At 43.7% G+C, this 72,089-nt stretch overlaps 3 protein-coding genes and 1 long non-coding RNA gene across 4 annotated transcripts; 3 read left to right on the top strand and 1 right to left on the bottom strand.

Annotated features, from left to right (window-relative positions):
• The first annotated feature begins 22,623 nt into the window (after positions 1-22,623).
• On the top strand, positions 22,624-28,653 carry LOC105023875 (keratin, type II cytoskeletal 8). The gene is made up of 9 exons (XM_010893393.4): positions 22,624-23,127; positions 24,780-24,988; positions 25,676-25,736; positions 25,824-25,919; positions 26,545-26,709; positions 26,844-26,969; positions 27,316-27,536; positions 27,654-27,697; positions 27,809-28,653. Exons 1-9 carry the CDS (start codon positions 22,717-22,719, stop codon positions 28,084-28,086), a joined length of 1,611 nt encoding a protein of 536 aa, XP_010891695.1. The 5' UTR covers positions 22,624-22,716; the 3' UTR covers positions 28,087-28,653.
• Positions 28,654-37,840: 9,187 nt separating this feature from the next.
• Positions 37,841-40,158, top strand: LOC105023874. The gene is made up of 3 exons (XR_001198393.4): positions 37,841-38,187; positions 38,616-38,740; positions 38,964-40,158. It is a non-coding gene; the product is annotated as an uncharacterized LOC105023874 (long non-coding RNA).
• An 11,953-nt stretch (positions 40,159-52,111) lies between these two features.
• LOC105023873 (intermediate filament protein ON3-like) lies at positions 52,112-56,867 on the top strand. Its single transcript, XM_010893391.4, has 8 exons — positions 52,112-52,994; positions 54,769-54,977; positions 55,147-55,303; positions 55,425-55,589; positions 55,701-55,826; positions 55,935-56,155; positions 56,298-56,362; positions 56,453-56,867. Exons 1-8 carry the CDS (start codon positions 52,407-52,409, stop codon positions 56,716-56,718), a joined length of 1,797 nt encoding a protein of 598 aa, XP_010891693.3. The 5' UTR covers positions 52,112-52,406; the 3' UTR covers positions 56,719-56,867.
• Positions 56,868-64,604: 7,737 nt separating this feature from the next.
• Positions 64,605-70,573, bottom strand: zgc:171775 (STKc_p38 domain-containing protein). Its single transcript, XM_010893390.3, has 12 exons — positions 70,356-70,573; positions 69,687-69,816; positions 69,213-69,271; positions 68,601-68,712; positions 68,452-68,481; positions 68,299-68,346; positions 67,964-68,078; positions 67,757-67,828; positions 67,163-67,242; positions 66,800-66,878; positions 66,227-66,400; positions 64,605-65,957 (listed from the first exon to the last, which is right to left on the bottom strand). The coding sequence occupies exons 1-12, from the start codon at positions 70,472-70,474 to the stop codon at positions 65,896-65,898; spliced, it is 1,080 nt and encodes a 359-aa protein (XP_010891692.1). The 5' UTR covers positions 70,475-70,573; the 3' UTR covers positions 64,605-65,895.
• Positions 70,574-72,089: the final 1,516 nt, after the last annotated feature.

The raw sequence follows: 72,089 nt of genomic DNA, 5'->3' as shown, positions 1-72,089 counted from the left end.
AATTAACACACTAACACGGATAATACTCGACATCCAGATTGAACACTGTTCAACACTTCCCTGTTCAATGAGAATTGGCAGTATGGGAGGCCAGCGTTACCACTATTTTCAGCTGCAAAGCTGTTCCTCACAAGTGTATGAACTAATTTTACATTACCGGTATCAATACAGCACGACAGTGTATGGCCATTCATAAACAGGTCATAAAAGGGTTGTGTGGGACCTACAGTGGAACTATAAGTGGCCACAGTCACTCTGGATAACAGTATCTAACCAAAAAACCATGAGAATGTAACACCACAACTGTAAATACACCATCTTATTGAGATGTTTCACCTCACAAATTAATCACAGTTGTTGTCACAGATTTGGCAAGTGGGTGCTGTGATGCAACGATGGCACACACTTGAGAGGTTTTGGCCCCACCATCAAAGCCTGCTGTCTGACACATCCATTAACCGCAACAGGATGAACACTAATCGCCAAACACTAAGCGTTGGAGCATGAGTTAGCCTATAGCCTAGTCCAGGAAGGCTGGCACGAAGAAGCCACTCACCATACGCAATGTTTACTTTTACTTATTAGAGATAACGCCAATTATATCGACCGATCGGGTCGTAAGCTGTGCTGTTGGTGCCACATGGCAGGTTGAGTCACGGCAGTTGTGTTAAGGAAGTGTGAGTTTAACGGATTAAAGTTTAACTTTGTCTGCAAAGAGTTATTTGGACTGTCCTTCGGAGGGGCTTGTGGGTCTGGCTCGGGCCTCATGGAGCTCTGGCCTCGGCCCAACTTCAGAACAGGCCTTTTTGTTTTTTTAAAGAATGACTCTCCCTTTTAGGCAGAAATATGACTGAAAAGAACTGGTCTGTAAGGCTTTGTTTATGGCCTCGCCTTTGGTGTCAGAGAACACCCACAGAGGGCCTTGTATCTACAGCCAGACACTGGGGAGACCGGCTGACCCTGGGTCAATCTCTCAATGAGACTTGGCTGTACATCTCTCTTATCTCTGATAATGTCAGCTCACAATAGACCTCTTCTTAAAAACTCCCATCGAACACACAAAGCTCCTCACATTTCACAGCGACGTTTTATGTCGAAATGCCTCAAACGCAAGTGCCTGTGACTCTGAGGGACCAGCTGTTTTCCGTGTCATGGGAAAAGCTGAAACAATTACCAGGTGCCTGTGGTACCAGGTGTGTTCAACATTCTTCCCAGGATGAGTGGTGCAACGCAGACATCACATCACCGGTCGGTCCCACCTGAGTGAGTGTTTGTGTTTGAGCGGGATAAAGATTTTCTAAAGGATGGCTGAACGCATTAGCTTGCAGGCAGACCGTAAAGATGATTTAGAGCATATGACTACGCCTCGTGTCTACGCCCAGAGGGATGGGATGGAGGTTACCTAAGGTGTGTCCTGCAGACTGAAGGTTGGAGGAAAGCTGTAGCCGAGTGCAACATCGCAATCAAATTAGGAAACCCCAAAATTGTCTGATTGGACGTCCTGACAGTATGAATGTGTGCTAGTTTGAAAAGCTTGTAAGCATGAATCCAACATTTTGGAGAAAGTAAGTCCTTATGTTGGAACCTTAACAAATCTAAGGTGATGTTGATCATTATAATCAGGGTGGGTGGAATTGTGAATGCAGATAGGCTGATGTCGGCGGTGAATGAAAAGGAGACTGAGGACTAGGAATCCTTCGGCTGTCCCTTTTTGGCTTTGTTCTCATAGATTCGTTTGATTGACATTGGGCCGTTTTCGCGGACACATTAAGCTCACTCTTGGACTAAAAGATCAAGCTTAATTGAGTTTTCTGATGCTTGATATTGTTAGATCTGTGTCTGCGAAACCCGCCCCTATTGTCCGGCTTAGGCCATGTCACCCTATCGCAACGCATCCCCCGGTCCATAAAACAAATATCTGTGAACACCAGGCCATGAAGAAAATGTGAAAGAATTTATGACAGGGTGGGAGACGTGACAGGGTGGGGTGTGAGACAGTAGGCCTTAAAGGACGAAGCGAAAGGTCAAGACCACGTGCGCATCACGCACACGCGTACACACAATCCTCTCTCTGTATGTCTCATTTTTTCTTCTTTTGACACTCACTTTATTAACACATGTAGTGTCTATTTCGCTCTCGTCCTTATCTTCCTCTCCGCTCGTTCCAAATCCGCGTCTGTCTCCCCTCTGCACCGCACACATTCTTGCACTCAGTAATTACCGCCCGGAATCCTCCCCCATCTGACGTTGGAACCAGAGGAAAGTTCCAGAACGGTCCCACAGTTTCCAGGGCAACAGAAAACAAGACTCAGGTTTATGTGGAAGCAAGCAGACAAAACAGTCCCGGGCGGGCGGTTCGTTGGCAGGTTTTGGTGAAGTTGACACACCATATTTCACAAGCTTGTGCTAGGCACAGCTGGAGTCCTTCGCTCTATTTTTCTGTCCGCTAGTCCGGGGTCCCTGCACACGGGGCTGGGATTTGGGCGACACAATGGGTTCATTTGAGTGGACGGGCACAGTGAAAAAACACTATGTTCTCCGCCGAATGATTGGGAGTCTATTTCCAGAGAATGCATACAGCTTGTTGCACTAAAACACCATGTTAAGATGTCTTTGAGAGAATCAGGGTAGGGATGAGACAAAAAAACATGTGTTCTTACAAACTCACTGCACTTCCGTGTTGTTAATGTCGGCGGTGAGCATGTCTGCTGAATTCTGGGATACCCGAATGTCCTAAGTTAAAATACAGCGGCGTGACGTCCCAGCCATATGGCTAGAAGTAGTTAAATCAGCTACAAAGTCTATTTCCAAAATGTCACATCTTAAAATCTGATTACCCTTAGCCATCTCAAAAACCTCATCCCTTAAATCAAACCTTAAATTAAGTTACATTATTATGTTTCTTGCAATATTGCGAGTTCTCTGGCTAATTTAACTATCGACAAAGCAACCACAGTGGCTCTATCCAACAAACATAATGGCACTCAGCTCTTTCACTGGGCAAGATCCAAAACTGACACTTATCTACCAATCTTAGTCAAATCAACAAATTTGTTTATGAATGCTTTTGGGACAAAACGTGGAAGTCGTTTTGGGGAAGTCAGGCTATTCGTGGATCTGAGCCACTAATTACACCTTAGCTACGAGATACAGTTTTCGTACTTGACTGATCCTATAGTGGGGACGTTTGGCATGGAAAACCCCCGTCCAAAATTGGGTCCCCCCCACCCCCCTCCCTTACATCTCTCACAGCCCTGAGCAAAGCTGGAAACCATTACATGTTCCACTACTTTTTCTTTTCTCCTTCCACGTCAGGCCACGCCACAGTGGCAGCTCATGCATACTGTCGGGAATTAGGAAAGCCTTGCCCCTCCCTCCTCAAGCCCTTCCCCTCTCTGCTCCAGGCCACCTCACACACACGCACGCACACACGCGAGCGCACACACACACGCGCGCGCACACACACACACACACACTGAGAGAACTATCTCATGTGTTTGCCGAGAGTAGCACATGGGTATGAAAATTATCTGGGAAGACTTTTTTTCCTCGTGGTTCGCTATTAAGAACAGTGGAACCAAGCAGTGTAATCAATCTCTGTCAATCGAAAAGGGGATATCTTAAGTCTACGCTGGAGATGCATCTGTCTGAGAATGAGTTTTAGCATGTTTGTGCCACCAGCACTACCGAAAATGACTTTGAGTCACGTCTACTTGTTTTTAGGTACAACGCAATGAGGCATGCAAGAAATGGCACATTTTCATGTTTTAAATGATAAATATAATACGTTAGACTTTCCCTACAAAGACGGCAAAGATAAATGATAATTTTCCGTACTTTTGTCCAAATAACTCAACCCTAATAACTCTCGGGTTCATAGTTTAGAGGGGGTTTTGAAAGCAGAAGTCACATTTTGGTTGGACTGGTCAACTGCAAATTTAGTGAGGAACAATTTCATCCGTTTTCCCAGTGGCATGTGTCAAATTTGAGGGGAATTGTGGCTTTTGCATAAGAGACACCACATTTCTATATTGAACTGACAAAAAGGTTCTACCTGGAACCAAGAAAGGTAATAAGCCCAAAACAAAAAAAAACAGGGACTTCTGATCAAGCACTGAGGGTCATCTTCAAGCGGCATGTACAAACATTTGTTTGTTGTTATGTGACTCCTGTCCAGCATTGCCTTGAGCTGCTTGGTGGCCATTTCAGAAATGTAGTGCAGGCACCCACATTTTTCAGGAACAGTCTCCGTTTTGACGTTTTCCATTCCCGTACCAAACAAGCTGGCTTCCACTAATATATTATGAGGAGTAATGCCGTGTTAGCATTCATTACCATACACATGACCAGACAATGCAGCGTGAGACAAACTTTGGTGAATCTGAAATGCGGATTGGAAATATGTTTCTGTGACAATAAAAAGGTACTGAATGTAGTCCCCTCAGAAATAATCCGTATCGAGCCTGCTGTTTTACTTGAAAAAAACATCTGGTTAGCTTAAAAACTGGACAAAATCTGCAATGGCCAAAACTAGCTCTTCATAGGCCATACACAGTAACTATGTGCAGTTAAGTGCCTCTATCACAAAAAGGCCAAAAATATTTTGCTTAGGCTCTGGCCTATTGGGTGTGGCAGCATCATATGACCAATGAACACACCCTGTGGAAAAAGCAGAACCTAAAAAGGTCCCCCTCTCATTCGCCCCTCACTTCCTCTCTTATTTCATACTCCCGTCTTCAATCTTGCTTTCGCCATCTTTAATCTCTCTGTAACTCCCTTTCTCTCTCTCTCTCTCTCTCTTTTTCTCTCTCTCTGTCCATGTCTCTCTCTCTGGCCCTTCTGCTCTTATGCAGGACTTTGCTCCCCATCTAGCCCCATATCCTGGTGTGGAATGTGCCCTGTGTACATAAACATGACAAGAGAAATGATTAGAGCCGATGAGCAAAGGAAGCCATCCAGGAGCAGAATCTGTAACGATATCAGAATAACAGTGTAAGGAAGTACATGATCCACTCATTGCTTCATCACATCCACTGTTTTCTCTGGCTTGGCATTTCTTACACTTCCCTTTCTTTTACTCTTCTCCTACTATGTAATCTGTTCCTTTAAAGGGACAATCAGGAATGGCTACATTCGTGTTTGGACCCACAAATTCATTACATTTTTTATTATATATTTGGATTCAAAAACTTTGTCTGTGAATTTCAAGAGTGGTGCAATTTTTCCAATTCCTTCCCTCAGATTTCAATAAAAACAGGGGCGGGGATTACATTTGTTTTTGTTTAAACTGCTGATTCACCCCTTTTACATTCCCCACTTTACAAGGGAATTGAAAATGTACAATCTTTTCTGGAGGTTTCTGTTTGGTTTGGCGATATTCCCTAGTGGATAAAAACATGACTCTTCCCACATTACTGTATATGGCTGTCATTTATCAAGGCAGGAACAGGAAGCTTCAGGCGTGTGTAGTAGATGGAAGAAGCAGCTGGTCGTTCATGAATGAATCCGCTTAGTCACATGTGCCAGAGTGGACGGAGATTCCTTGAAATGAGGTGTGTATATATGGGTTTCCACAGCAACGGGTCACTTGTGTTTGACTCAGTCGTCAACATTCAATAGGCCTACATGCGGGACGAGACGTTTTATCTTGTCTTATCACTGGCAAAAAAAAACCTTGGTGTCCTTGGGAATTGTATATATACTGTAAATAACAGCGCAAGTGCCAGATGGCCACGTGTCTTAATGCGACAGTGTTTTACACAACCAGGTCCCTGTTGTTTTCTTGAAGATCAGTAGAGGGCAGAATAGAGCAGGTGCCTCACAGGTAGGGCTACAGTCCTAAGTAAAGGACAGGTAACCACAATGTCTTCGTAATGATTCACAAGACCGCTGAGCTCATTTCCTCCGTCCTCAAGATAATCACACATTTCGTCACCCCCGCCTCATGATCATATCTGGCCAATCCGGGCCTCCCGAAGTGCTCTGGAAAAGCAGGTTCTTATCAGCTGCCTTCCACTCACCCAACACATTCTGCAGCTCGTTTCCAACGGCAACTGTCGGAGTGAAAATAACATTCCCTTTGCTTTTATGTTGGGCCCAACTATCACCTCAACAATACACGTGGAGTGTACAGGAAATAACAGCCATGTAGGCCCTCCCTAATATTGTCCCGCTACCTTTAATCTTTATCATTCTTTTTTGTTCTCTCTCACCCTTTGTTTCTCTCTTGCTCTCATTCTGTCGGTCTCCGCCTCTCCGCCTCCCTCCGTTTTTCAGTTAATCTGCCCCATTTGTCTTACTTTCCTCTCTGGATATCTTTCTTTTAGTGCTCTCCCTGTTACCCTCCCTGACCTCTGCTTACCACCCATTCCTGTCCTGAGGCTATCCAGGAGGCCCACACTGTCAGACAGACCGCTTGTTCCCAAACTTTTTCCACTCCAGGTACCACTGAATCACATCTAAAAGCACTAATCACCAGTTGTTCATCTTTAATATCATCTTTAATACCAACTGTTACTGAGGAAAATACTTGCAGAAAATAGCCTAACACAATACACTGCAGGCTAAATGAAAGTATTCTGCATGTGTAAAACAAAACTCTCTCATTATTCCTCATTTGAATGTTTTCATTGGGGTCCGCCTGGGTTCGCGGACCACAGGTTGCAGTCCGCTAACAAACACAAGCTGTTGTGCCCCTTCTTTGCTGGGTCGGGGAATCCCAAGACATTTATCGTATACAAAACACACATTAACTAAACCGCGGCTGAATGTACCGACGGGCATTCAAAAACCTGGATACATTGTGTGGTATCACTACACAACCTGCCAAGCTGGAAGTCAAGTGCACGTTAGCCCGGGGATCAGTTACTTCTAATCGGTTGGTCACATCTTTATAAGAGCGCTGTTTGTCTGTACTTAAAAGTTCATCTTTATGCGACTCAGCTCGTTGTGTTGGGGTACGGGTGTGGTGCATCAACACACTGACCCAAGAACAGAGCCCCACATCAATAATTTACATGACAACAAAAGCCGCCCGAGGTGCATTCGCTATGCGAGCCGATGTGCTTTCTGTTAACCCACAATTCACCGCTGTACCTTCAGGTGACATGGTACGTGACGGCAATAACGCAACACTGTCGTCATGACTACTTCACCATTACTTCAGTCAACTATGAGTAGCCATTCATAATCAAATAGGATAGGCTGATGTGTGCCCTGTGACACACACACACACACACATACAGAAGTTTGTATGCATGCACGCACAAACACACACACACACGCACACACGGGCACACACACACATACATAAACTCCAGTTGGTCCATCAATTAATTTTACCCACTTACTTACCCGGAGGGACAGGTTATGTGTGATTACAGGGAGTGGGGGAGAGCATGCTAATGCCATCTTTGGGTTTGACCTGTTTAGGATGAAAGTGTTACGCAATCAGAACAGATGCAGAAGTGGAACAATCTTCAGAGACTCTGGTTTGGGTAACAAAAAAGACTTGGCCCAGGATAGACTCTGGTTTGGGTAACAAAAAAGACTTGGCCCTGGATAGACTCTGGTTTGGGTAACAAAAAAGACTTGGCCCTGGATAGAATCTGGTTTGGGTAACAAAAAAGACTTGGCCCTGGATAGACTCTGGTTTGGGTAACAAAAAAGACTTGGCCCTGGATAGAATCTGGTTTGGGTAACAAAAAAGACTTGGCCCTGGATAGACTCTGGTTTGGACAACATCAACTCCCCTTTTCACACCAATGTGATTTCACAATCTCACATCTGCATCTGACATTTGTCCAGGAGGAGATAAACTTCTATAGGTGAAGTGAAAACTCAAGAAGATAAAAAACATATCATATGCATATATTTCTTTTTACTAGGTGGACTGAGAACACATTCTCCATTACAGCAGCAACCTTGGGAATAATTACAGGGGAGAAAAAGGGTTGGAATGAGCCAATTGGAAGCTGGAGATAATGGTGTGAAAGACCAATCGTTTATCTTTAATACCAACTGTTACTGAGGACACAAACGCCCCTACTCTTACACATTGTGCAGTGAGATCTATATTGATCAGGGAGAGACAAGATCCCTGTTTTAACATCCTGTCCAAAAGACATCCAGGTCAATGTCCCCCTCACCACTGTGCAGCTTTGGGTTTTCATATATAGACCAAAGGTGTCAGTGCGATGCAGTGGGCTACGATAAACAAGGAAAGATGAGAGTTAGGCATTTCGGTTAGTTTATGTGTGAATCCTGGAAGGTCAAGCTAAGGGTTCCTGTTTGGGGAAGGCTTGAAACAGAACAACAATGGAACGTGGTATTACACAAACCCAATAACTGGCAGTCCAGCTTCAAATATTTGCCAAGTTGAAAGGTTACTGCATCATCCCCATTCCCATCCCCGATGTGACTGACTGAGTCTTCCAATGCAACAGTGCTCAGCATTACTCCAGCTGACTAGTTTTCCAGTCATATTAAGCAGTTTGTCTACCTGGACAGACGTCTAAAACAACTGTTCATCTGGTGTGAACTCACTGCTCACACACGCTAAACTCTCCCCGTGACCCTAACCTCAGGGCAGGTCTCTTCATGAATCACCCCAAATGCCTGACCAAATCATAGTGCAGGGCGGTGGTCACCTGAAAAAAGCAAGTGCAACTCATTATCAGAACAGTTAGTATGCTGAGTGAAATCATGACAGATAAGAAATAGGCATGGCCACCACTAAATTAAAAATTAGCATTCAAATGGATGTCGATTTCTAGTGTCTAGAAGGCTTTAACAGCCCCTTCCCCAAAAGCACATTTTACCCAAGGTCAAAGGTTTTGTGACAGGCTGGAGCAAGTAGATTTCTCCTTTTTGTTCTGGAGAAAGAGAGCGAATGATTGTGGGTTGTAGACAGAGGAGGTGCGGAATTGAACACCTCTCTTTTTTCTCCTAAAAGCCTATTAATCTTAAACCCTGCTGTGTCTCGTCCACATAAATGCCCCTAGTTCTTAACTGCCCTCTAACTCCTCCCAAACCCCACACCGCCTCTCCTCCGCTCAACTCCCCAACCCCTCAACGCCTCTCCTCCTCTCAGGCTGCCCGTTTCAATGCATTCCTTTCCCCTGTCATCATACCTGCAGTTTTTCACATGGATCCAAGGCTCTCCAGGCCTCCGCTGTAAAAGAGGGCTGGACAAAGAGATTGGTGTTAGTGGACTCCTGGACCATGCAAGCCTGATCCACAGGGTGGAAACTTTGGTTGGCAACATGAACAACACGGGGGGGGGGGGGGGGGGGGTGGTAAAGTTTTGCCCAAATGCATCGCAGTGTGCTCTGACTGTCCTTTCTTGTTTCTGAGTTTTATAAAAGTCCCTTCTTTTCGGGTTTCTGGACCTTTTATAGGAGTCTGTGCAGCACGTAATTTGTCTGCACCTTTGTGTCAGGGAGTAGTCACAAGCACCCATCCACTCCAGATGAAATAACTCTTTATGAGTCATGAGTGGTGAGCTTAGAACGATGGTTCCAGAATGGGCTGAATTAAGACTTTTGAATGTTTGTTTTTTAACCAGAAGCAGCCTTTGGGGAATGAGTCAGACCATTGCATTTTCCTTTCGTGAGTGCCTCCCGTTTTGCTTTACTATTGTGTTGTATTTTATTACTTTTGGCTCATGGCTATGTCCAGAACCTAGCACAGTATTGGTACTTCACGAGGTAAGGAGGATGACATTTGAGAACACAAGTTACCTGGATGTTCTCACCACAGACACACCTTCAATTCCCTTTAATTGACGGCAAATGTTTCCATGTCTCTTTGTTGGTTGGCATTGATCGGTCACTTTTCTGCACTCTTTTGTAATTATTTGTGAGATGAAAGATATCACCTATTGCAGATTCCCATGCCAGGAACTGAGCGGGAGAAAACTGAGCCATCTCCTGAGAGTCCAGTGATTCACAAACTAAAACGTTCTGATTGACAACCCACAGCTAAGCCAACTCTGTCATTAACTGCACACTTCCAAAACAGTTACTCTACAATGACTTAGTCTCTGAACTGGTTCTTCGCCATTTACCATCTGAAGGTGATCGACATTTAACACAGGTCTCTGGTTTTGTCCACACTCCTTTTGTCGGTTCTGGCCTGCATATAGGAAATGTAAACTCTCCTTCCATACAAACACTGCACGCTACACCGCTGAGCCTCCGCTCAGGCACACCCAAGGAAGCACAAGAAACCGAATTTCAAAGCACTCCAAGTCTAAACAATGCTATTCAGTTTTGTGCATTTCATTTACAGCAGGAGCCAGTAGGTTTGAGTCCTAAATCATTAGTAGTTTGTGTGTGGTAAGTCGCAGCCATTTTGTCCACTTCAGTACCAACAGAACTTAATTAGACCACTATGCTCGGAGGCCTTCAATCTACACCCACACATCAGAGCGCTGTAATGTAAACATTGCACTCAGGCTCTTCTGCATGCTTTTGTACTTGTGTAAACACACAGACACACCCCAAAACACATAAAGGAGCAGGCAGGACACGACCACTCGCTACCATCACACAACAGAGGAGACCAACGTGCTGACTTGACATTAATGCAAATCAAATCCTAATTGTAATCATCCTAACACGCATTGTATATATATATATACACGAACAAGACCACACACAGACACACACACACACACAGTCACGCTTAGGAGAAAAAGAAACCTCCTGCAGGCACAACTTGTGAGCTGGTAATAGGTCTCTAACATGTTTCTAGACATGATCATACAGGACCCAGATAAGAGGTGCGTGATAACTTATTATGGGATCAGACATAACGAGGCTTTGCAGCTTAGGTTCTAAACATCTAGCTAAGAGCTCCAATCTGACAGTAATTAATTACAGTCATCTAATTGGCAAGTCAGGTCATGTCTTTCCTGTTGTAGTACACCTGCTGTAACATACAGTATCAAGACTATTACTGGGTCATGACTCAACATACAGTACCCTAAAGCAAACCACTTTATACTTTGCCAATAAAAAACAAACACTTAACAGCATATTAATACACACTTGGCTTTATATAAATTGCACTTTCAGTGGGGAGAACGAGTATTAGATACACTGCAGATTTGGCAGGTTTCCCCACTTACAAAGCATGTAGAAGTCTATATTTTTATCATAGGTACATTTCAACTGTGAGTGTCGGAATCTAAAACAAAAATCCAGAAAATCACATTGTAAGATTTTTAAGTCATTAATTTGCATTTTATTGCATGACATAAGTATTTGATACATCAGAAAAGCAGAACTTAATATTTGGTACAGAAACCTTTATTTGCAATTACAGAGATCATACGTTTCCAGTAGTTCTTGACTAGGTTTGCACACACTGCAGCTGGGATTTTGGCCCACTCCTCCATACAGACCATCTCCAGATCCTTCAGGTTTTTGGGCTGTCACTGGGCAATATGGACTTTCAGCTCCCTCTAAAGATTTTCTATTGGGTTCAGGTCTGGAGACTGGCTAGGCCACTCCAGGACCTTGAGATGCTTCTTATGGAGACACTCCTTAGTTACCCTGGCTGTGTGTTTCGGGTCGTTGTCATGCTGGAAGAACCCAGCCACGACCCATCTTCAATGCTCCTACTGAGGGAAGGAGGTTGTTGGCCAAGATCTCACGATACATGGCCCCATCCATCCTCGCCTCAATACGGTGCAGTCGTCCAGTCCCCTTTGCAGAAAAGCATCCCCAAAGAATGATGTTTCCACCTCCATGCTTCACGGTTGGGATGGTGTTCTTGGGGTTGTACTCATCCTTCTTCTTCCTCCAAACACGGCAAGTGGAGTTTAGACCAAAAAGCTCTATTTTTGTCTCATCAGACCACATGACCTTCTCCCTCCTCTGGATCATCCAGATGGTCACTGGCAAACTTCAGACGGGCCTGGACATGCGCTGGCTTGAGCAGGGGGACCTGGCGTGCGTTGCAGGATTTTAATCCATGACAGCGTAGTGTGTTACTAATGATTTTCTTTGAGACTGTGGTCCCAGCTCTCTTCAGGTCATTGAACAGGTCCTGCTGTGTAGTTCTGGGATGATCTCTCACCAAGCTGCTTGCCTATTGTCCTGTAGCCCATCCCAGCCTTGTGCAGGACTAACATTTTATTCATGATGTCCTTACACAGCTCTCTGGTCTTGGCCATTGTGGAGAGGTTGGAGGCTGTTTGATTGAGTGTGTGGACAGGTGTCTTTTATATAGGTAACAAGTTCAAACAGGTGCAGTTAATACAGGTAATGAGTGGAAACCTAACAGGTCTGTGAGAGCCGGAATTCTTACTGGTTGGTAGGTGATCAAATACTTATGTCATGCAATAAAATGCAAATTAATTATAAAAAAATCATACAATGTGATTTTCTGGATTTTGATTCCGTCTCTCACAGTTGAAGTGTACCTATGATAAAAATGACAGACCTCTAAATTCAAATACTTGTTCTCCCCACTGCAGAGGTCTTAACAAGGCCTTTGATGTTAGCAGTGACTACAATCAGACTGAAAGGGCATGGCAAAAAGCCCAACCTTTGCTGCCACTCTATGTATTTCGCCTATTGGAACTCCAGCCATTCATTTGAATGCAGCGCTTTCACTGTGCACCAAATACAGCCATGCTGTTAACGTACCTGAAAGTCAGTGTGAGCTCTTAGTGAGTGGATAGAAATCCTGATCTGCATTTCTTCTAGAATATAGTCTACTACAAAAACAAGTCATTAACTGCCTAAATGCTGCGCGACATTGTAAAATATATGTATTATTTCCAAAGCTACGTTGTCAGGTATTTCAATCAATGTGGAAAGGAGAATGGGGACAGAACGTTTTTGCTTAGTGGGCAGCAGTGCATGCGCACAGGAGATAAACGGACAGAACTCTGGACCCCCCCAGAACGCTGGACGCCCCCAGACCATGCAACATATTTCACTTCAAAATGACATGTAATAATATTGAAATAAAAAAATGTAAAAGTCTGTATGCATTACAATGAACAGTAAAGCATGCCGCAGGTCCTACAGCTCTCTGGGAAGTAACTCTGAGTTCGTTATAGCAACATGGTTAATGGACACATTATCAAGTGTCGACAGTGTCATGTCACATTTATTTATTAAGCACATTTAAAAACAACAGCAAGCGTCAACAACAGTTGTTGACTACAAAATGCACATGTTTTCTTGTAGATGTACGACCCATTGGCAACCACCGAGTTGGTCGCGCCTCACCTACAGGAAGTAACAGAGACCTATCCTAGCTGTCACACAGAGATCATACAGGGGATTGTTATAGGACGAGCTCAGTGGGTGGTAGGATCTGTGTGTGTGTTTGTATGTACACACAGGGTTGTGAAACAACCTGTCACCAGGAACCTGCACATTCTTCAACCTGGGTGTGTCTGACTGTCAGGGTGTTAAGGTGAGTGTTTAGTTAGTGAGTGGGGGGGATGGCGGGTATTCAGTCCCTGAGGGCTAACAGGAAGCCCCACCCAGGACAAAATGTCCCCTGAAGAGATTCAAAGAGATAAGTCACCTTCTGTTTTTCCATATTGGGGCGGCAATCAAAACATTTTGTTTTACAACGTTTCATCTACCTTGGTTTCCTTATTTCAATGCCCAATTTATCTCACAGCTGTCTTCCTCTGCCACAACTGTGACCAATACAGACATAAACAATGGGTTGGTCTGAGGAATCCAACAAGAATCCAATCAGACAACCACTATGATGGCAAGCACCCCTTATCGCGATAGGACCCCAGTGTGAGTCATGGTCTGTAGTATGACTCCCATGTAATTCAAGCAATGACTGCTTTAGAGCTAGGCTAATCTTATGAATGAACACGCTGACCGGCGCATATCTGTCGCGATCGCGGCGGTGAGAAAGCGAAAGGCCATCAGCACTGATGCATCATTTGAGTCCTGCCTGGAGAGATCTATGTACCTTTTCTGGCACGGACACATACTGTGTGCACATTTGCTAGCAGCACACCTGTAGCCAGACAGTTCCAGACACCCACACGCCAAACCTCAGCAGTGTCAAAATGACATGATTAAATGAAGCAGGAGGGAAACACTATCAGTCAGAGAAATGGCAGTTGTTGAGGTTCAAAATTCACGACTGGATTTTTACCACTCAACCTAAAAATACTTTTTTACTGAAGCCAAAATCATCCACGTTGCTTTTCTTTTCCACACAGTTTTCAAATGGCCTGCTGCCTTCTGGAAGTAAAAGTCAACATTAGCAACAGTGTAACATTATTGTCCTGGGTGCTCCAGGGAGAATCAAATTTCAGTTTATTTTAAAGATTACTTTTCACGTTTATGCTTTCTTGAGGAAAGTGAAGAAAGACAGAAGAGTGGGTTTTTGCTGAAATAGCTGTGGACAGATTTAAACCAATGGTACAGCAGTATATGTGCACCACTGGAACACATTGTGCCACACATTTCCATAAATTAAACATGGACCTCATCAATCTCCTCTTTACTCCAAATCAGTGTATTTTGAACACAGTAAGTCAGCCCTACAGTCTATGGGTAAAACCTAATCTGACTGGAAAAAAAACCCGATTGAAAACGATTAACACGCTTCATGCTAATTGTTTTGTGAAAATCCCTGTAAAATTGACAATGAGTCAGCTTTGTGTGTGATAATTTAATCTTTAACATTTGTCACCTCTTGAGGGCTTTGCTGTAAGTTTGACATGAACACTTCCTTAACCATAAATAACCCATTAGATTCTACAGCGAGTAATGCAGGTCTGGGCAGCTCGGACAGGATTTGTGGTTTGAACCACTGCTGTGTTTTAGCCTCCGGAGATTAGAGCAAAATGCCTTCATCGAGATGATGCTTTCATTTTCAGATGAAAGTGAATCGAAAAATATAAGAATCAGTAGAGGATTTTTGACAATCTATGTGATTTGAAACACGTACTGAAACATCAAGTCTGATTTCTGATTTTAGGGCCAGAAAAGGGGAATTAACTTCAAACAGAAACTTGACAGCTACGACACAACGAACTGTAGACGTTTTAGAAGCATAACTCAGGCACTTCCTTTCTCTTGAAAGCCTCAACGTCAATTTATTTGTCTCTGCATTGCTAGAGTGCACTTCTGCAGGAAAGGCATTCTGGTACGGAAACTGCCAGGAAGATACACTGTGTTCACATCTGTTCGTGAACTAGTGTTGGAATTAGCAAGTTTAGCAACACTGTGTGTGTTTCAGTGTCTGAGTATACGATTTCAGTGAAAGATCTTAAGTCACAAATGATCCGCTGTGCATCCGTTGCGGTATGTTGTCACAAGCGATTACACACAGTATGGTTATACTTATCCCGGTGTCCATGGCAACAACCCTTAACGTTCCATGACAACGGTATCTGGCAAAGTCATCAGGGATCTGTGGCAACCCTGTTGCCATAACAACACAGGGTGTGGCAGCAAAAGGCCAGAGAAGAAAAGCATGGAAAGTTTCATAAAAGATACAGAAGGATCACGGGTAATATTTTTTCTTGAAGAACATGGAAAAATATTTGTTTGGCTAGCCTGAATGCTAGCCAAACAAATCCTCCACATAAAGAGCCTCTGTTTTCACTGAACAGGAAATGCTCCTGAATAAAATGAGACAGAGAGAGAGAGGGAGCCAAGCTGGAGTCAGAAACCTACTTTCTGGGCGATATTCAGATGGGCTCAGGGCCAGAGTGTTCAGAAGGACCAGGCTGTTCCATCTTCACAGGAGTATATAGTTGATTTCTTTGCCCTTTCTCTCCAAACTAACTGATGCTACATCTTAATTTGACCACCCATTTGTGGGAGGAATCTTCCTGCACAGAAAAGTAAAAAAAATCTTACATGTACTTTACAGTAATTTGTCTGAGGTTGTCTTCAGATGGGAACAGTGTCTCGGGACCGTCCCGTCCCGTCTCAGTCCCTGTGTTTCTCATTGCATCGGTTTATGAGACGGGTGACACCTTAAGACTGGTCAAGACCTGGCCTGATGACTCTTCGCAGGCCTAGTCTGAAGTCTGCCTTTGTTGTCCCTGCCTGAGGTCCACCTGGTTGCCAGTGTCTAAAGTCCCCCTGGTTGCCACTGTCTACAGTCCACCTGGTTGTCACTTTTTAAAGTCCCCCTGGTTGCCACTGTCTACAGTCCACCTGGTTGTCACTTTTTAAAGTCCACCTGGTTGTGTAAAAGGTCATGTATTCTTATAATCTTCACCCAACACAGAAAAGGACTGGCCATGGCTTAGAGTCATGCCCCTCTACAGACATCTTCCTAGGTTTGGAAGCCTCTGTTCAATAATTGCTTGCTGTTGCTTGCTCTTTGGTGTGTTGGGCTGTATCTGTATACAGTTGAGCTCATAAGTCTGCATACCCTGGCAGAAATTGCAAACTTTTGGCACTGATCTTGAAAATATGACTGATCATGCAAAATAACTCTCTTTTATTTAAATAAAGTGATCATATGAAGCCATTTATTATCACATAGTTGTTTGGTACCTGTTTAAATCATAACAATAACAGAAATCACCCAAATGGCCCTGATCAAAGGTTTACATACCCTTAAATGTTTGGCCTTGATACAGACACACAAGGTGACGCACACAGTTGAAAATGGCAATTAAAGTTGAATTTCCCACAACTGTGGCTTTTGAAATTGCAATTAATGTCTGTGTATGAATAGTTTATGAGTTTGATTCCAAGCCAGGTAGACCAAGAAAGATTTCAGCCAAAACTGCCAGAAGAATTGTTCAGGATACAAAGAAAAACCTACAGGTAACCTCTGGAGAAATACAGGCTGCTCTGGAACAAGACAGTGTGGTTGTTTCACGGAGCACAACACAACGATACTTGAACAAAAATGAGCTGCAAGGACCGAGTTGCCAGAAATAAGTCTTTACTGTGCTTTTGCTACAGAAAAGCCCGATTACAATATGCCCAACAACACCTTGACACGCCTCACAGCTTCTGGCGCACTGTAATTTGGAGTGACGAGACCAAAATAGAGCTTTATGGTCACAACCATAAGCGCTATGTTTGGAGAGGGGTCAACAAGGCCTATAGTGAACAGAATACCATCCCCACTGTAAAGCATGGTGGTGACTCATTGACTCTTAGGCTTCTTAGTGTGAGCTCTAAGGCACGGAAAATCTTGTGAAAATGTATGGCAGGATGAATGCAGCATGTTATCAGAAAATACTGGCAGACAATTTGCATTATGCTGCACGAAAGCTGTGCATGGGACGCTCTTGTACGACTTTCCAGCACAATAATGATGGCTACAGCAGAAAAGGGTGAAGGTTCTGGACTGGCTATCACAGTCTCCTAAACTTATTATCATCGAGCCACTCTGGAAAGATTTCAATCGGTGGTTCATGCAAGACGACCAAAGACTTTGCATGACTGGGGGCATTTTTCCAAGACGAATGGGCAGCTATACCACCTGCAAGAATTTGGGGTCTCTTAGACAACTATTACAAAAGACTGCACGCTGTCATTGATGCTAAAGGGGGCAATAAACAGTATTAAGAACTAAGGGTATACAGACTTTTGAACAGGGGTCAATAAAAAAAATCTTTGGTGCCATGTTTTGTTTTATGATTGTGCCATTCTGTTATGACCTACAGTTGAATGTGAAGAAATGAAAAATATGTGTTTGCCTGCTCACTCATGTTTTCTTAACAAATGACACATATATTACCAATTCTCAAAGGGTATGCAAACTTTTGAGCACAACTGTATGTGCTTTGTGACAACTACTGATATGAAAAGGCCTTTAAAAAATGTATTTGACTGTTTGTTTAGCACAGTTGTTTTAAAACCTTTTCGGGGACTCATCAGGAACCCCTGTTATAACCAAAACATGATTTGACTCAGTTTCACTCGGACTTGACAAACCAGGCACTGGTCTGGAACACTGCTTGCCTCTTGACAGTAGAGAGAAAATGTGGCATTTTTCTCCTTATTCTATCACAGGGAAGAGATGCTATACATTTTATAATGGGGTTCCTCGCCCCACTGGCCAAATCACAATTATGTAAAATCATACCAAATATGAATCAGGTGATTTGGAGACTTGAATCCACAGACATGGTTTAGTTGATTTTATAGATTGTTTCCATAGATTTTCACTAGTGCTTCAGCTGAATTTTTTAATAGTTGTTTGTTAGATGTTAGATGTAATGGTTGTTAGATGTAACGGTACAGTTAAAGGCCTGGGCTCAGAGACTGACTGGTGTGGATAATGGCCTGGGGTCAGAGACTGACTGGTATGGATAAAGGCCTGGGGTCAGAGACTGACTGGAATGGATTAAAGCCTGGGGTCAGAGACTGACTGGTATGGATAAAGGCCTGGGGACAAAGACTGACTGGTATGGATAATGGCCTGGGGACAAAGACTGACTGGTATGGATTAAGGCCTGGGGTCAGAGACTGACTGGTATGGATAAAGGCCTGGGGACAAAGACTGACTGGTATGGATAAAGGGCTGGGGTCGGTGACTGACTGGTATTTATATAGACCTGGGGTCAGAGACTGACCAGTGTGGATAAAGGTGTGGGGTCAGAGACTGACTGGTATGGATAAAGGCCTGGGGTCAGAGACTGACTGGTATGGATAAAGGTGTGGGGTCAGAGACTGACTGGTATGGATAAAGGCCTGGGGTCAGAGACTGACTGGTATGGATAAAGGCCTCTGGGATGACCCCATCTGTGACATTTCAAGCTAGCTGTGGAGTGACTTTATTTCATGTTATTAGATAGACTTGGTCCTCTCATTTAAGATATGACGTGATTTTGAGAAATATAAACAATAAATGGTAGTATGGATGTTTCTGATGTTCTGGAGCAGTGCCGGCTCTAGCCTTTTGGGGGCCCTAAGCAAAATTTTATTCGGGGCCAATTTCCCTAGTGGTCAGAGTCTCTCTTGGGGTCGAGGAGCCAACTAGCGGTCGGGGCGCTAAGCTACTGCTTATGTCTCTTGTGCCTAGAACTGGCCCTGTTCTGGTGTACCAGTGTTTTGGTACTAGTGCAGAGCAGTCACTATGTACTGGTTCAAAGACCAGGACCACAGACATTGGACCTCTAATTAACTCTCACTTTGCTTCTAAGTAAAAAAATAAAAAGTTACCAGAGACTTGACAAAATGATACTTATGCTTGTGACTTATGAGTGGCTATATGTTACAATGTGCCCTGGTTGTGATTTTGGGTGTAGATGTGTACTTCGTGAAAATGTGCTCTCGCTTCATGTAGCTGTGATGATGCTGAAAAGAATCCAGTAGGCATGGAAAGGCTTTCCCAAACACCTTTTTATATAAAATTGATCAGCAGTGTAGCTTATGCATACGTAAGGGAATGATTTCATGAGTATTTGCATTAGTCGGTTGGTCATTTGTTTAGCAAACTCTGCCATCACTTTAGCACTGTACCGAAACACTGCTAGCAATAGTGTTCAGCTAGCAACATCCTTATGTCCACTAGGCCCTGAAACAAAACTCTGGACCTTGAGGCCTGTTCCACTGTTTTTTCATTTCAATACTTAGGGACTAATTTAGACCAGGACACCGGGGGGGGTGCAATTAATGACGAGGAGGAACAGAAAATCAGCAGACTCCAGACCCTGTAGGTAATCCCCCTGTTTTAGACCATGCAATCAGGGCTGTCTATCTGTGACATTCAATTCCCTACAAGTCCCATTCAATTCCCTACAAGTCCCACCTATGCCTTTGACATGCATATTAACTCATGTGGGTCTTTGAAAGATGAACTAAGAGAGACTATTGAAAGACAACCTACTAGAAACAAACTTTCTTTTCACTTCTATCTCTGGATTAATCCATGATGTAAATAACCATGATTTTGTAAGACAGTCTAAATCTAACCAGTTACAAAGAGAATTCAGTCCTTTCTATATCCAGCTTAAATTAGCTAGGACAGCCAGTCCACTGTAACTGTCCATGAATAATTATATATGTTTTGACTTGTAACATTTGGTTCTTGTCCTTGGCCTGGTCTGAAGGGGACAAACGACTTCCAGGCAACTTCCAGACGACATCCGCAGGCTTCATTAGAACATATTCTTTACTAAAACAACCTAAACTGCCCATTTTCACTTTTCCTTCCAAACATGGGATTTTACAGCTCTTTACATGCACATGTTTTGGCCATTGATGGCCACTTTAGTACTAAACAGCTAAAACGTTCTACATGAACACCCTATTGACTTGAATGCAAACTCACCATATTGACTTGACAACTCTCATTGTCTTAAATACAAAAATGCTTTTTGTAAAAACATGACAAACTGAAGCGGTCCTAAATATATCAAGACCCAGCCACAAAAGTAAACAAACAGAAGTAAACAACAGAGTTTTGCTAATCAGGGTGGTAATGATGAATGCATCTCCACTCCCTTTTTCACTGGACTGAAAGCACTTCACTGGACCTGAGAGGGGTTTACAGACATTCCACTACACACAATTTTTTGGGTCATTCTGTGTGTGTGTGTGTTTGGGGTTCAAAGGTTGATAGATTCTTATCGAGTGACCATTTAAACAGACTTCACTGCTAACAAACCAGAAATGACTATTAATGCAATCATCTCTGTGTAAACGTGCCTTTAAGTAAATGTCCCATTCCACATTACTCTTCATATTATTGATGAATCAATCATTTTGTGTGAACCCCCCCAGGGCGGGACAGAGGTTCTTCAGACCATACAAAGAGACTGTCTTACAGATAGACTGAAACAGCCAACACACTTGATTGACCTCACTCAGGTAAAGGGAACTTATTTCAGGTGGTTAATGGACTTTCCCTTGATAGCATATGGATCAACTGTTCATCTCATCCCATGCTAAACTGAAATAATAGGAAATCCCCAAGAATTTGTTGTAACGAGGTATTTGTAGTAGTGTATTTACCATTTCAACAACTGAAATTCACAGCGTAATACTGTTAAACCATCTGGGATCATCGCAGTCACACAACTCACCCACTTGGATGGATTTCAAGGGAGTGAGTGACCCTTCATGTATTTCTCAAGGTTTCCATGACAACAAAAGTGGTAGAATTTAGTTTCTTGCTTATGACTCAGACTGGAGAGGAAAGGTGAACAGGGAAACCGATGCCAAGGCTGTGGGTAGTTGGTCTGTACTGAAAATCACACCCAACAGAAACTTATTTAAAAACAGGAGCCAGATAATAGCCCTTCCAACTCACATAACATGTATCCTGATTAATGATGTATATATTGATCATTCTGGACCTTTTTTTTGCTCAAATCACTTCTCTCTGCTCTATGAAGAAGCAAAATTGGGGCTTTCAACTTTATGAACACAGTCAACTGTAATGAACTGATAATCACAATATTTTCTTACATTGTTATATGGTTGCAAACAAATCTGCTTCTTTTCCCAAAAGATCCAATTCTTTCAGAAAACAAGGCTGGAAAGTTCACAGAATATATGTTTAAAAAGTGTATTGAATCTGGAATTCTCCAAATAGGATTTCTGAACAGCCTGGATAATTGGGAAATCTTACCAGGTTTTTGCAACCTTAGACCTGAGGTTCTGTTACACGCTGTGAGGATCAATGGAATACTCCCAAGGCTTGTCTGAAACTACAACAATAAGCCCCTTTGGGTGGATAGCAGGAACATCTAACTGGTCAGTGCAGTTTTCCCTGTTCCCATAAATAATAACAATGGGTGATTAAGAACAGGATGGTGCAGGAATAACTACAAGTTAACTGAAAGTGCAAAGCACATGTGGGTTTAATTAAAGGAGAAATGTATGGGCCATGTCATATCAGGACAGGACAAAACATCTGAGTGCTCTGAGCTCATTGCACTGCTGGCATGCAAGGTATCCTGTTTTACACCTTCAGAACACTATCTGCCTGACCAATATGCAAGCCAGACAAGAGCCGTGCATTCCTTGACATATCGAGATGCTCTTTAAAAACCCTCGTTGTATAACACATTTGAATATACTTTATGTATATCTATGAGGCGTGACAATTTGAATGAGCTGAGATCATGAGGCTGAGATCATGAGGCTGATTACCTTTGCAACGTTCCACACTCATTTTAGCATAACTCTAAGAGATACAAAAATCTAACTCTCAGAGAGACATCGGTTGAAAAACACCTTAAGATGGTGTACATGAACGTAAAATGTTACCCTCATAAACGCAAGCAAAAACATTGACACCTGAGCATACAGCAGAGACAGAATATGTTGTCAAGGAGCAGGATAGCACTGTCACAAGGCCTTGCTAGATCTGTTTCACTACAAAGCACTCGTGCTGAGGACAAGCCTCTTATCATATTTCACTTGAGGCTTTCACATTCCAGTAGGGTGTTTAGTGTCCCAGCCCTTAAAAAAACAACAGAAAACAATAGTCCCAAAACTTCCTGAGCGAGCCAGTTGGTTTTGTTTCTTGCAGGCTCCAAAACACAGGTAACAATTTGGTCGGCTTGAGTTAGAAACGACAAGTGTTCTGTTACACTGCACTAGTCCTGCCCCTTCAGGCAGAGGCCTGACCAATGAGAGACGGCCCTTGGCCCCTCCCACTGGGGAGGCTCTAAAAACCAGTGCAGGGACTTTTTCTCTGTCTGTCCACACTGTGTCTACCCTGCACTCCAGACAAGCCCTCCTGCCGCTCAGTCTCTTTACAGTCACCGACCACTCAACTCCTGCCATGACGACCAGGAAAACCACCAGCTACACTGTAAAGTCGTCCTCAGGCGGGGCGGCGCCTCGCAGCTTCAGCAGCATGTCCTACTCCGGACCCAGCCAGGTGGCCTCTCGTCAGAGCTACAGCGTCCGGAGCTCCTATGGGGGTCCCAGCCGGGGAATGGGAGGTGGGTTCGGAGCCGGCGGTGGAGGCGGCAGCTACATCTCCAGCTCCTCCGCCTACGGTGGCGGAATGGGCTTGGGGATGAGCATGGGTGGAGGTGGAGTCCACACCCCCATCACCGCCGTCCAGGTGAACAAGAGCCTGCTAGCCCCCCTCAACCTGGAGATCGACCCCAACATCCAGATTGTCCGCAACCATGAAAAGGAACAGATCAAAGGCCTCAACAACCGCTTTGCCTCCTTCATTGACAAGGTCAGTCATGGGAACTTTTTTGCGTGTCTGTATTTCTCTCTGTGCCTATCGAGATCTCTGACAATGCACTTTGCCTTGGGCTTGTGAACTGCTGGAAAATGGCTTTGATGAAAAAGGGAAACAGAACAGTGACACAGAACAGTGTGTCATTCATGTATTTTTATCAGCAGTTAGATTGGTGCATAGGTGGGTTGTGTAATGTGGATGTGGAGCTGTGGAGAAAGTCCATGAAATATCTACTGTGACCAGTAATGGTTCATGACATATGATATCCGTAACAGCATTCGAGGCTAAAAAACAAGCGCAAGAAAATTCCTCAGCTAAAAAAAAATCCTACAAGGGATAGTTTTTCCCTCCGTACTCTCAAGAATTCACATCTGTGGCTTTTGCTGTAGTTGAGCTTTCATTGTGATGAATTGCAGAAGGGCATTTGAATGGTGTGGGGGAGGAAAAGTTTCTACTGAAGGGTGTGTCTGTCTTTGATTAGAGCCTAGCTCATAGTGTTCTGGTTTACCTTGGGAAAGGCTACTTTGCCTCAGCAGAGGGGCGTGGCTGGCTCATACCCTGACATTCCAAATAAGGTTGTACACCTGAAACATACACACACAGGACTATTTTGTGAAAACCATCATTGTTGAAATGTATGCACTTTACGCATCCAAAAAAAGTACTGGGACAGTTGGGAATATTTCGATGACACCAACGTCACAGTGGCGTCAAACATCCCAGGCTAACATTTACACATGATAGCAATGGTTGATACTGCTCCGATCAATTCCTGGGGGTGTTTTCTTAATGGCTTTTCAGGTTTCCTCCCTGTACCACTGCATAGCCTGTTCCTGTGAGTTAATATTTAAAAAGCCGGTTTCATGTTCTAGCTTACACCCGTGGATTGGTTACATAACAAAGAGCAAAACTAATCACAAAGGGGGTTTCGGAGACACATTCTTCAAAGAAAAAAATTGACCCCAGTTTGAAAACGGGCACTCCTTCCTTATCGTGTAAACACAATGTTATCACATCTGAAGGAGGAAAAGGCAGGCATTTTGTGGCAATTCCTGATTTCCCCAGATGTGAGACTTAGGAGCAATGTTCACTGACAGCCATCTATCCATTGTATCTCCATGTTAAGCAATCAACAGTGAGCCAACATGCCCCTCCCCCTCCCCTCATGACACTGTCCTATAAACGACAGTTCATAATTTGCCTTAATTGTTCAGGTGGTGCCACGCCTAGCTTTGTCCAATTCCACTCCATTCTTTCCCAGCAGGATGGCCGCCCCACTTTGCCACCTCGCCCTCTTAAAACAGGAAAACAGAGAGGCCTAAATAACTTTACAGGCAGCTCTTTCCATCTCCCCCCTCTGCCTCCAGGCAGGATGCATGTCATAGCTTCCTTTGGAAAAATAACCCGCACAGTCCATCCTGAGAACTGGGCCGGCTGTCCCAGAAAAAAGACATAAACTAATTGACGAAATGGACACCCTATTTTAGAAACACAATAAGAGGACGACACGAGGATGTTCGTTCACGCTAAAACAACCGTCCCGACGGAAACATTATGTTGTGATGATGTAGTGATCAGTGTGGTTAACGTATAAATCCTCTACCCCCCCCCCCCCCTTGCACATTTACACACACACACATACACAGGTGCGCTTCCTGGAACAGCAGAACAAGATGCTGGAGACCAAGTGGAACCTCCTCCAAGGACAGACCACCACCCGCTCCAACATCGACGCCATGTTCGAGGCCTACATCGCCAACCTGCGCAGGCAGCTCGACAGCCTGGGCAACGACAAGATGAGGTTGGAGGCAGACCTGCACAACATGCAGGGCCTGGTTGAGGACTTCAAGAACAAGTGAGTTTGCCGTTCACGCCAGCACAGTTACCGAGATGACGCCACCGGTCAAATGTCTGGAAAACAGAAGCCAGGTCCGGTGTGGTTGGTTGAAAGGCATGTGAACACACATTAGAAAACGACGTTTCACAGTGTTTGTATTAATTCAATCAGTAACGACGGACACACCAGTGTGAGGTAATACAAGTAGCATCAGTGGGCAACGCCCAAACACAGTCCTTTGTCTTCACGTCACTGGAAGATACTCCATTGAGTTGACATGCATGGAAGGCCCATTCTACATGACTTGACCGAGTTGGACGGCGTTCAGCTCCAACTCACGTAGATCACTGCGTCATGGCAACGGAACACAAACCGTAGCCGCCTACCCGGCGGCGTCGACAAATTGTGAGGACATTAGTTGTCTGTGTCCCCAGGGTGAAACAGCACCAAGCGAAAGAGCGTCTCACAATGCTTGGCCAGGAGTCAAGTGAAGTGTTACGATTTAGCACAGACGTGGTACTCCTGCCCCCTAGTGTCCAAAACAACATTAGCTCTAAGAATATATTCTTCAACACAGTGAAAATACCATACAAGGTCATCACAATGTTGGGATCAATCAAATGTAATTGAGGTTGAGATAAATTGCAGCCATGGGTTGACCTCATTCCAGTCCCACATTAACATTGTTTGCCATTCCCTCGACAGGTATGAAGATGAGATCAACAAGCGTACAGAGTGTGAAAATGACTTTGTCCTCATCAAGAAGGTTTGTGATTTAGCTGTTTAGCCCGTGAGTTATTCTGGCTTTATTTCACCAATTTATTAAGTTACTAAAATGTAATGTTTCTCTCAGGATGTGGATGAGGCCTACATGAATAAGGTTGAACTAGAGGCGAAGCTGGAGAGTCTGACCGATGAAATCAACTTCCTGAGGCAGATCTATGATGAGGTATGTTACGGAGCTCATCACTTCCTGTTTATTTTACTCCATAACCGTTGAGTTCCAATACCCCAGGGCAAATTTACCATTCGTAGTGTATCTGACTGCTTCCATCTGTGTCTCTGCTTCGGGAAATATTTCTGTAATTCAATTCTTACTTCTCACACTCCTTTTTTTTCATAGTTTCTTGTGAAAAGATAACTACTTTTTTTAGAAACTGTGATATGTGGTCGTCTTACCGACCTGTCCCATGATGCATACATACATTTTAATTCACTCTGTAAGAGTGTCTCATGAATGACTCAAATGTAAATGTAGTCCATTACAGTCAGATGTGTTGTTGGCTGTTCCAACAACTGCTCTGATTTATTTCTTTAGACTTGGTTCATCTCCTGAGTGATGGCTTATAGTGTTGTTTGTTATATACACTGGAATGGATTGGCGGTCTCACTGACATCTGTTTGGCACCTAAACGGCGCCGTTAAACTGCTAAACTGCTGGGATCAATATGGGTGGGTTTCTGACTCTCTGAGAAAGGCTGAGCTCAGAAAGTGTTCTCTGCAATAGGCCAAGTGTTTAATTGTCTCTTTCTCTCCTTTTCTCCCTCTTTCGCTCTCTCGCTCTGATTCTCCAGGAGCTGCGTGAGCTGCAGAGCCAGATTAAGGACACCTCTGTAGTGGTTGAGATGGACAACAGCCGTAACCTGGACATGGACTCCATCGTGGCTGAAGTACGCGCCCAGTACGAGGACATCGCCAACCGCAGCCGGGCTGAAGCCGAAACGTGGTACAAGAGCAAGGTAACATAATAGGACCCATAATGTTTTCTCCAAGTCGTCTGTAAATTATGTTTTAAGTCACAGGGTTTTTTCCCCCACACACCGATCATGCATCAGTCACATGGCAGCTGCTTTCTTTCCTGCCGGATGTTTAGTACGAGGAGATGCAGACATCTGCCACCAGATATGGGGATGACCTCAGAGCCACCAAGACAGAGATCGCCGACCTGAACCGCATGATCCAGAGACTGCAGTCCGAGATTGACTCAGTCAAGGGACAGGTACACATTAAAGACTCTCAAGGCTCTTAGTATTAAGACTGTTTCTGTATTAGCTCACGCACAGTGTTTTTCTGTACACTGTGATACATCTGAATTACAATGGTCAGTGGGTCAATAGTCCCCTCTGGTGACTGCATCAAGAATGGAGCACGTATCTTACACCAATCGATCTTTAGAGACAGAAATATTTGTACCAACAGCACCCCTAGTGGTTCTGTCTGCATTTTCTTTACATAACTTATATGGAATGTAGACCAAGCCAGTGTTGACAGACTGTCCTGTTTCCCCAGGCCGTTACTACACATTTGAGCACAAACGTTAATATGCTGTGTCTCTGCCTTGTCAGCGTGCTAACCTGGAGAACCAGATTGCTGAGGCGGAGGAGCGCGGTGAGATGGCTGTGAAAGACGCTAAGGCCCGGATCAAGGATCTGGAGGATGCTCTGCAGCGGGCCAAGCAGGACATGGCCCGCCAAATCCGGGAGTACCAAGACCTGATGAACGTCAAACTGGCTCTGGACATCGAGATCGCCACCTACAGGAAACTTCTGGAAGGAGAGGAGGACAGGTGAGCCTTTTTTGACGTCCACATAAACGTGAAACATCAGTAATAAAAAAGAAAACGTTTCTTAAAATGTACTAAAGGATGTGAAAACTGACAAATCAACTTTTTTTTCATAAATAGGCTAGCAAGTGGCATCCAGTCCATCAACATCTCCAAACAGAGCAGTAAGTATTTGCCCGTAAAAACATTGTTTATGCTGCGTTAAAATATTTGTGAGGTTCCGGTTCAGACAACTCTTATTTAGCAGTAGCCGCTGTCTCTCTGTCAACATTCAGCTAGCTACAACGCCTACCCCATGGAGAGTGTTAACAGCAGCTACAGCAGCGGCTACTCCAGCGGCTTCTCCGGCGGATACGGTGGAGGATACGGTGGCAAAAGCTACAGCTCCGGTAGCGGCTATGGCAGTGGCAGCGGCAGCGGCTATGGCAGTGGCAGCGGCTACGGCGGCGGGAGCAGCATCACAACCCAGAACAAGAAGAGTGTTGTCATCAAGATGATCGAGACCAAGGACGGCAAAGTCGTCTCCGAGTCCTCCGAGGTGGTTGAAGATTGAGCTGGTTAATAGTCACCGTGTTTACTTTCTCGCTCCGCATTCTACTGCAGTGTAATAATTGAAGTCAAAGGCAAAGCAACGCTGCGTTAGCACAAATAGAAATGTGGCTGTTAAAGCAATAAAACATTTTTGTTCCTACCAAAGATTTGAAATGGACCAAAGAATATTTTTCTCGTTCACACTGTGTGCCTTATGCCTTTTCTAATTACGTACTAACACATAACACCTGCCGTTTGGTCAACGATAAGTAAATAACCAGAAGGGCAAGTTGCAACTAGTAGAACATTCCCTCCAAACCTTGGTAGCCGTAAAGAGGGCTATTCTCTGAAGTTTTTTTTTTGCATAAAATGGACGACAATGTCCCAAGTGTTATTAAGAGGGAATAATACAATTGATGAATGTAACAATGCAACAGGAGAGTTTCCTGTCAACATGTCTGAAATGTCTGCTCGGCTAAATAGTAGTGCATGTTTTCCCTGTTGTTCCTCTGTTGTTCTCAAAAGAAGATGCCCACTTTGCCTGAGGTGCTATTTTTGCCACCAATTAATAAAATGTGTTTAAAGAGAACTACTTCTGCAATTCCTGTTTCAAGCTCAAATTGTTAATGTTTCATAATTTTACATATTATTAAGTAATACCTGTTTTTTTTTAAGAATTATTAGGTAACAAGGATTTTACAGTTCACTGTCATCTTAGCTATTTTACCTAAATGAGAGTTACCATGCTAATAGCACATCATGCACACAGCAACGTTTTCTGAAAAGGACCAAGATTTGTTGGGTGTTATTAGTTTAGTGGCCAATGACCGACATTCAGGGATAGGTAGCACTTCATTTTGAGGGTCACAAAAGTGTTTCTATAGAGAAACTACAGATTATCTACTGTCTATCAGTAACATTTTAACTTACTAACCCTACCCCTTACCTTAACCTTTATCATAACCTTATACCTCAACTTAAACCTTATTCTAAATCTAACCCTAACGAGCAATTGCTAATCAAAAGAGAGTTTGTTTAAATTTGTTGATAGCATCTATTGAACATACAGATGGGCATTGGGACTCTCAAAAAGGGTAACAATGAAAAAATAAATAATCAAAACCCCAGTACAGGGGCGTGGCAACTGCGAAACATCATCCTGGGATAATGGCTATAAAAAAGTGGGTGTATACCTAAAAATAACCAATACCATATTTAAGAACTTTAAATGGAGCTGTTATGAACCTGCCTGGAATAGTACCAAATATGTATTCTCCCCCATGTAGAGTCAAGAGGATGATTCAAGAGGTTGAAAAGGATCCAACCACCACACAGGGAAAACTGCGGAAGTTGGTTGAAACTATAATTAGACTCCATCACCACACCAATAAGCTACTCGAATATATTGCCAGGAGAAAGATTACTCAGACCGAGATATAAACCTGAAGGTTGCTAAACATCATTGGAACTCAGGAACTGGATTCTATGGTGCTACAAAAATATTGCTTTTCAGCCACAAACATCAGAGTTGGGTTTTGCAAGGAGCTTGTGTCACACACTAACACATTAGCAACAACAATGGTTTGAAGTCATTACAATCCACCGCCCTACAGAAGAAATACTCCCAGCATCTAGTTTGAATGTTTTGAAGGGAATAGCAACACCTGCTGAGTGGGTTGAGCCATGACTAAAAAAATAACGTCTCACCGCACTTTAACTTTGAGTCACTGTAAAAGAATGTTTCACTATGACCGAATGAAAACTCAAAAGTGTTTTCCCCTGTTGACCCAACTCTGCGTCCAAATCACACTCAGAACAGATTCATTGAGCTAGGCTTAAATCCTACTTGTGCTAATCAGAATCAGAAAGAGCTTTATTGCCAAGTAAATTTCTCAACAACCAAGAAATTTTATCTGGCCCATTAGTGCAACAATACTGCATATACATAATATATACTTTTTTTTACAAAATAATAAATAAAGGGGTTGAGGGATCTAGAGGAAACGTTTGTAGCATGAAGGCCAACTGACGACATTGTGACCCAGAGGTAGGGAAAATAATAATCAAAACTATGTCTCTCTCCGATAGCTGTGAGGAGGGCATGCAGTTCGTGCAGCATTGTGCATACTAGCATTGTGCATTGTGCCGTAGTTGTTAAAAATATTCATATTTTTATAGACGGTTGTAAAAGGCTACCTTTACGTGCATATGGTTTACCAGGAGTTTGTCTTTGAGACCAAATGTGCTCAAATTTTTTATCTGCATTTTGAATGGGGATTGTGTTGTTGTTTTTTTCCCGAAAGCTCAGGGAGGGTGATGTGAAAATAAATTTTGCTTGGGGGAGGGTCAACCAATTTTTATATTTTTGAGGGGGCTTTATCCCCTGGATATCCCATACCATAAAAAACGATCAGTCCCTAACTAAAAGCAGCATGTTGGCCTTTATTTCAGCAGTGACAAATTCATAAATGTCTTAATAATTAGTAAAGAAAATAGCAGACTCCTCAAACTCAAACTCAGTTGTCTTGAGATTGCGCAGAACTGCCAGGACCTCGGTTCAATTGTTTCACTTGAGGCGTTCACTGAAATAGTAATGAGCTCTAAAATCACTAGCTTTCAACTGCACCCTATTCCAGCTAAACTAAACAAGGAGCTAATTTCAGTGCTTGGCCTGTCTATTTAAAAAAAAATCTGACCTTAATTTAGATAAATAACTATTGGCCAATATTGAACCTTCTGAACCTGCTTCCTTCTTGAACCTGCTCCCCAGCTTCAATGCTTTACTGAAGACACAACATTTACGAAATGTTCCTGTTTTTGAGCCCATCACAGTACTGAGACTGCTGATGTAAAAAGGGATTTATTAAATACATTTGATTGATTGGTAAAGGTGTTAAATGGTCGAGTTTCCACGTCTGTCCTCATCCTTCATGGATTTTTAGAGTGTTAGGAAACCCATTTTGTTCTACGTAGTGCATGTCACTGGCCTAAAAGTGCCAAAAGTTATGTTTTTCTTTCTTCATAGTATTCCTTTCTATCTGGAGAGATAGGAGAAACCACCAGAAGGACAACCATCTCTACAGCATCACTCCATCAATCAGGTCTTCATTGTAGAGCGTTTAGACAGAATGCTGAAGGAGTCTGAGGGCATGATGAAAAATATTATATGATATGAGGAAATCAAGTCACCTGGCTAATACCATCCTTATGGTGAAGCATGGTGGTGGGAGCGTCATGCTATGGGGATGCTTCTCAGAGGCAGGGACTGAGAGACAGGTCAGGATTGAGGGCATGATGAATGATGGAGCAAAATACAAAGAGATCTTTGAAGAAAACGTGATCCAGATTCATTTTTCAGCATGACAGTGACCCAAACCACACAGACAACACTATAGTGGTGTGGCTTCGGTACAAGTCTGCGAATGTCCTTGAGTGGCCCAACCAAAGCCCGGACTTAAATGCCATTGAACACCAATGAAAGAATGAGAGAAACTTCCCAATCCTGGTGTTAAAACCAGCAGGCATTCCAAAGAAGAAACTGTGATCCTTGCCAAAGTTGCTTCTAAAAACTACAGAGCATAGGAGTCGCTAGGATCAAAATACATTTGGGGCTTGGTCCATTCCCTCCCTGCCCGGGACAGAAAGTACAGGGTTTTGAACGCGAAAAATATATACACGCTAGCGGCCTACACGTCTACATTGTCATAATGCGCTATCGGAATTATACATGAATAGATCAGCTATTTTTTAAATTATTATAATTTTTGTTCCATTTGAGAAAAGATCTATTCAGAAAAGATCTATTCAGAAAAGATCTATTCAGAAAAGATCTATTCAGAAAAGATCTATTCAGAATAGATCCGGGGCTATAGCCTCGGACACCCAGGGCTAACATCGCAACTGCTACAGAGAAAAGGGTCTGAAAACTTTCATATGGATTGGCACAAATTTCAAAAAAATTGTCTTTGCCTTGTCTTTATGGACTGTTGTGGGACGATTCATGATTACGTAACACAATAAAATGTGGAAAAAATAGAAGAGTCTGATAACTGATTACTTTCGGAACTCAAGTATAGATTCTTGGTTTACTGTTCGTATATATTGTCTGCTATCAGCAGCACCTTCACACCAGGAATAATTTGAGGTATGTGTAAATACCTGGCGAACAAAGGCGATTCTGATTCATGTTTTGATGCATTTTCCTGGCTCTCTGACAGGGGCATTCCAGGTGTAGGTTTGTCAGCCTGGGAACGATGCCACAGAGTTCTTCTAGGGCCAGGTTCCCAGCCCTGAATGCTACCTGGGGAAGGTGTAATACCTACAGATCAGCTCTCACTCACAATGCACCATTGATTTGACCTTAATCTCAGGATATCTGAGGTGGCCAATGAGATTTCAGGGGTGGGTATGCTGGGCCACCTTCTGGACATGTGCCCAAGTTATGAATATGAAAATGTGAGAACACTTCCAATGCAAACTGGGTATCATGCTAATGACAGCCAACACCCAAACAAGGCCCAAGCCAGACATACAGGTGCTGGTCACATAATAAGAATATCATCAAAAGGTTTATGTCAGTAATTCCATTAAAAAAGTTAAACTTGTATATTATATTCATTCATTGTGCATAGACTGATATATTTCAAATGTTTATTTCTTTTAATTGTGATGATTATAACTGAGAAGTAATGAAAATCCCAAATTCAGTTTCTCTGAAAATTTGAATATTACTTAAGACCAATACAAAAAAAGGATTTTTAGAAATGTTGGCCAACTGTAAAGTATGAGCGTGTACAGCACTCAATACTTAGTTGGGGCTCCTTTTGCCTGAATTACTGCAGCAATGCGGCGTGGCATGGAGTCGATCAGTCTGTGGCACTGCTCAGGTGTTATGAGAGCCCAGGTTGCTCTGATAGTGGCCTTCAGCTCTTCTGCATTGTTGGGTGTGGCGTATCGCATCTTCCTCTTTACAATACCCCATAGATTTTCTATAGGATTGAGTTTGCTGGCCAATTAAGGACAAGTCATACCATGGTCCTTAAACCAGGTACTGGTAGTTTTGGCACTGTGTGCAGGTGCCAAGTCCTGTTGGAAAATTTAAATATGCATCTCCATAAAGTTGGTCAGCAGCAGGAAGCATGAAGTGCTCTAAAACTTCCTGGTAGACGACTGCGTTGACCTTGGACCTCAGAAAACACAGTGGACCAACACCAGCAGATGACATGGCACCCCAAACCATAATTGACTGTAGAAACTTTACACTGGACTTCAAGCAACGTGGATTCTGTGCCTCTCCTCTCTTCCTCCAGACTCTGGGACCTTGATTTCCAAAGGAAATGCAAAATGTACTTTCATCAGAGAACATAACTCAGCAGCAGTCCTGTCCTTTTTGTCTTTAGACCAGGCAAGACGCTTCTGAAACTGTCTTGTTCAAGAGTGGCTTGACACAAGGAATGCGACAGCTGAAACCCATGTCTTGCATACATCTGTGCGTGGTGGTTCTTGAAGCACTGACTCCAGCTGCAGTCCACTCTTTGTGAATCTCCCCCACATTTTTGAATAGGTTTTGTTTCACAATCCTCTCCAGGGTGTGGTTATCCCTATTGCTTGTCCACTTTTCTTCTACCACATCTTTTCCTTCCCTTCGCCTCTCTATTAATGTGCTTGGACACAGAGCTCTGTAAACAGCCAGCCTCTTTAGCAATGACCTTTTGTGTCTTGCCCTCCTTGTGCAAGGTGTCAATGGTCGTCTTTTGGACAGCTGTCAAGTCAGCAGTCTTCCCCATGATTGTGTAGCCTACAGAACTAGACTGAGAGACCATTTAAAGGCCTTTGCAGGTGTTTTGAGTTAATTAGCTGATTAGAGTGTGGCACCAGGTGTCTTCAATATTGAACCTTTTCACTGTATTCAAATTTTCTGAGATACTGAATTAGTTGTCAGTTATAATCTTCAAAATTAAAAGAAATAAACACTTGAAATATATCAGTCGGTGTGGAATGAATGTATACTTTATACAAGTTTCCCTTTTTGAATGGAATTACTGAAATAAATCAACTTTTTGATGATATTCTAATTATATGACCAGCACCTGTACATATGTATTCTCTTCTTATTGCACTAATAGCAACTTAGAAGCCAGAATGTAATTGGGTTTAACAAGACAATGAGTTAATTTGACTTTCACATACTGTATATACATACTGCTTGCATACTGGTGCACTTGTGTGGCTGCAGCACAGGTTTAATTTCAGGCCCACTGCTCTTTCAGCAAAGACTCTCCCCTTGGGCTGCCAGTGTAATCGCAACCTGGAAACAGAATTAATAATAGATACTTGCCTATTATAAGTTAACGCCAGTAGAGGGAACACTGTGACCTGTGCGGTCCACTGCGGTCAAAGTCATACAAGTCGTGCTCAGCAGGAGGCAGCGTTGAGTCACAGTCGTTTAAACTCCCGCTCACCATCCAGCGCCGCGATGCGGCCGCCTTTTCCTGGCAGGCGTTCAAACACTCATCCTGTCGGAAAATACGTGCGCAGTATATTTGAGGGATTGAACCGGTGTAACACCAAAATGAAAAACGACTGTAATGCCCTTTTATTGTGTACTTTGAAAAGCCACATCACTGAAACAGCCCACACGCGAGGTTAATACTTGATCGTTCTTTCTGTCCAGTAGTTTCACTCATCGGCCACCGGGTGGCGCCGTTATAACACAAAACGGCGTTCCTGGGATGTTCATGCAAACTAGTGGACAAACATCCACTGCCGCCACTCGAATAAACCAACGGGCACTTAGAAATGATCCGCACAGGGTTTAATGAGAATATTGCCCAGCCTGGTGTAGAGCTGCCGAGCCACTGGCCAGCCAAAGCAATCTGAGTGCATGTACCGTCCATTTACGATGCATAAAAGGCAGACGCATGCAGCTCACCGATGCACATCACATTAGAAATGTTAGTCCCACGTATGGTGTACTCTGCTAGAGGCTAAAGAGAAAGGTTTGTTGGACTGCAGTCAGTGCACCACAGCACCTTGGGCCCTACTGAGTTGAATGGTTACGGTGGGTACAGATACGCTTGGCAGCTAATGATTCATAGCCGGGGCAGCTGTTAGTAGGTGCTGTGGATCTCAACTGTTGTCTGGGCATATTGTGCCCCTGGTGGTAATAGTTTATAGCACCACCCCTTATGGGAAATGTCCATTCTGAAGTAGCCATTTGTCTTCTAATCGATTGGCCGGTCTGAGGCAGTTGTCATTTGTTGCCCAGAGGGTTTAATTGTGACAGGGTTGGGGATTTACACATTAAATTATCTGCTTTGATGCAATGTGATACAGACACATTCAGCATTCGTCTCAAAAACTGGGAATTATGTCGGATTCCAAGAACGTTCAGGTAAATTATCAGTATTTCTACAACAACAGAATCAGAATCAATGTCATTGTAGAGATTTTTGATTTTTCATAAAGGAGAGTACACTCCCTTATGTGCTTCTGCCTCAGGAGACAGGCGATGATTGAGAACACCCTGTAGGAATATTCATCATCTTCTTGTCACGACTGTTTATCACCTCCACTCAAGGCCCATCCCAGATGTCACCCCCGAGGCAATTCAGCATTTTAAAGGAATGTTACTACAACAACGTCTCGGTCATGGCAAACTGTTGGAGTGATCACTGACCATTCAACTGCACACTGCTCTGGACTAATGAGAAGCATTCAACTGCACACTGCTCTGGACTAATGAGAAGCATTCAACTGCACACTGCTCTGGACTAATGAGAAGCATTCAACTGCACACTGCTCTGGACTAATGAAAAGCATTCAACTGCACACTGCTCTGGACTAATGAGAAGCATTCAACTGCACAATGCTCTGGACTAATGAGAAGCGTTCAACTGCACACTGCTCTGGACTAATGAAAAGCATTCAACTGCACACTGCTCTGGACTAATGAAAAGCATTCAAACTGCACATTGCTCTGGAGTAATGAAAGGCATTCAACTGCACACTGCTCTGGACTAATGAGAAGCATTCCATGGGTGGTTGTAAGAACACTCAATCAGAAACTCACAGCACTACAAAATCTTTTCAGTTCTCATTTATTAGAATTTATCATTATACTGCTCCAGAATTCCGAGGTCACACCATCCCTTCTCTGCCTTTCACACGTTAACTATTTCTGTGCCTCATCCTCAGCACCCCCCCCCCCCCCCCCCCCCCCACACACACACACACACACATTTACACACACAAACACTATAATGTTCTCCATTGGTCTGTATGGTCAATCAACATGCAATTCACTATTTGCATTTTACCATTTTATTGTCTGATAGCATAAAACACAATAAAATGTGTTTTATGCTACCAATACACTGAGAGCTGAAAAAGCACAACACTAGCACCAAGCTTGAAGAACCACGTTACAACTGGAATGCATGTAAGCATTGCCTTTTAAGAAATGTGTGTTGGAACAGGTTCTCTACAGGACTGTCAGCTCACTGTTAGCTTAACACATACATTCTCTAAAAGCAGGAATACTGGGCCTCATACAAAGAACATAAGGAAAAACTGTATTTTTATATCGGCTGCTAACTGCAGGTCGGAACAAGGCTCACAAACCACACATCTCTCTTCAGGTTTCTGGGATGGGCATTGCCACGTGTCCGGACCTGTCTTCCGGGAACAATACGCAATCAAGCTGGATGTGGTGTGGGCCAATCAATGACTGGGGTTTATCAATGGGACACTATTTACTATAGATAACCAAAGTTGACACTAGGTCATCAATCTGTCACCTCCTACCACTGCCACATCATCAGAAAACGGACTGAGTTGGTAACATCACAACTGTTTACCCTTCAACGGAGGACCATATGGTAAATCAGCATATCGTACAGGTTGAACAATGCTGTTCACATATAGTATGCTATAGGGGAAGTTTGCGCTGGACAATACTGAACACTCTCTTCCATATTTTAAGTAACAGCAACATTTTGTGTTACAGAATGAGGTCCATCTAATTACATAATCATTACATAATTACAAAAGTAAATAGAAATAATACAATACAAATTAAAAATGCAGTTAATTTAATAATCCGAGAGCCTGCATGTGTGGAGGGGAGAGTGGGGCTAGTTAATAATGCATGATAATGCATAAATATCTCAGCACTAGAATATTTTAATATGATGGGAGGTCTTGTCTCCCAAAACAAAGACATCTCTGCAGGGTTGTTCCAAGGAGTCACTTGAGAAAGCAAACAGAGGAAAGCCCAATGCCCAATCTAATTCTGCGCATTTGTTAACTGTGCGTTCCTGTTCAGTCCCCTCTCTGTAGTTTCTACAGATGCTCCTCACCCTGCGGCTGAAACACTTCTGATCTCCTGCATGCAATACCAATGTGGAATTCTAGGGCCCCATCAGCGTTTGGAACTGTCAATCTGCTGTCTGTAAGGCCGAGGTCACCCAGGCCTGCGCTGCCCTAAAGGCCCTTGACCTTTTGAGCCTGACAGATAAATGGATTATCCCAGAAATACTGAGACTCTGACTCCTCTCTATACATTTTATCTCATAGTCCTGAAGTGAATGATAACTCTATGTTCATTAATTACCCACTGGATGTGTCTTCATTGTATAAATATTTCCATTCAGATGTATCACCTATGTACCATATATCAACTATAACATGTTGGTATTGTGAGGTTCTGTTTAGTCCCGTTTTCACTGTTGTCCTTGAATGTAACCTGTTCTGTTTGTTTTTTGTCCTTTGTTTTTGAATGTAGCTTGTCCTTCTGTATTATTGATTACTCCTGTGTCTTGTTAACACCCTATTTATTCAGTTCGTTTTTCCAGTTTCATTGTGAAGTGTTGTTTCTATGTTATGACTCTACTAAGCCAGTTGCTCTGCAAAACTTTTGGATAGCCCTTACATGTACCGAGTTCTTTCACCTGTTTTTTCCTACTAACGATTATTAGTCTTGTCCCTGCCTGTACTTTTGCCTGCTTTTCTGTTATCGACCTTGCCTGTTACTGACCACGGGTTTTGCCTGTTCCTGGTCCTGTGATTAAACCTATGGTCTCTGTGCTTGGAACCACCACCTGCCTGTGTTGTACTCTTACAGGTATGTGCCTTGAATAATGTTACATAATGTCTTTTGAATACTATTTGCTGGTCAAATAAATGCATTATTTTCATATGTCATATGTATATATATTTTTCTTTCAATGTTGCTTCCACATTTTTCTTCACAATATTATTGCCTTAGCTTATTCATCATCTCTTCCATTTTGTTAAAAACATCTTGTCTATTTACCAGATGTGTCAACAAATCATTATTTTGTACTATAAAGTCCAAGTAAGTCCCAAGTCTTGGTTAGGCAAGTGTCAAGTAAGTCCCAAGTCTTGGTTAGGCAAGTGTCAAGTAAGTCCCAAGTCTTGGTTAGGCAAGTCTCAAGTAAGTCCCAAGTCTTTTAGCTACAAGGCAAGTAAAGTCTGAAGTGTGTAGTTTTGATCCTCAAGTCTCATGGATGCCAATACATCTGTTCACAGCACACTCCTTGCAGGAGGCCATTCAGTGATTTCCCTCAGCAGCATAGCTGTCGTGTGTTACAAATATTAGTAGGAAAATATGGCTAATCTATGGCTGAAGGACTCAATGGCCGGCATTCCATAGAGTAAGTAGCTTGTTAACATTAGCAAGCCAGTGTTTATATCTAAGCTAGCTAGGTAAAGACCTAGTTATTTGCCATCCCTGTTCGTATTTAGTTTACAACAGGGAAAGTGTACTCGAATGTCTCTTGTTGTCGGCTGAAGTTTTCAATATTGTCAAATGTCCCTTCAATAAGGCTGAGGCATTTTAAGCCAAGATAACGGTGCACTCTCTCTTTACACATGCAGCCAGCTCCCTGGCATCAACATGGGACAACCAACCCTGGTCTCTCCAAGCATGAACATGGGACAACCAGCCCTGGTCTCTCCTAGCATCAACATGGGACAACCAACCCTGGTCTCTCCTAGCATGAACATGGAACAACCAGCCCTGGTCTCTCCTAGCATGAACCTGGGACAACCAACCCTGGTCTCCCTTGGCATCAACATGGGACAACCAACCCTGGTCTCTCCTAGCATGAACATGGGACAAACAACCCTGGCCTCCTTTAGTTCACAATGAACATCAGCATGAGACTACGTGTGTGCGCGTGTGATGTGGAATGTGATTCACAGAGACATCTGCTCCACACCTACATTTGCCAGACACAACCACCTTTACCATAACATGGTCAACCGGTGGGATGACACGGTATCCTGGGCATGTATCGACAGCTCAGGAATGAGCCTGCAATTCTGGACTATGGAACGGTGCAGAGGGTAGCCAGTGAATTCATCAGGCACATTTAAACCTAACAAGGGGCTGTGGTTAATGATTCAGTATCATGTCATGATTGGCTGTGTTCTTACCCTTCTTTTTAACACCACTGTTCTATGTGAGAACGCAAGCTGCCAAACGAGCCTAATCTGTCATACAACTGAGATGATTTCCAGACAGTTAAGAACTTAATTTGTCCTCAAAGTGCAGCTAAATGCCTGTCACATATTGTCTCCATAAGGACTTCACACTCTTAGGGGTGTGGTCTGGCCCAAGGGCATTGGTGGTTTTGAATTGAAGGTGCTGGCTTAGGCAATTACTCACAGCAAAGAGTGTGATCCCAAGTTTATGTGCCAGTGAAAGGGGTGTGGAGGACAGGGAGAGAGTTTCTTAGGATTGTTCTGAGCTGAAGGAAAACATGTCAGAGAAAAGGGCATAAAAACTGGAAATGTACACAGACATCACCGCACTGAGATATGGTGACACATGATTGTTGCTTAATGGATTACTCCCCTGTACAATAAATCAAAATGTAAACACAGCTGTTGTCTTTCAGTCACTGGGTTAGGCTGTGCCAGGTCCTTAAAACCAATGATCAGTGTAATCAAGGATTGACATTAATGTAGTTTTAAAATGCAACCGCCTTTTGCGCTTGTTTGGTCAATTCTCAGTGTAACATTGTGTTCCTGCCGCCCTGAACATCCATTATAGAAGCCTAGTTCTGAGATTCTCTATAATATCATGTGTGGTGACTTGCTAAGGGCTGTGAAACATTATTACATGAAAAGTTTTTCCAGTTCTATTCATACCGTTATTGAAACGGTTATTTAATTATATTCACACTGGTTTTGCCAATATATGCATTGGGATTGTGATAGATAAACTTGCTAACATTCACAAGTGAATAGCAGGCTCACTTTTGACCTGGGTGGAGCAATAAACAATAAACATCTTGCCAGATTGTCTTAGGGTCATTGACCCCAAACACACTGCTGTAGAGAGTCTTCATCCAACTGAGCATGGATTTCACAACACCAAAGACAAGACAGAACGCCCCGAAACAAGCAGGAACCGAATATGGCTGACAGAGAATCACCAAGGAGACTATCCAATATCTTCCACCATGCATTGCAGGCTTTAGGAAGTCATTGCATGTAAAGGATATGCGAAACTGTCCAAATACCTCACTGTGCCCTGTGCATTTTGGGGTTCCCTTTACCCTGTGTATTTCACCAGAACAACAGTTTCATCTGACTGGATTAGGTTTCAAAATGTGTTTACCATGGACAATAATGTGAAGACCAACGTGCCCTGAACCAAAGTGAAGTTAGAATATAAAGCAAATGTCTAAATAGTGAATTTCTACCTGGAGCTGTTATGTGCTATAGCAGAGGCCTCAAACCGGTTCCACGGAGGGCCGTGTGTCTGCAGGTTTTAGTTTTTTTCCTTTAAACATTTTCCCAGTTCAGACCTAAACAACCAGGTGGGGGTAGAAACAAACCAATTAGTGACCTAATTAGTTAATTAAGTACAAGGTGAGAGCAAAAACCTGCAGACACTCGGCCCTCCGTGGAACCAGTTTGAGACCTCTGTGCTATAGGCTACTACCATCACCCCTCTAACTCACTTTAGCACAATGCCAATAGACACACTCACATCATAGAAGTGGACAGAGGACTCAGCTTGAATGAAGCGTGTTTCAGCACGATCATAATTAGTGAGGGCTGGGTGGGATATCTAACTTTATTGGCTAATGTCTACAGATGACTCGTCTTGAGTCATTGTCAGGGAGGAGCAGCCAATTAATTGTACTGGAAGCTAAAATGGCTTAAATGGCTACGTGTAGACAGGAACAGTAATTTTGACATCATTTTTTCACCCATCTTTTTCTGATATCAATCATACCAAATAGGTTTCTGAGCCGAACTGATTGAGCATATCTTCATGGCAAACAAACGTTGATATGAACACAGTACTACAGACAGTGAGGCTAAAACTGGAGCAAGTCGGACACACAGTTCAGGAGCACGGAAGCACGAGATTTATGTTGTTCAAACAGTAATTATTTTCAGTCGTCAGAGTGACAGTCTAACACCCTTTTCTAAATAAAAGGAGAGTGGTGTTGTTGAAAAGAAGGAAGAAAGGGAGAAAGTGGTAGGGCCAGTAAGGTTCCAGGACTGTTAAGCATGCAGGTGGGGTGATATGCATGAATCTTTGAGGGCGGTGGCCAGAACGAGCTACCCTCAGGGGTAAAGACTTACCAAATACACATTCACGCTGCACTACAGCCCCCAGGCACTGGTGGGAAAATGCCTTATATAACCAGATAAGTGCCTGCCGTCATACGCCCTGGCAGGGAATGCACGTTCACAGAAGAGATGGCTTTACTGGTTAGATAAACGTTAGAATAATATAGATTTTTTTTTCCTGCTGGATTTCTGCATATGTTAAGTGATAGGAAATTATGTATTGTGGGTGACTGTTATAGGTGTGTGCGGACTCGGAGGGACCCAGGTTCGAGCACAATGTGGGACAAAGAGAAAGAGGAAAGCAACACTTTTACACCAACGTGTGATGTGTATTACACATGCATTCATGCTCACACAAACACACGAAAACCTGCAAGCATCCACGCACGTAACACTAAACAAAAAACACAAACATTAAGAAGAACAATTACAAATGACAAAGAAAAAGAGAAATTACAAGACATGAGGTTGGGCCAAAATATTCCAAAGCAGTTTTATCCAGTTCAGAGTGAGACCGCGCTATCTTCCGTATCAGCCAGTATTTGATAACTGCCGTTTGGTGACTCCATTTTCGTGGTTAGATTTTCTTTTAAGAGGTTTATAGCTGAGACTGAGAAAACTCTCATTTACAGATAATTATAGAGAACGCCGCCAGGGAGTGGCTGGGCACTGCCAGCTTCCATCACACATTGATGGTTCGCTGGTCCGGGGCCAGCCCTCCCCAGCACGGCTTTGTCTGATACGTGCCGACTGTTCGGTGGGGGTGGTGGGGGGGGGTGGGGGTGGGGTGGGTGTGGTCCCTAAGCACAGAGACTTCTTCTAGGGGAGTTCTTTACACTGAATTGAAGCATTGCCAACGCTCTGCGTTACTCACCCCCTGCTTGAGTCACCCTCTCCCTTTTTGACAAAATCTAAATCATCCTCGCCTCATTTAGAACTCCACACATAACGCCATTAATTCAGAATTTCTGAGTTTTACAACAACAAAAAACTCCCGTACAGTCCAGATTTCCTCAGAGGATCCCCAACTTCCGCCACCACACACCCAAAACGACATCACTATTCATTTCAGTGAGAACGTGAACTGGTTGCGAGGGTGCGGTCTTGCAGTGATTACATCTGATCGAGAGCGCCTGACTTTAATTGTGAGTTCTGCAACCACACGTCCACGGCTGATCTATTGAGAAACAAAATGCGAATTCATACATGAGGGTCTTGGGTGCACGAGAAACTGAATTCTGAACGCATCCTTCCTGAACACATCCTGCCCTGGCTGCCGTGCCCATTGTCCTGACGCTGGCTCAACCAAGGGAATGTTTCCACCAAGACCAATACACATTGAGATTTTCTGGCCAGGAGGTGACCGACCCACCACGAGTAGTCGCTGCTGCGTGACGAGTTAATTTAACCCTGTCTCAACTCCCCGCCACTCGTCCCCCACGGATGAGGCCGAGCTAATTTGCATCAGCAGCGCATGCAAGACCCCTGACTGTATACTCATCACTGTTGTAACCAGAGTTGGGGAGTAACGGATAACAGGTAACGGATTACAAAAGAACAGTAACTGTAATCCGTTACGTTACCAGCTAAAATATTTTAATCGGATTAGAGATACTTTTGAAAAAATGTATGATTACTTATGGAACTTTTTATGTTTTATCTCTAGAATCGCTAGTTTTCTCCAGTTTTGGTTGGTTGGATGGCTGGTAAAAATATATCAACGATATTATTAGCTAATCCATATAAAATATGATTTAGTTATCTACTATCGACCTAGCTTTCTCAGAACAATGATAGGCCTACCTGGTGTTATATCTTTTTCAAGTGTCAAGGTTTATTTGTCAAATGCACAGAACAACACAGCCAGGAAGAGTTGCACTTGAACAACTCAGACAGGAATTGTTTATATTAGGTTATATTGTTAGATAGCTGTAACATGGCGCTGCCTTCAAGATAAAACATTATATGGAATGAATCACAATATTTGAGGAAAAAAGGTGTGTTGGGAAGAACTGCCAAAAGATGATGATTTGCATTTGACGCAGCCATACCAACTCCTATCAGACCATGTGCTTCTGCTTGCTTTGCATCTCAGAAAACTTTGTTGATTGGTCAGCATTGCCTGCTGACGACAATGACTTTAAGCTAAGAGTGCAGGTGTATAATCACAGTTTATTTCTTTCATTTGCGTTTTGAAAATCCATCGCTGGTGGACCTAATAATCGCAGTTTACGTTTGTGCTGGTAAAACGTATTTATGTGCGGGTGTTCATGATTGCAAACGTGCATTCGTGTGCCTTGGGTTTCTGCAATGTTTTGACAATGTTGGTGGTTGTGGAGCAAAACATCAGACTACTGCAGATGTAGCCCAATCATATTGAAGTAGAAAGCAATGGTTTAAATCTCTTTCCAAAGGCCCTGTACATAACCCATAACGTAAAATGCTAATTTCGTTTTTTGGACAGCTATGTAAACTATAACATTGATTGATCTTGCAAAAGATGTTCAGTTGGTCATAGGCTATTCCTATTTGTTTTCTAATGCCTCTTAATATGAAAGTAATCTAAAAGTAATTCAAAGTAATCAAAAAGTTACATTACTGATTACAAATGTGGACAGGTAATTTGAAACTGTAACGGATTACATTTCAAAAGTTACCTACCCAGCCCTGGTTATAACCACTTAATGAGAGCTGTAGACTACTTTTTCATTATTCTAAAATGTGCTATTACTAGTCCTACTTTCTGAATGCTTCTGCTTCTTAGTTCCATTGTGATCCTCCCATCCCCAGAAGTGAGAAAAAAGTCCTGAAAGGGCTGAATCCCCAGGGGGAGAAAGTACTTGACATAGTATGGCACCCAAAACCGACCCAGAATTTTTTTTTTTACAAAACATTTCTAGCGGCTGAGGCCTCACCTGCAATGACATTTCTGCAAGATTGATGTACTGAGTAAAGATAACATACCAGTTATTCATCACAGTGGTATGATTGACAAGCAATCTGAAACTCGGTAATAAGTAACTGTAATGAATCTGAAAAGAAAACGCCCAGTTATCCACAGGTATAAGACACAGAGCTGCTTGACTGGAAGGGGCATTTTAGCCCCTTTAGTGGCTGACAGGATGAAACAAGCAGGAGTGGTTGTTTCGATGTAACTTGACACTCAAGCCTGACGCCTGTTGAAAAAACATGGGTATCTACTGTTGCCAACTAAATAGCGCTCCACATGAACTAATGCCATATGCAAAAGACAAATTACGAACTATCAAAATTTTTACGGTTTAAAAGACAAATACAGAGAATTACCGTATGCATAAAGCAGACTGCTGCGATTGGCGACCTAGGATGCAAGTTAGAACTGGTTTAACATCCTCTAGCAATCCTGTCAAGTAACAATACAGGGCAACAGGGCCAGGAGTCTACAAGTCAATCCCCATTAGATAAAAAGAAATTTTGCGATTGTGGTTAATTCTGTACTAAAACAAAACAGACTATATTCTTTAGAAATTTCATTTGAATATTTTTATTAAACATACATACAATTATACGGTAGTGATTACATCATGAAGAAACGAAAGGAAAAACATCCTCCCTGCAACACACAAATGTGTTATCAAAGTAAGAAGGGGCAAATACGTTTTTTTTTGCTATTCCTCAGAAGGACGAATGGCATTGGTCTGAGGTAAAAAACAATACTTTGGCATGTTTTTTAATGGAGTGTGCAATATAATGGTATTTTAATTATAAAATAATTTCTTCAGGCTGACAGGGGACATGATCAAGAGTATTTTCAAACCAAATTGAGCTATTAGTAGCCCAAATGTAAGATATGAATTTGGAGTGCAACCCTTCCTACAGCTTGGATTTACAGAGGTGATTTTACCTGTACTGTCTTTTATATCCCAGACGAATGGCTAGATGATTGATTCTTCGCTAATATATTTTGTTCTGTGTGGAGGTGAGAAATCAACTTATATGACCCTGCCTCTATGTTAAATGCTACTTCGCCAAACCTTTTCTGGTGACCCCTCGGACACGTCACATGTCGTGACCTGCAAGTGGCACCTGCTGGCCACTGAGCTGCAGATGAACGGTGCCGGAGCGGTTCTCCACAGCTGCCTGCTCCGCCTATGCTACTGTCCTATCCCTCTGTCTCTCACACAAACACACACACACACACAGCTCTACCCCTCGTCTGTCTCCATACTTTTCATTCATTCAGTTACACAGCCTGTCTCACTGCCTGATGGAGAGCAACTGGTCAAAGTGAAATTAATAGAAATAACTCAGGGCTTGTTTGCATTAAACTACATTTTCCCCAAGATGTAACCGAGATGACTTGAGATGCTGTATTAGCGTCTGTTTGCTTTGTAAACTTGCAGATATCGATTGCTCAAGCATAATTCTCCACAGGTGGACTCCAATCAATTTCTATAGATGTCTCAAGGATGACATACAGACACAGGATTAATTTGAACTCAATTTGGAGTGTCATGGCAAAGGGTCTGAATACTTATACACATGTAAGACATTAGCTGATGAAACAGATTTTGAGTTTGCTGCTTCAGCTGTCAGTCCCCTCTACTCTAAATAGGTTTCCCGAGGCAATGCGTGCACCCAATATTTGTTACGACAGTTTAGAATGTAACATGCCCCAGAATGGGTCCTCAAGGAATGTAACAAAGTACAGTGACCTTCGGTCAAGGCCTGAACAATGGAATTCAGCTGTCTGAGACCTCAGCGTGAAAACCCATCTCTACTCTCATCAACCTACTTTCAAATTTACACAGACAATTAGTGAAGTTGCTATAATCTTCAATCTGAAAAATACAGTGTAGAATCACCTTGTGTGAGGGTGAAATATGAGGGTGAAATACAGGATCAAATCACTTTGGTTAACAACCTTATAGGATAAGGTGGCGACTATTGTATAAAAAATGTGCATTGCATTTGCCAACTCATAGCCAAATTTGCCAGCAGAAGTTAACTTAAATGTTGAACTCTAGAATGCAATGAATCATTCCGAGTGTAGCAGCAAAGGCCTCGTTTTCAGTAGCACATATTCTGCCAGAGGCTAACATGGCTCAGGTAATTACACTGGCTTTTCTCGTGCTGAGTTCTCATTGAAACATTCACAAGGCCTTACATACCTCAGCCTGTACCAACAGGCAAGCTGAAATGTCATATATCTGAGATCGCATGAGATTCTGTAACAGGACGATACTCAGCTACCATGTATATCAAGACACCACGAAGTCTTTGATGATTATTCACAATTGTCCGTATTATACAAACAAAGCAGTGTCAAAGTGGTTACACTTGTACAACACAGCAGCGTTTCACCTGTGCAGCTGAAGTCAACGGTGGTCACATCCAGAGATGCACACACGGCAAAATGCTGCTGACCAATCCGAGAGCACCACTTCCTCTTCCACAGCCGTTGCTAATTCAGTGGTCACTCATGTTTCCAGGCTGGGCATTTGGGATAGTTAATCGAACTAGGTCGATGTCCGTGGAATTTGTTGACGCCTCACTACACCAGGCTATGGCCTAGGACACGTTGTTCCACATGCTTTTTCATGTTTAATTTGTGGCTTTGCTTGTTTACAGTGCGTAGTGTCATCGGTAATTGTGAGGGGCACGCCGGTATTTGGAGTATATAGAGATTGAAGGTGCCACCATGGCCGTTCTAAAACCTGGCCCAACTCTCAAAACATGCCACCGTTCGCCACCATATCTCGCATTCAGTATCCATGTATAGGAATTCATAGAATGTAGTCCCCTGTAATTGCATGACATGCATTTGCATGGAAGCGTACTGTAAATTGGGTGTTTTGAGATTAGCCCGTGGTCTTTTGATCCAGTCCCAAAAAAATAAGATGCCTGTTTCGCAAGTTGACAGCAACGCAGCTGGAATGATGTTAAAGAATGTGTGCAACGAGAGCCTGTGTTTATGCAGCACGCTCTTTGCTTCAATCGCACTCAGCCCTGGTCTGGGCCAAGCCCAGGGTGTCTTCTAATACTGGAATTGCTGTTCATGTGATGCAGACCTTTTAAAATGACATGGAACAATGGCACTTCATTATATTAGTGTTGGCCTTTTAGGACATTACCATGTTTGGGAGAAAATGTTCCCCACAAGCTCTTTGATGCCGTGATGGGTGTGGTCCACCTTGAAGTTTACCCTGCGGACATTTTAGGCGTACTACAGAGAGAAGGCTGGCTCCACCTGTGCCTTAGTCTGAACAAGTATTTTGTGATAATTTTACTACAGCGCTTGGTGAAAGTCCACACACCCCTTTCATTCCTGACATTTTGTTGCAGTGGGAGGGATTACATTTTCCTCCCCATACAGAGGCTACACAACCTACTCACTGCTTTTTAAATAATAATGTCTCCCCAAAACCATCTGTCATGGGGCATGCATTGTTCAAGGCATCAGAGAAATATTAAAATAGAAATGGCTTCTGCCAATAGGCTAATTAAAATGTATTCTGTGTTTATTTGATGTATGTGTATATTTGAGCAGTTGTGTTTTTATAATGCATGATTTGTGAAAATAAATTTGCGGGCCAGGAGAGGACATAACATTGTTATGTCCATAATAATTCCTATATACTAATACTAGCAAGCAAGTTTATTTATATAGCACAATTCATACATAGAAGCAATTCATTGTGCTTTACAAAGAAAAAGAGAAATATAAAAATACAGTAGAATAAAAACAAATACTAGTATAAAAACAATAAACAACAATAAAACATCATCATAATAAAACATCAAATAAAACTACAATTATTATCAAAAAAATGTGTACTCACCCTGAACATATGCATTTTGAACTCACACCGACCATATGCATTTTGAACTCACACCGACCATATGCATTTTGAACTCACACCGACCATATGCCAGCGTTTTTTAGTGTCTCAAACAAGCAACCCATGCAACCTTGTGTAACTATTTCACATTAAATGAAAGTGAGCTTTACTTAAGACAATTTTTAAAGCCGTTAGGTCAGCGATTTGTGCGTGACTTGCTATCTATGAGTGATGGCAAGTCATGCCATCTTTTCCATTGATTGCGGTGCCCGTTTCTGTGTACAGTCACATGGCTGATTTTGCACATACATACACATATACTGTAAATGTAATTGTTTTTTATTGCAAACATTGTCTTTATAAAAAACACTGTCCTGGTTTTTGTTGAGAAGACCATTTTGCGTATTTTATTTGCAAATAAATACTGTTCATTAAGACCTTAATTTTTTATGATTCTAACATGAAATATGGTGTCACAGATTATTATTGTGAAATTTGGATCCTTCAGCAGAACAAGGTTGAGAGCAGCCGCACTAGGCGACCTTGCCACACCCACCCACACAGCCACACCCACACATATTATATACCTTTCATTCTGTAGATTAGAACTTGAAGAATTGTGACAAGCAGTCACCTTAACGCTTGTCATCTTCTTTCAGCAGGAGAAGCTGCGCCAATAACCTATCAAACATATAGTACGCTACTTGGGACAAAAGCAGATCACAACGTTGTTATCCTGGTTATCATAACACTGTCAAAGTAGCAGTAGGCAGGTAAACTGTGCCAAAAGCCACCATGTCCTTGCATTGTGCAAATTCCCTTCAATCAATCAATCAAATGTATTTATAAAGCCCTTTTTACAACAGCAGTTGTCACAAAGTGCTTTACAGAGACACCCGGCCTTAAACCCCAAGGAGCAAACAACAGTAGTGTTGAATTTCAGTGGCTAGGAAAAACTCCCTAAGAAGGTCGAATTTTAGGAAGAAACCTAGAGAGGACCCAGGCTCAGAGGGATGACCAGTCCTCTTCTGGCTGTGCCGGGTGAGATATTAAGAGTCCAATTGGAATAATAAATACATTTCTCTGGGCTAAATCCAGAGTCTATTTGATTTTAGACTAGGTCAGAAGTATGACCAGGTGGACAAGGACAGGGACAGCAACGGGCCCCCCAAACCAGGTAATCCGCAGGTGTGGACCAGGACCTCATCTCCTCCTAAAATTTAAAACTGGAGGAGACTGAGAAAAGTTAGTAGTACATCCCTCATATCCCCCAGCACAATAATATAGCAGCGTAACACCTTGGAACTGAGACAGGGGGGTCCAGTGACACTGTGGCCCTACCTGGGGGAGGCCCCGAACAGGGCCCAACAGGCAGGAAATCAATCCACCCACATTGCCAGGCATCAACCAAAGGGACACCCCCCAACCGCAACCCCCCTGAATGAGGGCAGAGTATTGCTAGCAGCGTACAGCCCAATTGCACAAGTGCGCAACAGAGAGTCAACAACAAGCCAGTGACTCTTCCCCCGAAAGGCATTGGAGGTAGGGCATCCCAGTGGTGACAAAAGCCCACCTGGCAAGACAGCATGGGTGGACAGTATCAAGCCTACTGGTCACCTTCACGCCCCCGGGCCAGGCTACACCTAATTATAAACCGTGCTGTAGAGATGAGTTTTTAGTAGACACTTGAAAGTTTGCACTGAGTTTGCATTTCTAACCTTAATTGGCAGATCATTCCACAGGAATGGATCTCTATGAGAAAAGGCCCTGCCGCCAGCTGTTTGTTTAGAAATTCTAGGTACAATTAAAAGGCCTGCATCTTGCGATCTAAGGTTACGTGTAGGTATGTATGGCTGGATCATTTCAGCAAGGTAAGTAGGAGCAAGTCCATGTATTGATTTATAGGTTAAGAGTAAAACCTTAAAGTCAGCCCTAACCCTAACAGGCAGCCAATGTAAGGACGCCAGGACAGGAGTAATGTGTTGATTATTATATATATTTTTTTGTTCTAGTTAGGATTCTAGCAGCCGTGTGCAGCACTAATTGAAGTTTATTTATCAATTTGTCTGGATAACCAGAGAGAAGAGCATTGCAGTAATCTAGTCTAGAAGTAAGACTACTTACTTCTAGACTAGATTACTGCAGTCTATAGAGCACCAACAGCTAGTATATTCGTTGCTATAGCTTTCCCTGTGCTGGTTTTCTCACCGGATGAGATCACCTTAACGGTGTTTATATCCATAACACTGAGCTCACTCTGTTTTCACTCCACATGGTAACTATAGCAGCACAAGGCCTCCAAATCAAATATATGAAGATAACCTACTTCTGTGTTTTTTGTCCATGTCTTCCTTTAATCTGTGCTCTTCTCCCACATTTAAGCTAATATAAGCCCTTTTTCAAAATGTCAAGCTTCCCTGATCCAAGCTTAAGATTAGCTCCAGATCAACACGGCAACCAAAAAATGCTAATATAAGGGCAGGTTAAAACAAAGGCAGGCCTTGTCGGTGCAGCAACGCCACCTACGGAGCATGTAGTGTCACGTAATGTCAATGCATGTTATTTCACTATGTGGTAGGAAAAACCCTGAACATAGTGCTGTAGAGATGGATTTGTCTCTCTGTAATAAAAGAGATGGGAAAAACTATTGTCATAGAGCCAATAAATCCTACGAAACATCTGGCTACGGATGTTGTGTTAAAATATGAGGATTCTGCGCTTGCACTAATTTTCCTGTCCCAAAAATACAACAAATGTATTTCAAGTTTAGAAATACTTCTGAACTTTTGTAATTTCCAGTTTAAACTGTCAGATTTGTAATTATATTATTATAATTCACTTATCCTGTTTCTTTACCGATTTCTGTTCCTGCTGTAGACAACTGTACTACTTTAAATACATCCCTCCTTTTCCATAACTCCTAGGAGTGGAGAAAACCAGGGGGTTTATTGAACAAGACTTCTACAGCATTTTTGCTGCATTCACAGGCATTTTGATGCAGCAGAAAAAAAAGATCAGCCTGTGTGTCAAAGAGCTGGGGGACAGAGTGGTGTTTGTGCTTCCAGACAGTCCTAGTCTCTGTCTGTGCAGGGATGACTGAAATGATATCCTCTCCGGACGACAGATAAGGAGCTGTTTCTAAATTCCCCTCAGAAAATGTAACACTCAACACTTCCAGCACAACACTCTCTCAGTGTAAATATTTACGTATGTACTACCGCTACTAGCACTGACGCTTCTGTTGAGGAGGTACCCGCAGTCTTGGAATGTAGCCGTGTTGCTTGCCTTGTGTACCCCGCACATAAGACCATATAAAACATGTGAGACTTAAAGATACTACTAGGTTACACTATAGTAAAGAGTCTCTGCAGGTATTAGACTCAAGGCTCAATCATGCAAACACCAGTTGACCTTTCGCTCATTAATGTGCTGACACCCCCCCCCCACCCCACCCCCACGACACTTTGACAGACATGATATAGTAAAGACTCTGGTCGACGGACAGGAAAGCTGGCCCTGTGTGAATAGGTTGGCCGGTCTTGCTGTCTTCCCCTCTCCCCTGGGGTCCCTCTGTCATTCCTCTGTACTCACACCTGGGTGTGTCTGAGCAGTATCTGTTTACAGGGGCTGGCCCCGATCCCGGTCCAACAAGCTGGGTCGCTCAAATCCATCAGGTGAGAACCAGGAGGCCGACCGTAGCCGGGGAGGAGCCCTGAGCCGGACCCAGCCCACCCACACACCCCCTCCCAGAGGTGGATATAAGCCCGCCGCGTCCGGGGAAGACTCACTCAAGAGGGACCTTACTTTCCTCTTAGTGAGCTCAACTGCTCCACCAGTCCTATCTGCCTCTGTCTCTCTCTCCCTTTCTTTCACCCCCTGTCAGTGGATCAGAACAGCTGCAGCCATGTCCAACCCCAGGAGTAGCGGTAGCATGATTGCAGGGTACAGCTCCGGCGGCGGTGGTTTCAGCGGTGGCGGCGGTAGTTTCAGCGGTGGCGGCTTCGGATCCGGCGGCGGTGGAAATGTTAGGAGGAGCTTTTCCAGTTTCTCATCCTCTGCAGCCCCCTCTGGCAGCCGTATGAGCACCGTGCAAGTTAGACGCAGCGGAGCAGGGGGCGGCTTCGGCATGGGCGGTGGTGGCTCCGGCGGGGGCTCTAGTTTCAGCTACATGAGCAGCGGCGGCGGCGGCGGAGGCGGTGGAGGCTTCGGAATGGGCGGCGGCGGTGGAGGTTTCGGCTTGGGCGGTGGCGGCGGAGGTTTCAGCCTGGGCGGCGGCGGTGGAGGCTACGGCATGGGCGGCGGCGGCGGTGGAGGCTACGGCATGGGTGGCGGCGGCGGCGGAGGCTTCGCCCCCATCACAGCTGTCACAGTCAATTCAAGCCTGCTAGCCCCCCTCAACCTGGAGATCGACCCCAACATCCAGACCGTCCGCACACAGGAGAAGGAACAGATCAAAGGCCTCAACAACCGCTTTGCCTCCTTCATTGACAAGGTCAGTATTCTATTCTCTTAAAGGTTTTAATTGTAGGAAGATGTCAAGCATGCCACCCGCTATGGGACCGTCCACGTTTATCAAAATATATCTACCATATGTTACAATAAAACATGTGCTGAGTTACTGCAAGAGCGCTGCAAAAGGACAATTTACAATAGCAATTTACAATACATGGGATGTTGTTTTATGGTTCTTGTTGCAAACTGCATACATATTGCTGCAAAGTTTCTGTTTCTCATATGCTACTGTAGAGTTCATCAAATATTTAAATATTTCACAGTCGGTGATTATGCAGCACCCGGAAATCCTGACCATATACCATAGGAACCAGTTTGCACTCGCTCTGAAAGCAAATACAGAGATCTATAGTGGCTGTAACTGCTACCTCAAAATCAGCTGCGTATCATATTCTCAGGTGGTCAGGGTCCCAACATGCAGCCTGTTGCATTAAAACTGAAAGCACATTGGTGCTCCCTGCTTGAGTAGTTTTCTTTTGTGCGTTGGAAGGAGGTGAGTTTGGAAACCCTACCCCAGGGGGATCTTATGACCACGCAGCCACTCAGAGTGGAGCGAGGGACAGGATCAGGTTATATCCCCATTGCTAAAGAGGCAGGAAGGGACTGGCTGGTTTTTAATAAAACCATCACTCTGACAGGGTTCCCTGACAGTTTCTGCTCTCTCCCGTTTCTCCGTCGTAACCGTCAGAGACACTGAAGAAACACATCTGCCCACCTTTTATGCTAACATGTCTAATAATATACTTTATCCATCCGTGTGAAACAGCAAGGAGTGGAGTTAAAGACTATTCCTAAATAACGGAATACTGAACACTACTTCAGACTGCAGTTTTATAGACCACACCCTTTTGGTAAAATGCTGTCAACGTTTTAGACACTAACACACAACTAACTCACAACTGCTTTTATTTTTGATCAGCCAGATAGTTTTCTGTAACCTCGCTTGCCTTTTTTTTGTTTTACTCAAAAAGGTTTTATTTACTCGGTGTAAGTTAATAATCAACGTTTTATTCCGTTACCGCTTCCTGTCCAAATTCTACTCGTTTGACCAAAACATGACAGTAAATGCCCTCAGACTGGTAATTCTAAGATCTCACCGAATCGTGTCCAATAATTAAAGTTTGTGTTAGAAGGCAAGTTCATTCACGAGACATTCCACCTGAGGCTAAGGTGGGGCCACCCGGCCTTTTCTGCTGGCGCCTCCCATTTGGTGATAATAGGGGCATGGATCGGGCGTGGCAGGCTAAGACATCTCCCTCCCTCCCTCAGGGATGTGCAGCCTCGCCCATGTACCTCGTCTGAAAGGAATGTTCAGGAACCATAGTTGAAACTTGTTTTCAACCTGGTTATTCCGACATGAACTCACTTGAACAGAACACTCTCATGGAACCGTGAGATCTAAAGTCGACTGATCCCTTCATCTCCACCCCTGCCCCGAGGTCACAACTAAGCACCTACAAAAGTCCACACAAAGGGCTGTTTGTGCTTGTCAGTCCTGTTGGGCCACGCTAAGGGTGGAATAATGGCGGCTTTGCATGAGAATAACCCAATACAAAACCATACAACTCTGAAATGTTACCGCTTAATAATAAACACGCAAAAAAATTGTCAATGTGACCAAGGTAATTACTTCACAAGATACAACTGTTGCCTATCAAAATGTGTATCCTCAATATAACGGATGCAGCCCTGCAAGGCTGTTTCTAGCAGAGCATACCACAACTGACTGTTTCTCTATTCCTATGTACGAACAGGTGCGCTTCCTGGAGCAGCAGAACAAGATGCTGGAGACCAAGTGGAGCCTCCTGCAGGACCAGACCACCACCCGCTCCAACATCGATGCCATGTTTGAGGCCTACATCGCCAACCTGCGCAGGCAGCTCGACGGCCTGGGAGGAGAGAAGGTCAAGTTGGAAGGAGAGCTGAAGAACATGCAGAACCTAGTGGAGGACTTCAAGAACAAGTGAGTTTGACACAATAAACGTTTCCCTTTACAGTTGATTAATTTAGATGGCACTCTCCTTCAGAGTGTATGAGTCGTGAGGGAACCCATTTTCGTATTTGCTCATACATCAGAATGCTCTGCTTCCAGAATTATGGCCCATATAACCACATGCAATCTGTTTCTGCAGATACGAGGATGAAATCAACAAGCGGGCTGCAGTGGAGAACGAGTTTGTCCTCCTCAAGAAGGATGTTGACGGTGCCTACATGAACAAGGTTGAGCTGGAGGCTCGGGTCGATGCCCTTCAGGATGAGATCAACTTCCTCAGGGCCGTCTACGAAGCGGTGGGGGCACATGTCAAAACAACAAACAAGTGTTTATCTTTGAGGTTCTGTGATGTAAATAAAACATTTTCCGCAGTGTGCCTCTCCTGACTTCCTTCTTCTTCTCTGGTTTTCTCTTCAGGAGCTTAATGAGCTGCAGGGCCAGATCAAGGACACCTCTGTGGTGGTTGAGATGGACAACAGCCGTAACCTGGACATGGACTCCATCGTGGCTGAAGTGCGCGCCCAGTACGAAGAAATTGCCAACCGCAGCAGAGCGGAGGCCGAGTCCTGGTACAAGCAGAAGGTGAAAGACCACGGCATTTTACTACAGATTTTGGAAAGATGAGGTACAGCCAAATATAATATGTAAGCTCCACGATGACTAATGACTTGGCAAATCCTGTTTGCCTTACAGTTTGAAGAAATGAAGTCCTCTGCAGGACAGTATGGTGATGACCTGCGGAACACCAAATCAGAGATCGCCGAGCTGAACCGCATGATCAGCCGCATCCAAAACGAGATTGAAAACGTCAAAACACAGGTAGTGTCGCAGACATCAAAATGGCGTCAGCTCTTGCACAAAAAGACATCCTGTAAAGTATCATTCTAAACTTTATTTTAAGACTTTTGCCTTTTCTTTACCTTATAGCGTGGCAACCTGGAAAACCAGATCGCCGAGGCTGAAGAGCGCGGGGAGATGGCGGTGAAGGACGCCAAGCTCCGCATCAGGGATCTGGAGGATGCCCTTCAGAAAGCCAAGCAGGACATGGCCCGGCAGGTGCGCGAGTACCAGGAGTTGATGAACGTCAAACTGGCCCTGGACATTGAGATCGCCACCTACAGGAAGCTGCTGGAAGGAGAGGAAGAAAGGTGAGCCAATTAGGTGGCGAAACCAAATGGGACGATAATGCACGGACTGAAAATACACCTAGAAACATGAGTACTGGAAAGCCTTCTCTACAGAGGTACTCGCTTAGTGAACTTGTCAACTAATCAAATAATCTTTTCAAAGGATTACCTCTGGAGGCGGTTCAACCACCATCCACATACAGTCTTCCAGCAGCGGAGGCGGCGGCGGTAAGACCCTCAGAACCATGCATTTCCATTCAGTCTGGTTATCTTCATTGTCAGTGTGAGTACTGACCCTGCCGCTTCCATGTTCCCCAGGAGGCGGCGGATTCGGCATGGGTGGAGGCGGAGGTGGCGGATTCGGCATGGGCGGAGGCGGAGGCGGAGGATACAGCATGGGAGGTGGTGGTGGCGGCGGTGGCGGCAGTGGCTTCGGCTACGGCGGCGGCAGTGCCATGTCGCTGAAAAGCGGCTTTGGCGGCGGAGGCGGCAGCTTCAGCATGGGAAGCAGCAGCGGCGGCGGCAGCGGTGGTGGAATCTCCATGTCCCGCGTCTCCACAGTCTCCTCACATAAACGCTTCTAAACACCGACCAGCTTTCCCCGCTCCTACTGTCTTCCCTCTCTTCCTTGACAACCAAACCAGTTACACTACCCCAGTTACAGGTCCACCGATCAGATGTTTTCTATCCCAATTATCAATGTTTTTTTTCCCCGTTCCCTCTTGAGTGTCCTGTGCCTCAAATATTCAGAGCACTAGAATATTGAGCACTCAAATATCCGGTGCGCCACAATATGGAGGCAGAAAGACGTGATTTTATTTGCTGAATGGACCAGTTATGGGGACACATTTGGTGGGCAATGCTGTGACAGTTTGTCTTAGGGCGACACTAGTTTCCCACACACTAGTTTGCACACAATATCGCACAACAACATTTGAATGGGAGGGAGGTGCCATGTTGTCCACTCAGTGTTAAGACGGAGTAGTTGTCTGCTCTAGTTGTCCGCCCCGCCCCATTGCTCTTTGGTCAAATCTATAGTTAACTCTTAACTCTCCCTTTTCAAGCGAGAATGGGTTTTCCACTGAGGTATGCAAACAGCATTTTCTTCCTGTTTTTATTTCTTTTTATTCTGACCAAAAATGTCTGACTCATATACCCAGATTTATGAATGTAATTGACCATGAACCACCAAAACAACCTGAATAAATCTGTGTTCTATTCAATTCGTGTGATGTTTCTTTCTATTCTATTTACATAAATTGACAAAACAATTTGCTAGAATATGGCTGCAGATGATCTTTTTAGTGTGATCTTCTACATACAAGGTTTTTGTCTCAATGTTAGACTTGTCTTTTACATTTTAGATAGACACCTAAATAATTGTTTTCAATTACATGATTCTGTAATAGATGCATTTAACTTGTTTTATACATTTTTCCTCAAATTACACTTTCTGTGATTTTACTGGGAACTATGAATTAATTTGATAAAAGAAAACTTCAAATAAATGGGAACTATATACTGTACATATCTGAGGAACTTCTCGAAAGCTCAAAATATGTGATATATAATATTTCCAAATATGTGAAAGAATATTACCAAATCAGCTATAACTCCTCAGCTTAAAGAAAATAACAGCTCATTATATTATAAATTGTCAACTGATAGCTGATCATAACCAAGCAACTATGTTGACCTGGCAATTAAATCCCCAAAATAGGCAATTGTCATTACCACTAATATCATTACCATATCAACATGTGGTGGTAATGACTTTCTAGATTTTCACCATAACAAAAATAGCACAATTTGCTTGTTTGAATATAACTGAATTACATTAAATAACAAATTCATTGTTAATGGATATGGGAAGGTATGTAACCACAGCGAGTAAAACCCCATGTTAATTGATTACAGATTTAAAATGACTATTTCTTTATGTGGCCAAACTAACTGACAAAATAATAAAGAATAAAATATGTTTTCTGATGCGATGGTAATGACATCTGCAGAAGGTATGCCCAGACTTCCCTCTCCCCAGACACTTCCTCTAGCTCTTCCGGGGGGACACCGAGGCGTTCCCAGGCCAGCCGGGAGACATAGTCCCTCCAGCGTGTCCTAGGTCTTCCCCGGGGTCTCCTCCCGGTGGGACGGGACCAGAACACCTTCCCAGGAAGGCGTTCCGGAGGCATCCGAAAAAGATGCCCAAGCCACCTCAGCTGACCCCTCTCGATGTGGAGGAGCAGCGGCTCTACTCTGAGCTCCTCCTGGGTGACCGAGCTTCTCACCCTATCTCTAAGGGATCGCCCAGCCACCCTGCGGAGAAAGCTCATTTTGGCCGCCTGTATCCGGGATCTTGTCCTTTCGGTCATGACCCAAAGCTCATGACCATAGGTGAGAGTAGGAACGTAGATTGACTGGTAAATCGAGAGCTTCGCCTTGCGGCTCAGCTCTTTCTTCACCACGACAGACCGATACATCGACTGCATTACTGCAGAAGCTGCACCGATCCGTCTATCAATCTCCCGTTCCATCCTTCCCTCACTCGTGAACAAGACCGCTAGATACTTAAACTCCTCCACTTGAGGCAGGCACTCTCCACCAACCTGAAGTGGGCAAGCCACCCTTTTCCGACTGAGGACCATGGCCTCAGATTTGGAGGTACTGATTTTCATCCCCATCGCTTCACACTCGGCTGCAAACCGTCCCAGTGCATGCTGAAGGTCCAGGTTAGAAGGGGCCAACACAACAACATCATCTGCAAAGAGACGAAATCGTGTGGTCCCTGGCTGCGCCTAGAAATTCTGTCCATAAAAATGACAAACAGAACCGGTGACAAAGGGCAGCCCTGCCGGAGTCCAACATGCACTGGGAACAAGTCTGACTTACTGCCAGCAATGCGGACCAAGCTCCTGCTTCGGTTGTACAGGGACCTGACAGCCCTTAGCAAAGGACCCAGGACCCCATATTCCCCAAGCACCCTCCACAAGATGCCGCGAGGGACACAGTCGAATGCCTTCTCCAAATCCACAAAACACATGTGGATTGGTTGGGCAAACTCCCATGAACCCTCCAACACCCCGTAGAGGGTATAGAGCTGGTCCAGTGTTCCACGGCCCGGACGAAAACCACACTGTTCCTCCTGAATCCGAGGTTCTACTATCGGCCGTATTCTCCTCTCCAGAACCCTGGCATAGACTTTTCGGGGAGGCTGAGAAGTGTGATCCCCCTATAGTTGGAACACACCCTCCGGTCCCCCTTCTTAAAAAGAGGGACCACCACCCCGTTCTGCCATCCCAGAGGCACTGTCCCCGACCGCCACGCGATGTTGCACAGGCGTGTCAACCAAGACAGCCCCACAACATCCAGAGACTTGAGGTACTCAGGGCGGATCTCATCAACCCCCGGTGCCTTGCCACCGAGGAGTTTCTTGACCACCTCTGTGACTTCAGCCCGGGTGATGGACGAGTCCACCTCTGAGCCCTCATCTTCTGCTTCCTCAATGGAAGACGTGTCAGCGGGATTGAGGAGATCCTCGAAGTACTCCTTCCACCGCCCGACGACATCCTCAGTTGAGGTCAACAGCTGCCCACCTCTACTGTAAACAGCGTTGGTAGGGCACTGTTTCCCTCTCCTGAGGCACCGGGTGGTTTGCCAGAATCTCTTCGAGGCCAGCCGATAGTCCTTCTCCATGGCCTCACCGAACTCCTCCCAGGCCCGAGTTTTTGCCTCCACAACCACCCGGGCTGCAGCCCGCTTGGCCTGTCGGTACCCGTCAGCTGCCTCAGGAGTCCCACAAGCCAACCAGGCCTGATAGGACTCCTTCTTCAGCTTGACGGCATCCCTTACTTCCGGTGTCCACCACCGGGTTCGGGGATTGCCACCTCGACAGGCACCGGAGACCTTACGGCCACAGCACCGAGCGGCCGCTTCGACAATGGCGGTGGAGAACATGGTCCACTCGGACTCAATATCTCCAACCTCCCTCGGGATCCAGTCGAAGCTCTGCCGGAGGTGGGAGTTAAAGATCTCTCTGACAGGAGACTCGGCCAGACGTTCCCAGCAGACCCTTACAGTACGCTTGGGCCTGCAGAGTCTGTCCAGCTTCCTCCCCCGCCATCGGATCCAACTCACCACCAGGTGGTGATCAGTTGACAGCTCCGCCCCTCTCTTCACCCGAGTGTCCAAGACATACGGCCGCAGGTCAGATGAGACGACAACAAAGTCGATCATCGACCTGCGGCCTAGGGTGTCCTGGTGCCACGTGCACTGATGGACACCCTTATGCTTGAACATGGTGTTCGTTATGGACAAACTGTGACTAGCACAGAAGTCCAATAACTGAACACCACTCGGGTTCAGATCAGGGGGGCCGTTCCTCCCAATCACGCCCCTCCAGGTGTCACTGTCGTTGTCCACACGGGCGTTGAAGTCCCCCAGTAGAACAATAGAGTCCCCAGTCGGAGCACTTTCCAGCACCCCTCCCAGAGACTCCAAGAAGGTCGGGTACTCTGCACTGCCGTTCGGCCCGTTGGCGCAGAGAAACGACCCTCTCGTTCACCGGGGTAAACTCCAACACATGGCGGCAGAGCTGGGGAGCTATAAGCAAACCCACACCAGCCCGCCGCCTCTCACCATGGGCAACTCCAGAGTGGTGAAGAGTCCATCCTCTCTCAAGGAGTGTGGTTCCAGAGCCCAAGCCGTGCGTAGAGGTGATCCCGACTACCTCTAATCGGAACCTCTCAACCTCACGCACTAACTCAGGCTCCTTCCCCGCCAGCGAGGTGACATTCCACGTCCCTAGAGCCAGTTTCCGTGTCCAGAGATCGGGTTGTCTAGGCCCCTGCCTTCGACTGCCGCCCGATCCTCTTCACACCGGCCCCTTATGGTCCCTCCTGTGGGTGGTGGGCCCACGGGAGGGCGGCCCCACGTCGCCCGTTCGGGCTGAGCCCGGCCGGGCCCCATGGAGGAAGGCCCGGCCACCAGGCGCTCGCATACGAGCCCCAACCCCGGGCCTGGCTCCAGGGTGGGGCCCCGGCTGCGCCATACCGGGCGACGTCACGGTACTCAAAATTTTATTCTTCATTAAGGGGGTTTTGAACCGCTCTTAGTCTGACCCGTCGCCTAAGACCTGTTTGCCTTGGGAGACCCTACCAGGGGCATATAGCCCCAGACAACATAGCTCCTAGGGTCACTTGGGTACTCAAACCCCTCCACCACGTTAAGGTGAAAAACTTAGCCCTTTTGCTAAATATATAAATGTACCTTAAACACTTAAATTCCATCATGGCAGTTAAAATCCACAGGCACATAATCATAACTACTTAATCCCTATGACTCAAGTTGTTGGGAGTTGACTTGAAAGATTAAATGTCAAACCACAAAATAGCCAGAGGGAAGAGCACATATGTCAAGGTTTCTAAACCAACATAAAGGGATCTTTTGTCAGCAGGTACTAAATTGGGCAGAACCAGAGCCAGGCGGAACTGAGCTCACGCCTTTGGTTATGCGAAATAGACAGATGAAACTCATTTTGCTCTTGTAAATATCATGTAGTGGCAGACATAAACTACGGTAAAAGCATAGGCTAAATCCCAAGCGTAACAGGTTACATTTCAGAAGACTTGCATTTATTTTTTGTTCACAGAGTACACCTTGGTTTCAGCGATTGTGTGCTCCTTTAAATGGAGCTAACAGACGGAACCCAGTACAATCCACGTTAAACTTTCATGTGACACATCTTTAGACTACTATTAAAAACCGGGTGCTTTGCATCTTGAATGATTATTGACTGATAGCCTTGGTGGACGAGGCCATATGTCACGGGTTATTTTACTGCTCTAAGTGCGTTGGTAACCAGTTTAGAATATCAACAAAGCATCTGTTGGGTTTATATGTGTGATTTCTGCCAATGTACACTTGATGTGTCGTGCCAAAGAACAGCTCTTAGCCGCTGTGGCGTTTTTGTATGTAAATGACTCGGATGTCGTCACAGGTGTTGTTATGATAATTTTCAGCAGAGTGACGCTCTCAGCAAAAGCCTCTTCTAGGTTGTTCTCATGGATGGATCTTAACAGAGACAGGGCCGTCTTACCAGTGTGAAGCTCTGGGTGGAGGTACAGAGTGGTCTGCTCAGACTTCAACCTGGGAGATGACTGTGTCGCATGCCTCCTTCATCAACGGTGCTGTGTTGGTTACTCTTAGGCTTGGCTCGTCTGTTCCATCGTGAACGGTGGCAGCCCATTCATCAGTTTGCTTCCGCATATTCTGGACATTCTCCTTGAACCGGGGGTGCGCACTGCTAATCCGAGATGCATCGATGCTCCGTTTTTGCAGAGTGTTGTATAAAACATCAACTTCTGGCATAAGGAAGAAAACTAATTCCAGCAGCTGCAGAAAGGCTTGGACCCAGAGTTTTTTTGACAGGCCGTTTGCCTCACTTATGGTGGCCTCATCCCATCCTGGTTGTGTGCGTTTGTCCTCCAAACGCAGGAGCAGCGCAGCACGGTTTTCCCAAACTGCATTGACAGTTCCATGTACAGCGGGTGGCCTTGGAATGCGTCTCTGTGTTGCCTCAGCAAGTGCCGCAACACGTTTTGGAGCACCAGAGAAAAAGGTGGCAAAAACAGTTAATCAATCAATCAAATGTATTTATAAAGCCCTTTTTACAACAGCAGTTGTCACAAAGTGCTTTACAGAGACACCCAGCCTTAAACCCCAAGGAGCAAACAACAGTAGTGTTGGATTTCAGTGGCTAGGAAAAACTCCCTAAGGCCGAATTTTAGGACACTTGAAAGTTTGCACTGAGTTTGCATTTCTAACCTTAATTGGCAGATCATTCCACAGTAGTGGAGCTCTATGAGAAAATCTGAGTTAAATCTGCAAAAACACCTGCAAGCTTGAAATTGGAGAGGTGAGATAGTGTATTGTATCTGTGTTGTTATAGCTCAGGTTCAGCTGGTGAGCATAGCAGTCAACAAACTGGGCATGTGGGTATGTCTCTTTCTTTAGCATCTGTGCCCCTTCGACGTTTCCACTCATTACAGCCACATCATCATAAGTCTGAGCAATCAGCTTTTCTCCCAGCTTCAGTGGTTCCAGCACACCCTAGTAGCTATTAGAGAGGCCGAGTCCAGTTTTATCTTTGACTTCCACAAACTCCAAAAACCTCTCTGTCACTTTATTGTCAGGCAACATGTATTGCAACACAACCACCATTTGTTATTTACAGGAGACATTAGTTGTCTCATCTGCCTGTATTGCAACAAATTATGTTTTGTCCACTTGCTTGGGTATGTCCTCCCTGTACACTTCATACATTTTGTACAGTGCTGGAAGTACCTTTGAAGATGGGCTGAGCGTCATAGTGCCTCTGATGTATCAAATCACCCTCACACAGTCTCGGAAATGCATCTGAATATTCCAGGATTCAGGGAGTTCATCGACTCGTCGTGCCCCTGCAGTGCGGTTTCACATTTTCCACGCAGTTTAATATGTTATGATACTACTGAGAACGTACCTGTTTTCCTCCACCTGTTTGTTATGCTGCTCAATGGAGTGCCTGTATGCACTGTCAACTTGGGCTGAGACATTTACCCTTCCAAGTAAGCCCAATTATATAGCATTGTCCAGATGACTCCCGCTGCTCTCATGTTTTGCAATCCTCTCAGAAAGATGTTTCAAATCGTTGTAACCCATCCTCGACCAAGTACCATCTCCACCAAATAGCAGACATGGAAAACCGAAGAGTGCCTTCTTTTGTATACTAACCGTTAGCCGCTTTTTCTTCAAAAACTACTCCACGTTAAACCTGTGGTTACTTTTACCAGCAGTTTGAGTGATGACAATATTCAGTGGCTGATGGGCACCATGTCGGCTACCGGCTGGCAGCCCCACTTGGCATCAAATTTGTGTGCTCTACATTGATCACACTAACATTCTGAGCATGCGTATTAATATTTTCACACGTACAATGTACATTGCATTGTGAAAGAGGGGCTAGCCCCACATTCATGCTTAGCCTATGGCCTACTACTGCAAACTCAAATCGGCAGAACGCAGTCTGAAGCAGCAAGGCAGGGACCAATAAACATGAAATAAAATCCTAACACAAATGATATGCAATTTAGGAAGATGCTATATTCGAGAAATAGAAATAACATAATTTTGTTGCAGTTCTAAGGGTGTGCACACTTATGCAACCAGGTTATTGTGATTTTATAAAAAAAAAATCTCCTCAAAGATTTCAGTTTGTTTTTCAATTGAATTGTTCACATTATAGGTTAACTTTATAGGTTAAAGGTGGAAAAAGTTCTGACATGATTTATCTTTGTCTCATTCCTTTACATTAAAATAACCTGGCATTTTAACAGGGGTGTGTAGACTTTTTATATCCACTGTACCTTAACTATTTATCAAATGACAGAGTCTTAGAAGAAATACCTCCATTTCACAAAAAAGATGCAATGAGTGATTTATGCAGTGCTTTATTGTAATGGTTAACAGAAATCCATTCTTTGGAATGTTTGGCACAAATCCAATGCAAGATAACTAGCATTTTCAAGTTTTTGTATAAATATACCTTATTTTTGTCAGTAAATACAAAAATAAAATAAAGATTGAATATTTCTTTCACCCCGTCCAAGCATCTGACCCGTAAGCTAATGTATGCCATATCAAATCTCCGAGTGGGCAAGGGGGATAAACGGTTGTTCTTTCCCTGAGAAGGCAGCTCATTCTAGTTACTTTCCTGGGGTTAACTATGGCAGCTACTATCACCACTCCCATTTAGAAGAGTCAGGTTGAATGCAGAAGCCAAATCTCAACAGAAGCATGTGTGTATACTGACAAAGATCCCCAATCCCAAGAACACCTCACAGTCTAAAAAAACAATATGACCTATTACGAAAGGGGAGTACCATCCCAGTGATATAGCTACTATGAAGAGACCGATTCATTATCTGAACAATTTGTATTAAAAAGAAAACGGTAAAAACAAATATTTATTGAGATGTATAGATGTTTTCTGAAATGATTTGGATAGGATCCATAGAAACCAAAACAATACAATATAACAACACATATACAATACACTATCTCACCTCTCCAATTTCAACTTACAAGTTGTGCTGAAAAATACATTTACATGAGACTTGATGAATCCAACCATTCACAAGCACATATATCCCGGCTTCTGCTGCCCTCTGTTGAGAATAGAGGGCAGCAGAGTATTGAATTGAACAGGTGCCATCTACAGGACAATATGTTTATACTTTCATTCAGAAAGTGTTTTCTTGCAACCAACACATTACCAATTAAGATGAAAAAAAAATGTTGCTTGAGGATATGCAAACTGAGGTAGTGAGTTTATAATTGAGACTGAATTCAGGTTTTACTCAGTCAAAATAAAAAACAGTGTGCATACATAAAATACATTGCAGCCAATTGGTTAAACACTAAGTCTGTGGTCGATTACTGAATTATCTTTGATAACAGCACTATTAAATTAAATGTTCTGTATGTCCATCATTCATACAAATTTACAACACTTTCTAAAGGCATACACCATGACCTACCCTTAAAACCTGAGGATTTTTCCCAAAATTACGACATACAATATAATGGTGCATGTCTCACTAAGTCTTAGATCCAGTTTGTGAAATGTTATAGCTCAATGTTTTTTATAACATGTAGCTCGGCCATTTAGCTCACAACCTCCATGTCCGTCCAACGGGAGAAATGGAGTCTGTAGATCCAGTCCGCTACACTGCAGTGGCACCAGGGTTGCTGGGGTCAAAAGTCATAATCTCCATGTGAATCAGACCTATTAGTAAAACGCAGAAAGACTTTTACCACGTTAATCACACCACAGAGCATTTTAGGATATCATATTCCAAAAGAGGAACTTTGCACATCTACAAACAGGAGAAAAACAAATCTGGGATGCATTTTAGAATACTTGAAAATAAAATAAGCCGGTAAATGTATTACTTGTATTCATTGACAAATGTATTTTACCTGCTCGACACAAAACTGTAGAAGTATATTTAGAACAGCGTAAGAGGTCATCTAGCGTAGACATGATGTACTCACTCTTCCACTCTCCCACGTCAAGCTCCTTACTTTCGAAGGAGTCGTCGTAAGGCGGGGAGTCGGGTTCAGATTCGGGGTCATGGTACTCAGAGAAGTACGGGTGTGTGAGGGCCTCTTTAGCTGTGGTCCTGGTCTCCGGGTCCAGCAGCAGCATTCTCTCCAGCAGGTCCACCGCTGGACAGAGAGACATACAGGGAGAGAGGAAGAAAGAGGGACAGATAGAGGGGGACAGAGAGACAAAGAGGGAGTGAGGAAGAAAGAGGGACAGATAGAGGGGGACAGAGAGACAAAGAGGGAGAGAGGAAGAAAGAGGGACAGATAGAGGGGGACAGAGAGACAAAGAGGGAGAGAGGAAGAAAGAGGGACAGATAGAGGGGGACAGAGAGACAAAGAGGGAAACAGTGAGAACATTTGATGCGATGAGCGGTAGAGACAGCATGAAGTAACACTGAGTCAACACAGACCTTAGACTGTTGTCGATACAAAGAGGAACAAAAATCACAGATAGACTGAGATGTTCATTACCCAGGATGCACCAGGTACTATGACACCAGCAACGCCAGGCAAACTCACCTTTTGCATCCAAGGAGGGAAAAACCAATTTAAAGTTTTTCTTCCTTTGGATGGGGAGATTCTGCACATATGTGCGAGCCTGCAAGACAAACACCTAGATTAGGATAACGAAAAATTCCTCAGAGACGAAACATACAGCTACGGTTGTCATACTGATACTGGGGAGGGGGGGGGACTGACCAACACCCTGATTAGTGACAAAGTGTGACAACCATCCCCCCCGTCTCCCACGACCGACAACGTCCGACCGTGTGTCAGTCGAACGTACACTGACGGAATCGCACTTTCGATTGAAACACCAAGCTAAACCGAACCGCAGCCTGCCGGTTAGTTCCCCAAAGCCTGAGGTGACAGTAGGCCTACGTCTTTGCTCTGCATCTTCTGAACCAGGGAGGGCGGCGGCGTTCCTGTCACACTGAGGATCCTCTTCAGCTGGTCAATGCCTGAACAGGGCGGTTAAGGAGAAGGTGGGGACACAGTGGAAAGCACAGCAAGCGGTACATTTACAGTGTTTTATCAGTGAACAGTGTTCTGGCTATATTATTATTATTATTATTGTACTGTATATACACACTAATGCATGCACTATCTGTCAGTTGCTCTGAATGGGAGTGTCTGCAAAAACTACTAAAATGCAGATCATTGTGGCCCGTGAGATAGAGAACATCAGATAACTAAGACACACTAGCCTGCTAGCCAGTGTCTATCACTTTTCAGACCAGAGTTGTCCAAGTAGCACAGATATCGCAGAATATTGTCTTTTAAATGATCACAGATTTCGGAACCCCACTAAAAATCTGTCTGATCCACCAAGCAACATGTCTGGTACACCTAACCAGCCATTTCTGTCCCGGCGTACATGCCAAATCTAAACTGGATGCAGTCCAGGACAAATCTTGTTGTGTTCAAGAAATAAGCGCCATTCAGTTAATTGACAGAGGGAATGTAGTAGGATACTGTCGTTGCCTGGAAACAGAACCTGACCCGTGATCATCTCAGCCAGAATGCACCCTGCTGACCACAGGTCCACTGAGAAAGAGAGAGAGGCAAGCATGAAATACCAGACGACTCAAACAGACAAGAGCGACGATAACCCCGGACGCGTTGACAATTCCGGCCAATAAATGAAAGAGCAATCAATGCGTGCGCGTTGCTACTGCAAACCTGATTGGCTGTAGTGCATCCAGTTGAAGATTATCTCCGGCGACCTGTACCACCGTGTGACTACATACCCTGTCATCTCACTCTCGGCATGTCTGGCCAGGCCAAAGTCCAGGATCTGAGGACCACAAAGATGAAGGAAACGAGAAGGCAAAGAGAGGCAAATCTCACAAGAGAAGCTGACATCGTACGTCGTCACATCAATCAAACAACACAGTGTCGTCTTTGATACCCACTTGATGTGCGTATGTTTCTCTTGCAATCTGAGAAATATTAATTGAAAACTGACAGAATGCACCAAAGATCTAAGTGCAACTTGTCCTCCAATTCTTATTTACCTTCAATTCACAGTTCTCGTTGACAGCGATGTTACCAGGTTTAAGGTCCTAAAGAGAAAAAACGAAAGTGATGAAGGATGCTGGCTGATCTGGTCAGTCAAATATACTTAAGAGATTTAATGAACTGTAAATTCAAAGGAATCAAATACAAACCCGATGAATGATCCCTGCTGAATGGATATACTATGGGATGGAAAAATAGATACACTTAGAACTGTAACTTTTTTTTATCAAGGCCTGACAACAACTGCAGGCCTGCCTGCAATATAAATGTGGTTTCGTAGCGGCGGTCAACAAACAACCTTGAGTCCACGTAGTAACTGGTAGAACAGGTAAACAATGACGCGATCGGTCAGTCTCCTTTTCTTCATTATGTGACCGAGGTCCTTCGCCACGAAGGGCATTACTAGATAACTGCAGAAGGAAGGAGAGAGAGGGACAGTTAGTCCGACATACCACATCAATGATAAAAACAAGCCAGCAATGACTAAAATCCACACTTTACGTAACATAAGCTACCTCCTCAATCGGTGCTACAAATGTATTATAACAATGTTTGTTAACTGGCTACATCCTATATAGTTTCTCCTGTGTTTGTCTGTGAGTCTTACAGACCTATAAGCAACAGACATTCTCACACTCACACAGGGACATACAAACGGATACATGCACACCTGCACAAACACACGCACGCCTTCCCATGTGGTGTGGCTCAGTGAGTAGAGCTTGGGGTTGTGGGTTCAATTCCCACATAGGACCAGTGTAATAGTTTCCTTTTCAACAATAATCTGCTCACTGTGAGTTGCTCTGGATAAGGCCGTTTGCTAAATCACTGAGATGTAAAACTCCAAGGCACAACCCAATCAGCCTGCCTGAACAGGCTATGAAAACCGACAGGAATGCCCACCACTCACAACGTCTGGAATTTCTCCAGAGAGGAATCGGGTGTGAAGACATTCAGGAGGCAGATCACCTTTAGGAAAACCGCAAGGAAGAAGGAGACGAATGAGTGGATGTATTCCCACAACAAGTGACAACACGTCAGACATAAGCCATCACCTCTAAAGTGCATGTCAATAGGCCTGGGGAAATGAATATGTTCCCTGCAAAAAAGTGTTGAGGGGAAAACACTAACACCATGCGGGCCGCTAATCGACTAACATAAATAAACACAGTGAAACGGCGGAAACAATAATGAACGAATGTTGGTTGTTCAGTTGACCGATATTCACCACACTTCATTGTGTCCACAGGACTGCAAATTAGTCTGATGTGAAGATCGATGACAGTTATGTATTGGCACTATGTTACTGAGTGACAGGAATGTGTGTCCAGAAAAAGGCATACCAGATGTCCAGATGTCATAACTGATAACTTTAAGCACTTACATTTTCATTCTGGATGTGGCGCAAGAGTCGTAGTTCTCGATAAGCCCGTTTGGCATGAATCAGGGACTGAAAGGGACGATATAGCTTCTTTATGGCAACTTTTTCCTTGGTATGCAGGTCAATGGCGGAACTAATTAATGAGAGGTGAAAAGTCAAAGTAAATTTGTGTTAAATGTCACAGTGTACGCAAGAAAAAACACAAAATAGTTTACTTAATAATGATTTTATTTTAGTAGAGACAAAATAGTGGAGTATGTTTTATTACTTTCCAATAAAATAGGTTAAACTTATTGTGAACATGTGTTAAGATGTTTGCTTGCTCCATGTTGTGAATGCAACCTACAATGTTTTAGTATGGTGCAACATTCCTGTCTTATCTTGAGACCTGCTTCGACTTGCTTATTTGTTTTGAGTAATGCAATTGTGTCTCTGTTTGGCAATATTCAGAGTTCTTTCGTTATTCAAGAAAAACAATCTGAACCATGTATAAACATATACCAATAACATAGATGTCCGGATTTTAGAAGAAATTAAAGATAATTACTGAAAATAAGTACAATTGTAGGCTGTTTATAAAGACGCCGGATATATTTTAAAGAATAAAAATATTTGTTGGTTTGGCGCAAAGTAACTTTGTAACGCCGGCCAATAACTGTCCATTCAACTCACCACACAGTACCGTAAGCGCCAGAGCCAACGGCTTTCAGTTCGACATATTGCTCAGGAACATCCCATGTAGTTTTCTGTATCTCCATTCTGTAAAAACCTTTCCCCACCGGCGATTCCATTTTGACAGTTCAACGTGTGCTTTTATTTCAACCCAGTAAGCACCTAATAGATATTGGTCATATCCTTGAGCTTTCAATACCACAGGTAAGAGAAGGTAAGGTACTCCTAATCTGCAAGCAGCACGACGTCACTGTCCAATGGTCATGAAGAAACCTACAAAATAAAAGTCTACTATTCAGAATATTAATTTAATTTGATGATAATTACATGGGATGAAACTGAATGAGGGCTTGTATTTCATTTACGTATAGAAAATATACACAGTAGGAGGCACAGTTTTTGGAAAGTTCTGATGGAGTGCTGCTAATGCAGTGTTTCCCAATCCTGGTCCTGGGGACCCCAAAGGGACCACGTCAGGTGTGCGAATGCTAGGGCAAAAACAAAAACGTGCCCCTACTGGGGTCCCCTGGACCAGGATTGGGAAACACTATGTTAATGGTTTAGTGCATTGTGGATTTGAACTGATATCCAATATGTGGGTTTGTGTGGATTTTTTCAGATAGTGTTTTTGGTCACACTTTATTTTGAGTCTCATTTTCCATCTGTAGTTGTTCTATAGATAGTAACACTATCAACAAACTTTCAAAAAACTTTAAACAAACTATCGGTTGATAAACAACTGCTTGCTAAGTTTAAGGTTAGGTTTAGAATGAGGTTAAGGATAAGGGTTAAGGTTAGGGATAGAATAAAGGTTAGGGTTAGGATATGGGTAAGGGTTAGGGTTAGTAGATAGTTAAAATGTTAGAGATAGTCAGTAGACAATCTGTAGAGCATCTACAGGGACACTTTTAAAAATTATTACTGTGGTTTTTATACAGCCACCCTTGATATATATAAGAACAAAAGGCTGTATAAAATCAACAATATAGGCAATCAGCTACAGTGCCTTTGGAAGGATTCAGACCTGTCCACTTTCTCCACATTTTGTTGTGTTATAGACTAAATTTGTAACTGGCTAAAAATAACACCTTAAATCTACATTCAATAATCCATCACAATATAGCAAAAACACTTTTTACTCAAACTGAAATACCTCCAAACATTAGTTTCCAAATTGAACTCAGGTGAAAATCCAGACCATAAAGTCCAAGGAACTGTCCATTGACCTCCACAATAGAATTGTGTTGACCCATAGGCCTGGTGAAGGTTATAAAAAATGAACAATTGTGTAACTGAAGAGGTTTGGAAGGAACAAGAACTTGAAATAAGTTTGGCCTCCAACCAAGTAACCAGGCAGAGTGAAGACAAAAAATTGGAGAACCCCAATCGATTGTGGTACATTCATGTACATTCTATGTATATTGCATGCCATGAGCTGTCTATTCAGGATATGTTACAAAAAGTAAACTTTAAAACCTGTGACATTAATCACATAAAATGTACAGGTGCTGGGCATAAAATTAGAATATCATCAATAAGTTGATTTATTTCAGTAATTCCATTCAAAAAGTGAAACTTGTATAATTTATACATTCATTCCACACAGACTGATATATTTCAAGTGTTTTTTTCTTTACATTTTTATGATTATAACTGACAATTAATGAAAACCCCAAATTCAGTATCTCAGAAAATTTGAATATTGTGAAAAGGTTCAATATTGAAGACACCTGG

The sequence above is a fragment of the Esox lucius genome, chromosome 12, assembly GCF_011004845.1.
Source record: "Esox lucius isolate fEsoLuc1 chromosome 12, fEsoLuc1.pri, whole genome shotgun sequence".
In the NCBI taxonomy this organism is placed as follows: Eukaryota; Metazoa; Chordata; class Actinopteri; order Esociformes; family Esocidae; genus Esox; species Esox lucius.
Note: the sequence above shows the minus strand (reverse complement) of the source record. Positions and strands in the feature narration are given on the sequence as shown.

What these genes read in the sequence shown, in the direction of transcription:
- LOC105023875 (XM_010893393.4), top strand. Translation starts at nt 22,717, where the DNA reads ATGACGACCAGGAAAACCACCAGCTACACTGTAAAGTCGTCCTCAGGC. An exon ending in AAACGTGGTACAAGAGCAAG is followed by an intron (nt 26,710 to 26,843) that starts GTAACATAATAG and finishes CCGGATGTTTAG; the next exon opens with TACGAGGAGATGCAGACATC. An exon ending in CTGGAAGGAGAGGAGGACAG is followed by an intron (nt 27,537 to 27,653) that starts GTGAGCCTTTTT and finishes TTTCATAAATAG; the next exon opens with GCTAGCAAGTGGCATCCAGT.
- LOC105023873 (XM_010893391.4), top strand. Translation starts at nt 52,407, where the DNA reads ATGTCCAACCCCAGGAGTAGCGGTAGCATGATTGCAGGGTACAGCTCC. An exon ending in AGTCCTGGTACAAGCAGAAG is followed by an intron (nt 55,590 to 55,700) that starts GTGAAAGACCAC and finishes TTTGCCTTACAG; the next exon opens with TTTGAAGAAATGAAGTCCTC. An exon ending in TTGAAAACGTCAAAACACAG is followed by an intron (nt 55,827 to 55,934) that starts GTAGTGTCGCAG and finishes TTTACCTTATAG; the next exon opens with CGTGGCAACCTGGAAAACCA.
- zgc:171775 (XM_010893390.3), bottom strand. Translation starts at nt 70,474, where the DNA reads ATGGAATCGCCGGTGGGGAAAGGTTTTTACAGAATGGAGATACAGAAA. An exon ending in AGTTACTACGTGGACTCAAG is followed by an intron (nt 68,482 to 68,600) that starts GTTGTTTGTTGA and finishes TCCATCCCATAG; the next exon opens with TATATCCATTCAGCAGGGAT. An exon ending in TGACGTGGGAGAGTGGAAGA is followed by an intron (nt 65,958 to 66,226) that starts GTGAGTACATCA and finishes TTTTACTAATAG; the next exon opens with GTCTGATTCACATGGAGATT.